At 40.7% G+C, this 71,479-nt stretch overlaps 5 protein-coding genes across 11 annotated transcripts in view; all 5 read right to left on the minus strand.

Moving 5' to 3' along the window:
- Positions 1-12,921: 12,921 nt before the first annotated feature.
- Positions 12,922-20,029, minus strand: LOC131976840 (zinc finger protein 236). Its single transcript, XM_059340017.1, has 3 exons — positions 19,458-20,029; positions 16,797-19,136; positions 12,922-15,052 (listed from the first exon to the last, which is right to left on the minus strand). The coding sequence occupies exons 1-3, from the start codon at positions 19,473-19,475 to the stop codon at positions 14,708-14,710; spliced, it is 2,703 nt and encodes a 900-aa protein (XP_059196000.1). The 5' UTR covers positions 19,476-20,029; the 3' UTR covers positions 12,922-14,707.
- A 311-nt stretch (positions 20,030-20,340) lies between these two features.
- ntd5 (ntl-dependent gene 5) lies at positions 20,341-32,350 on the minus strand. The gene is made up of 8 exons (XM_059340105.1): positions 32,233-32,350; positions 30,914-31,048; positions 30,373-30,564; positions 24,975-25,119; positions 22,717-22,793; positions 21,915-22,097; positions 20,980-21,177; positions 20,341-20,882 (listed from the first exon to the last, which is right to left on the minus strand). Exons 1-8 carry the CDS (start codon positions 32,297-32,299, stop codon positions 20,800-20,802), a joined length of 1,080 nt encoding a protein of 359 aa, XP_059196088.1. The 5' UTR covers positions 32,300-32,350; the 3' UTR covers positions 20,341-20,799.
- Positions 32,351-34,470: 2,120 nt separating this feature from the next.
- dbpb (D site albumin promoter binding protein b) lies at positions 34,471-44,663 on the minus strand. Of its 2 annotated transcripts, none has more exons than XM_059340102.1 (5): positions 43,909-44,663; positions 43,458-43,745; positions 42,351-42,782; positions 38,385-38,644; positions 34,471-36,799 (listed from the first exon to the last, which is right to left on the minus strand). In XM_059340102.1, the coding sequence occupies exons 2-5, from the start codon at positions 43,645-43,647 to the stop codon at positions 36,584-36,586; spliced, it is 1,098 nt and encodes a 365-aa protein (XP_059196085.1). In that variant the 5' UTR covers positions 43,648-43,745; positions 43,909-44,663; the 3' UTR covers positions 34,471-36,583. The 2 variants fall into 2 exon arrangements, with proteins under 2 accessions (XP_059196085.1, XP_059196086.1); XM_059340103.1 differs by having other exon boundaries at positions 38,394-38,644; positions 43,909-44,662.
- A 3,351-nt stretch (positions 44,664-48,014) lies between these two features.
- LOC131976847 (zinc finger protein 865-like) lies at positions 48,015-57,375 on the minus strand. 6 transcript variants are annotated; one of them, XM_059340031.1, is made up of 4 exons: positions 57,155-57,375; positions 56,477-56,604; positions 53,528-54,174; positions 48,015-51,421 (listed from the first exon to the last, which is right to left on the minus strand). In XM_059340031.1, the coding sequence occupies exons 3-4, from the start codon at positions 53,742-53,744 to the stop codon at positions 49,050-49,052; spliced, it is 2,589 nt and encodes an 862-aa protein (XP_059196014.1). In that variant the 5' UTR covers positions 53,745-54,174; positions 56,477-56,604; positions 57,155-57,375; the 3' UTR covers positions 48,015-49,049. The 6 variants fall into 6 exon arrangements, with proteins under 6 accessions (XP_059196014.1, XP_059196012.1, XP_059196011.1 ...); XM_059340029.1 differs by having other exon boundaries at positions 56,492-56,604; positions 57,155-57,373; XM_059340028.1 differs by lacking the exon at positions 57,155-57,375 and adding an exon at positions 57,013-57,148 and having other exon boundaries at positions 56,492-56,604.
- Positions 57,376-65,868: 8,493 nt separating this feature from the next.
- LOC131976903 (protein shisa-7) overlaps positions 65,869-71,479 on the minus strand; it is an 8,982-nt gene continuing 3,371 nt past the window's right edge. Inside the window, exons 2-7 of the mRNA XM_059340123.1 lie at positions 69,597-71,479; positions 68,510-68,664; positions 68,093-68,158; positions 67,630-67,815; positions 66,954-67,431; positions 65,869-66,755 (exon numbers count right to left, since the gene is read on the minus strand). The exon at positions 69,597-71,479 is cut by the window's right edge and continues 531 nt beyond it. Coding sequence (XP_059196106.1) covers positions 66,272-66,755; positions 66,954-67,431; positions 67,630-67,815; positions 68,093-68,158; positions 68,510-68,664; positions 69,597-70,363 — 2,136 coding nt within the window. The 5' untranslated portion in view covers positions 70,364-71,479 and the 3' untranslated portion in view covers positions 65,869-66,271. The remainder of the gene's footprint in view (positions 66,756-66,953; positions 67,432-67,629; positions 67,816-68,092; positions 68,159-68,509; positions 68,665-69,596) is intronic.

Genomic DNA, 71,479 nt, shown 5'->3' on the forward strand with positions numbered 1-71,479 from the left:
TCTCTTACTGCATCAAAATCAGTATTTCATCTGTACTGTGGAAATGTCATGCTGTTGGATGTTATTGAGAAACTGGATGCTACTCACCAGAGCTTCACCCTGGTCTTTCTCTGCTTTTTTGGGGGGACAAGTAGATTTCAGCCCTATGGAAACAGGATGAGGTTGTATGATGAAATGACATTGCAGAAGATTTGAGAGCATAGGAGAGGAGCAACTCGGGTGAACCAGTGCATCAACAAAACACTTTCTGCCTTCAGCTCATCCCTCCAACTTACAGCATGGAGCCTCTTTGAGTTGGCAGGCATCAGAACGTGCAGCGCTGCTTGTGCAACCTGCTTCAGCCTCAGACAACAAGGAGGGAAGTGGAGCGAGGTGCACAGCCTGTCTAAGTCCCTGAGTTTGTTTCTTTTATTTTGTATGTCTTCACTCTAGACTAGTATTCCAGATCTGGATGAATATTTACCTTTTACGTTAAAGATAATGTAGCTGCTATAAGGTCCCACATTACTCTACAGGCTTATTTGTACATTATTTATGCTTAAATTAATATTAACAATGCATACATTGGTTATGTGCTGTGACAACATGTTATAATAAGGGGGCCCTCAGGGTAAATCTGGTTTAAGGCCCCCCAAAAAATTTGTATTTTATGCTTTTTTGTTTACAGCTTTTATCTTCAAATAATACCTTATATTTCTGGTATATTGTTGTTGTTTTTTGCATCTATGTAATCTCTATGCATTTGCAATTATATCCAAATTGGCAAAGTCTGCATTTCTACATCATGCCCGATATGTGTGATTGCTTATCATGTATATTTGTGGTTATTGTTACCACTGATTCATAATAAACATTTTGCATCATGTTCTTGACATGAATGTTATTCTAATTGTATCCCTGTTATTAACATTGTGTGGTTAATGCAGTATAACACGACAACATTAACCTCTCGGCTCTTGCACAGTCAGAAGTTTTAAAGCAAATAATTATCCACAAAATGAAGACTCCGATATTAAAATCAAAAGAAGGTAATGCTTGTCATTATAGTAAAACCTACAAAGACATTTACAAATCAATAGGCAATCATGTGTCAGTGACAAGAGTTGACCTGGAGATCATTAATATGAAATTCAACCTGCTGTCATAGTGTGGATCAATCACAATGTAAATGAAACACAAAGACTCACCAGAGTCTGCATTGATTTCACTCTGCCTTCGGTTCTGAATCCTCAACTGCAGGACTGAAAGACAATAAGAGAGAGTGAGCCGGCTGCGTTCGAGGGCATGATGAAATATTACGACTTACAGTGAAGGAACAGTAAGTTTGATATGAAGGTCAAAAAGAAAGTGACACTGAATGACACAGAAAGGTAAGAGCTGAGCAACGCAGCATGATCGCTGTTAAATGATATGTCCTTGTAACTTATATTACCCTGTGATTTTGCACCACTTGTAGATTATATATCTGCTTGCATGCCTTCACACATCTACACACCACACATACGCACACTAGCACTGAGTACACACATAAACAGGTGAAGCAGGGTAGGGCATGATACATTTCGGTGAGTTTTGAGACCTGAGAGACCTGACGAGGGGAGGGGAGGACTGCGCGGGGGGGCTGAGGGCAGTAACTATTTATCTCTCAGTATGTCTATTTCTGTTGGTCCCATCCCCCCTTCAGCTGTCCCGCTCTCTCCACAAGCCTCTCATACATCCCCTCCTCCTCACGTCATCCTCATTTGTGCTGCTAACTATACTCTTCCTGCCTGTCTGACGACTCAAAACAAAAGTTTAACGTTGTAAAAATCTGGATTTAAAGCAGATTAACGCGCTGCGCTCTGTCGCCATCACAAGTTAGAGACGCAGTGCTATCAGTGTGTTTGATTTCACTTTGAGCGTGTGTGTGTTAGATTGTTCTTTTTAATTTTAACTGGAGGCCTAATACAAGTCTTGAACTCCACTTTAAATTACTTAACATACATTGAGGTAGTGGTCAGTCTTCATTAAAGGATTAACCAGAAAAGTTATATTAACTGTTTTCTAACCCTTCTTAAAATCATTCCAATTAAACAATCTTAGAACAATTTTGGTTAAATTACTGAGATGTGATAAGTGCTTGCAAGTAGATATTTTGTTTTAAGGGTTAGGAGTCATAATTTTATCATAATATCATAATGATTACTCAACAAGTACTCCAACCCCTTGTGTTCCTACTCTAACTGGTGTGCAGAGCAACTGTTGCAGTTTTAAACACATGGTCACATTGTGAAACAGCCATAGGTTGGTTAGGTTTTAGCAACAAAACTAGGTAGGTTTAGGAAAAGATAAAAGTTTTTATAACTTCAGTTATGTACGTATATATGTGACATACTTACATACATATCATCACTTTACTTACAAATTAACTTACGCACGCAAGATAAAATAAGTTTACTTTTGCTTTCACGCAGGACACGAACAAACAGTCTCCTGAGTTTAAGTCAGGTGTCTTTTGTTTCTTCTGTCGTTGTTGGAGGCGGGGCCACATTCATTCCTATGAAACGGCCGCATGATGCCAAAAAAGTTTGACTTCCTGGTACAACCCGAATTAAAAAGAAAATGTAACACTATGTAAAAATAAATATAAACAGATGGTATCAAATTCAGAATTCAGAGTGAATATTCACAAAAAAAACAAAGAGTAAACTCCACTTTCTTGAATGAGGATAAAATTATTTAATCATGCAGCTCTTCTAGAAGTTCTATATGTTGTTTGGTGAATTCTGTTAATGAAGGGTGATCTTTTGTGAGGGTTGTGATGCTCATAAAATAGAGTCCACTGATTTGCAGATTTCACAGTGTAAGTCTTTAGGAAAAAGTCTTTTGGGCCCCACACGAAGGACCTGGAAGTTATTTGGCCACTAAGTCAAATTAGCTTCAAAGCTCGGCACTCTTCCAGGAGGCTCGGTCCTCGGATTACCATGTTTCCTTAAATTAATATTGACCTAAATGTAGCATATGCCCCCGAACATTTTGTACTGAAAACAATTCATGTCAAAAATATGCAATTGTTAACAATAAAACAATGTATAAGTTCTCAAACAAACTGTATCATATCACCAATGTTTTTTTCCACCAAGGCTCAACAGCAGTTTGATGCACCGGCAGACTTTACAGGCTAACAGAGACTCAACTATGTACATACATGATGTCAAACAGAGCAGCTGCCCTGAGGAATCACGTTTTCCAGCAGGTGTTTATACACCTAGGGGACGGCGTCTTTGCCATTTCCCCGCCTTCCTATTTTACCAGCCGTTAACGACAGCTGCCTGGGAACACAACAGCAGCCGCTACAACTTGTAGGGAAACTTAAATTATGCAGTTATAGGAAGGCTGCTCAGTGCTGTTTGTCACAGAATGCCTGTTGTCTCCTGAAAGTTGTAATCAGCAGAGTAATACATAATATCATTTAGAATTAATTTCAGCTATGCTTTGAGTGTTTTTGCCCTCAAGATCTTCGGAACCTCACAGACTGCGATCATCAATAACTCATGATCTGTTTCTCCAAACTTTAAACTTCATTTTTGCTTATTTAGACATAAATATTTAATGTTATAAACATTTTAAAGGGCCTTTACATTAAAATAAGCTTCCTGTCAAGGCCCAGTTCTTGTTTTTCCATCAACAAACCAACACATGTCACACAGATCTTTAGCCTCAGGCTCAGCTGTCTTAACATCCATTGAAAACATCTCTGTCTGTGTGTATCAATCACTAAATCCATTCACCATCAATCAATGCGTTCACTTTATTGATCACATGATAGACAGCGTGACTGACGAGCCAATAACCCTTCCAAACACTTCACCTCTACATATTGATGGTAATGTTGCCAATTATGCCCCGAGATGTAAAGTGGGGGAAATAAATCTCTCTCTCCTTTAATTGGCGTGAGTTGCGACTGCAGGATCCTCACCTGAGCGGAACTTGTTCCGGATGAGGAGCGACCTCTCGGAGGCCAGTAGTGTCATGGTGGAGGGGATGATTGTTGGGTGGTGGGGGGCAGTAGAGAGGGAAAGAGAGAGGAAATTCCTGGTGTCACTCTACCAGGAGGAATGGACCCCTCTCCTTCTGTCTCTCGCTGTTGCAGGGGAGGAGAGGAAGCAGGGGAGTGAGAGAGACAGATGCTTGTTAATCCACTGATAGACACAAACCGATATTGATAGAGGCACACAAAGCACAGCGGAGATAGATGGAGGGGGAAATAGAGACGCAAAGCCTCTCAGACCTACAGGCAGACTGAACACTGCGGTGAGCTGCTCTGGCAACAGCAGGCCTCCCTATAGACGGCCTGTCATAATCACACAGAGAGTCACAGAGGCCCACCCACAGAGACAGAGCTAACGACACAGAGAATTAAACAGACAAGGAGGCTTTTAGAGAGACAGAGCGAAGAGCCACAGGAAGAAGGGGAGGATAGTGACGGAGACAGAAGCCCCAGCAGATACTCAGACGCTGATTGTGACGGACAAACATGAACTCGCAACACCTACAGCATCGCACAGCACACTTACACTGTGACAGCAGGACTGCAAATGTGTCATGCAGTAAAAAGGAGTGGAGCTGCCTTCTCAGATAGAGCAAGTCGGGAATCTACATAAGCTGCATTTGCGCACACACAACCTATTAACAATATTGATCTGAACTGGCCGGCCACAGAACACCCAGAGGAAGCCTGTTTGAAGGGAATGGACAAACATGCAAAACCACACACACACTAACACACACACACATACACACCCACACACACACACACACACACACACACACACACACGTGTGCTGTGGAAAAGCTGAGGTTGTGCATACTAAATCGCCACAGTGCTCGTCCTATTCCCAGCCCCATAAAATGCACACACACCTCACTTATTTACAAAAAAAAAAAAAGGAAGAGAGAAAGCCACTCACTCATTAATGCAATCAAATAACAAGCAATTGATTGAGATTTCCTGTCTGGCTCTGGCATTATTTCACAGCAGAGGCACAAGAAGACAGTGAAAACACTGAGAGAATAAGAGCAAGAGAATGAAAGAGAATACTTACAGGAAAAGAGAGAATTGAGTCCCTCGGGGGAAATTGGAGTGGATTTAAGATTAAATTGAGAGAGGTGCGAGATTGAGGAAGAGAGGGAACGAGAGAACTTCGTAGTGCGTTTAATGACGATTTCTTTCTTTCATGTTCTTTTCATATCCTTTTTTTCCCTCTTTTGCCTCACACTTCTTTTCTTTCCCTAAAGGTGAAATGCAAAGAGAAAAAGGATCAGTGGTTCCTTCGTCCCCTTGTGATAGAAACTCACCCTCTCTACCTCTGCCTCGCTCTCTCTGCCCCCTCTCACCATCCGCCCCAAAGCATCCTGGGTCCTCAGTGCCAACTGTGAGCGACCGTCAAACTTTACCCCTCCCCCCTCCTCCCCCCTCCCCTCCCTTACAGCAGCCATTCACTCCCCCCGCTGACATCTGCTGACTGATTGATTGAGGAGCAGATTCACAGACAATAAGCACTTTTGTGTGTGTTTGTACCTGACTCTGACAAAATGAAGTTAGTGCACTTCCTTAATGCTAGCAGCTTGAATGGCCACATAATGTGATGGATAGAAAAGTGCAGGCAGGATAAAGAGACGGTTTATTACAAGGCAGCGAGAAAAGCCCGGGAGTGTTTTGGACTCACATCAAATCATGTACTGCAGCAGGACTGCAGGCTCATATGCTCCTGTCAAGACACCTTTGGGTCACCCTCTTAAAGTGATTTAGTAGTGCTTACGTGTAACTGTACGTGTGTGTGTGTATCGCGTGTGCGAGTGTGTGACACCTCTGAGAGTCACAGGTCAGTAAGTCAGTGTCCGTCAGCATATACTTTACAGTATGTATCAGCGCCGGTGCCAAGCAAAATCACCCGAGTTTCACCTAAAGCTTCAAAAGCAACTTGGGTGAACATGTAGGAGAGTGTTTCCCTGTGTGTGCATGCTGTCTGCATGTGTGTGTATGTGTGTGCGTGTGTGCATGTGCGTGTGTGTGTGTGCGTGTGCCTTAGGGCTGCAGAGGGGGGAAAAGTGGGGGAAGTGAGGTCGTAGCTGGAGCACCTGTTCTGTCGACTTGACAGACAGGCCGGCGTGTGCTGGTTCAGCAGGTCGTAGAGAGGGGGAGACAGAGAGGGGAGGTAGAGAGGGTGAGACAGAGGAGACAGCAAAAGTTGGAGAGGGAGGGAGGGAGGGAGGGAGCGTGCACCACCGGGGGAAGTCTTTGCTGCAGGGACAGGAAGAGAGCTGGCCAGGGGAAACAGGGAAACCTAGAATTACAACTTTCTGGTTGTATGACCTCAATGCTGACACTTTCTGTGATGCCCATGATGCATTAAGTATGTTATACTTTTTATAACACTGTATAATTATAGTTAGCAGCACTCATACATATTCATAATGCTTGATAACAATAATCACAGCATAACAATTTATAATAATAATTATTATTATATTTCATTTTATTTATGGGTGCTTTTCTGAACACTCAAGGTCACCTTACAAAATCAACAATAAAACACTCAGTCCATCAAACAAGCAGTCATAAAAGCAAGCAATAAAACTACATATAAATACTTATAAAACTACATAATAATAATAATACTGATAATAACAACGAGAAAGGTGGGGTCATTTAAGTGAAAGCAGATTAAATTAAAAGGATATAATGACTTATAATGTCAAAAATATCATAATCCTTTATCATTGTTCGTCACTCACTGACATTGTTTTGCAAGCCCATGTTTATAATGCAGTATAAACATATGGTGTGATATAGAGTTTAGATTAGCCTAGCCCCTTTCTCTAACCCTATGATCACATTACAATGAATGTATTATTTAAAAAATATACTATATTGTATAACAACTATGACTTCATAATAAATTATGATCCTTGCAAAGTCAGTGAATGATCAGACATATGAAGCATTAAAATACATATAATATTTTATAAGTCATTATAAGATGACTCACACACATCTTCAACCCAGCAATGGTTCATATCACAAAATGCAAAATATGGTCACACTCTCCCCCTTTGCTCCTGAATTATGGCTTTGGTTTATTTATTTTTGTGCAAAATATTATGATGTAACAGTGAAGCTTTTGACCTTTTGGATTACATTTTTTATTGATTTAATATTTTATACTATTAGACATTTGTGTGAAATGTTGTCATAAATACCCTATGAAGTCTTGACTTATGGCCGAAATGTGTTTTGTGAGAAAGAAATCAAACAAATAAAAATGTAATCAATTCATCCTTGAGTCCAAGTGGACGTTTGATACAAATTTGTTGAAATTTTCTCAAGGCACTTCTGAAATTTAGCATTCACAAGAATGGAACAGGGAGCTTGACCTTTGACCTTTAATAATGCAATTCCTATCAGTTCATCCTTGAGTCCAGGTGACTATTTGAACCAGATTTGAAGGAATTCCCTCCAGGTGTTCCTGAGATATTGCTTTCACAAGAATGGGACGCAACGCAACTTCCGGCAGCCACGACTATCGCTGGCACACTTGCACAAATAAAGAAAACGAGGTTGCTGCTATTTTATCTGATGTGAAAAGAACAAGTGACGTCAAGCTCCACTAATCAGAGAACACAGAGCAGAGATAGCACCGCATGGGCCGATTATGGTTGCCATGGAACAAAATGGAACAACTAATGGAACACAAAATGAATGGGAACCTTAATTTAATACATGGTTATAGGCGGGCGGCTCTTTCAGGTGCCATTTGCGCAGTACATCTGCTTTTATGCGTCATTATAGAATCTCACCTTTGACAGCTTTCCCTCTCATGCCCTGTAAATGCATTTCACACACACACATAACACACACATATAAACACTGACTGCACTGACAGCATGGCACATTATTGAGGGAAAGGTGATGTAATTGCTTATTCCTCTGGCCCCCCCCACCCACCCCCCCAAACAGCTACACCCTCTGCTCTACAGCCTGGACCCTCTCTCTGATTAACACCTGTTACCCTACTTCTCTCTCTCTTTCTCTCCCTCACTCTCTCTCTCACACACGCACACGCACAGACTCAATAGTGTTAATCCTGCACTGTGTCTGGTGAGCGAGGAGGCTTGCACGCTGTTAACCTTTCCCATGTGAAATATCATATTTCTCTGTTTAATTCTGGACTCATCTTTTTTGCACAGGGCCCTGCCTTCACATGCAACACACGGGCTAAAAGGCATCATGTAGATTCAGTATAATCGTGTGTGGTTTCATATATATGTCAAACCTTCCTCCCTGCTTAAACTGCAGAGTTTGAATGTAGATCCAGCTCTCCCCAGGCTCTCTGTCTTCTGCCTTTCACCCTGGTACAAGTATCCCTCCACCATTTGAGAGAGCTGAGAGACAGCATAGGGAATGAGCCAGCACATGCACACACATCATAAGTGTGAGTGTGCCCTCACATGGCTCAACTGTGCAATGACAGAAAAAAAGAAAAAAGAAATCCATCCATGGTTAGTTTAGCTTTCCATCACTTTGGCCCTCAGTGGCAATAATGGGACGTCTGTGATGCACCAGAGCGGATATACAACAAACATATCAAAGTGGCGAATGTATCAACGAGAGTAAAAAGCTGAAACATACCAGTCTAACACACTTCATTACATCTGCTGCTTCTCCCCGGTCGTTCATCACTGGGTCTATTCTCGTCCCTCTCCTCCTCTACCTTTATCACTTCAATCACTTGGCCATGTGCCTCGTGCCACTCTGAAGCCCTGCTGGCCGTTCCACTTCACGCAACACAAACACGGCCACACACACACGGCCACTCATACACACACACACACACACACACACACACACACACACACACACATACACACACACACACACACACACACAAAAACAGACATAGGATGATTTCAAACACACACAAAAACACACAGACCCCACAGATTTTTGTCCGCACTCTGTCTGTCCGTCATCCATCTGTCTGTCTGTCACTGCACTTTGAAGCTGTGTGCAATCTGGAGAGCTACCAACCCTCTACACACACACACACACACACACACACACACACACTGTACTGTACTGTACTGTACACACACACCACCATCCAGCTGGACTGCTGATCTCACACACTCCAGCCGGTTGAATATTCATCATTATCGTGCACTGAGGACCTTGTATGCTCAGCGATGCAACAGCCCAGCGGTGTCAATTAGGGGACCAGAATCTGTTTTGTGTTACTGACAGAACAGCATTGATTTAATGGCTGAACCCTCAGAGTGACCTTAACAATATGTACGAGGCACCTCAATGAGCTCCTGCAACAACAAGGCTATGAGAGATTGTTAGTTCGGGCCCCATCTTTAATGGGATAGATGAGGAAGGTCATACTGTAAGTGTCAGTAAGAAATTTATTGAGTCAAGTCGATACTTGTGCTGATTTCCAACATCGGAGCAAGATACACAGACTTTATAGTTATTTTGCCTGTTTTTGTAACTGTTTTGGTCTTTTTGTAGTTTATTGCTTTGTCTGTGGTTGTTTCACCCCATTTTGAAGTTATTTTGTGTCTCTATGAGGTGGTTTTTCCCCTTTTTCATTGTCATTATGTGTCTTTTTGCAACAGTTTTGCAGCATGTTGTGGTTATTTTTGGTCTCTTTGTAGTCATTTTATGTTTCTTTGTGATCATTTTGTATCTCTTCCTGATCAGTGTGTGTCTCTTCAAGTGATATTTTGTAGATGGAAGCCTCAGAGGCCCCTGACACTTTGGGCCCCTGGGCCTGTACACGGTAGGCCCATTCAGTCATCCATCCATAAATGGGTTTAAGATATGGATACAATCTTCTACTGAGGAATGAACCATACACAGCATATAATGATAGTCATTTAGAATCCGGTGAATTTATTCGCCAAATTATGTTTTCTACAGTTTGTCTATTCAGCAGTGAGTATGCTTTAATTATAGTTGCATAACTTTATGTATCATGTTGATGCTAGATGAGAAAACTGACTGAAAGAGCAGATACTTTCACTCTCTCAATTATGTCTGTAGACCATAAATGATTTATTGAAAGAAAAATTTTAAACTATGAATAATTCATATTTTCAGTGATTTACAATACAGTTGGGATAAACTCACTTCACATGTGAATAACCTGCAATATAGTTTACATCTGCTGTATTTATGTGCACAAATACTGAAATAATGTTTTTATAGCCTTGAACTGTTATTATTTATTTATTTATGTATGGCTTATTAGATGGGGACAAATACAGACAGACTGAAAGCAGCTATATGTTGTAAGTGTTTATAGCGGATGCTAATTTGCAACTATGCCATTGGAAAAAATTTTATGAAACTAAGAGGTAAGATCGAGTGGGAAAAACTGAATACAATAAAAACACACATTAATAAATATTAGATTTAAAAACTAGATATGGGTGCAGGTTTGTTGCTGAATTCACCAGGATTTAATAGATAGTTTTAAAAGTGTGGAAATTTACAGCAAATGTGAAGTGATCAGGTAACAAGTTCCAGGACTTCACAGAAAAAAACTGTCTGGGCAAAACATGTTTTGCAGAACGGGAGCTACAATTGCCACTTGAAGCTGCTGCTGGTGGATCTGCTGAAGCTCTGAAATCTATTGATGTGTTTGTTTTGTCAGTCCAAAACCCAAAGATATTCGGCTTAACATATGGAAAAAGAGACAGAGAAACAGAGACAGAGAAATGTAAGAAATCTTCATAATTGAGAGCAGCATTTTCTGCAATTATACATGAAAAATTACCGGAGCGAATAATCAAATACTAAAAAACTAGCATTCATTTTTCTGAGGATCAACTAATCGATTAGTCGACAAATCGATGCAGCTCTAGAAAATTCCAATTTAAATTTGCAGCCTGAGGTTAGATCAGCAAGTGGGAAAACACTGAATACAGTAAAAACACACATTAAAAGTATTAGATTTAAAAACTAGACATGGGTGCAGGTTTGTTGCTGAATTAACCAGGATTCAGTAGAAATACTTAAAAGTGTGAAAATTTACAGCAAATGTCAAGTGATCAGGTAACAAGTTGCAGGACTTCACAGCAAAACATATTTTGCAGAACGAGATCTACAATTGCCACTTGAAGCTGCTGCTGGTGGATCTGTTAAAGCTCTGAAATCTATTGATGTATCTGCAGAGAGACTATAAAGTGGAACTTTTAAGGCGATTAGCACAAGAGAAATTGCTAATTTTTATAGCCGCCTACAAAATGAGGCGGCTATAAAAAATTGCAATTCGGTTTTATATTTTACAATCCTGGCAGTTTTATACTTTGTTGAATTGTAAAAATGACAAGTGAGACTGATAGCTGCAGTTTGTGTTGGAAGTAAGGAATGCAGGGTGAGGACAGTTTAAAAAGGTGCTAGATACATAGAAAGTACAGAAAACTGACCAGAATTGACCTGGAGTCTTGTGTTTTATCAAACTTGTGCAACAATTCTGTATATCTAATGTTACCATAAAGAAGAACTGCTCATTTTTATCTTTGCCTGCAATGACTTTATACACCAAGAGACAGTTACTCACAAGCCTGAATAGAAATTGAAGAAAGAAAGAAATTTGTGTTTGTTGCTGTAATCCTTCCCCCTGTTCATACTGAAAATATTTCTTCTTAACATGTCTCCAGTGGAAGAGACGGGGGACACAACACAAACATCACTTCTAAAGTTCAGCTGAAGCTAATATGAGGATCAACAGTTAGACTCAAAGTCAAATCAAGAGGGAATTTCTTACAGTTACAGTCTTTTTTAGAACAAAATCCTCCTTTTTGTGCCAAAAAGACTGCAACTTTGACTGATACCCGCTTGTTTTGTCAAACTCTGACGGCTGTTGATTCACACAAGTCTCAGCTGAACGTGATTGTAGATTCTGTGTCTCCATCTCGTGCATCAAAACCACATTAGGAAGAGATCCTGTTACAGCCTGTGTGGACAAGAGGAACAATTAGAGCGAGCAATAACTCCGATACATATGGGCATGCAAGTATTGCACCCATCCATTTAACGACCTTGCTATAAATGGCAATGACAGCTGAAAATGTTAATTGTATTTAACTGCGGTATTTATAGTCCTTTCTGGACCCAAAGGCATTTTTGTGACTAACAGGACTCCCTCTATGAGTTGCAAGTTCGACATTGAGTTAAAGGTAAAACAGTGGAAGTGAAATATGCATTAAACATGCAGTCTTCCAGTTTGACCAGAGCAAATACTCTCCACTATCTCCGCCAACAGACCGTCAGCAGCACATTCTTCATTCTCTGCTTGGTTAACCTTTGCTCTTCACACCCTCCACACCTCTCTCCTTCCACTGACCCTCTATGAAAAGTGAGTTTGCCAAACTAAAATACAATGGAGCTTAGCGCAGGCCTTTCAGCATGCCGGAGCATCTCTATTCGCACGGTGGCCAGCGCAGAAATAAGGAGTGGGACGGCCATGGAGGACCCAGTCAGGTCATTTGAGCGATACAGTATTTAATAACTTATCTTGAGCTGGGCTCTGTGGCTTAAATGGAGCAGAAAATTGAGAGTGTGCAGAAAAAAACAGAGGACTGCCTTACAAAACTCAATTACTCCCTGGAGGCAGTCCAGCAGATATATATCAGGTACCTTAATTTTTCTTCTTCTTCACAAAGATCCATGTAAAGTCTGGTTTCATCTTCGGTGATTAAAGTAGAAAAGAGAATCGACTGTGAAGATCAGCTTAAATTAGAGCAGAGATATGGACTCTGGCCCTGATGTTCGTTATCAAGCAGCGTTATATGTGATTAATATGAAAAGCCACATCGAATACACTTCAACTCCTTTAACAGCTGGGAGGAAAAGAGACCAAAGACAGAAGATTCAGTTACGGTTGACAAAATTTAATTCAAATAAGTTAACATAATTCACATTAAACAACAACAAAATAAATCTGAATATAGTGTTTTTTTTTGTTAGAATAACTCAAAAACATTTGGTCAAACTCTCACATGATATGAATTAAATACGTTAAAATTGACAGCTGCAGCAAAAGATAAAGTAAGCATTTTCCTTCACAATGTAAAAAAAACCAAACAGTTAATATTGAAATAAAACAAGTGCAAATGACTCACAGTGTCTCTGACGGTAAGAAAGATAGATTACATCTTTCACAGAAGATAGTGCAGAAGTGCAGCTCTTACAAATAGTACTCTTTATTTACACGACTAGAGCCGAGGAGCTGTTGAGAGTAAATAAGTTATCCTTCTTTTCTGAGCACTTGAGGGTTTTATATTGGATTGTATGGGAATGCAACTTCATGGAGGCATGTTAGCAGTCCGAGGCTGCAACTTATTTTCTTTATCAGATAATTTTCTATTCACTTAATGGAATTTGGTGGATTGATTGGTCTATAAAGTGTCAAAAATGGTGAAAAATCTCAGATCATTAACATCCATGGTGATGTGTTTAAATACCTTGTTTCGTCAGTCCACAACCCAAAGATATTCAGCTTAATATATGGAAAAATGACAGAGAAATGTAGGAAATCTTCATAATTGAGAGCAGCATTTTCTGCAATTATGCATGAAAAAATACCACAGCGATTAATCAAATACTAAAAAAGTAGCATTTATTTTTCTGTCGGTCAACTAATCCATTAGTCGACAAATCGTTGCAGCTCTAGAAAAGTCTAATTTAGATTCTGAACTCCAATAAAAACCATGATTTCAAGCACGAGCTTCTCTTTCAACTCGATTTCAAAAAAGTTGGGATGTTGTCTAAATCATAAATAAAATTAAATGTGAAAATTCACTAATCCCGTTTGACATACAGTGCTTAACAAATGTATTAGAATATTGAATTATTGAAAATTATTGAATAATCTTTCAAAGCTTGTTTAAAACTAAAATGTTATTGTTATTTATTTTGCAAAGTGAATTCACCTTTTTATACCCAAATTTGAGCCAGCTCACTGGGATTCTCTCAGAAATTAGTCAAGCATAACATTCAACAACTAAAACTAATTTTTCTGTTCAGAAATACAAGAAAATAACAAAAAATTGACGAAATTTGAATTTTTTTTTTTTTAAAGCAGTAGATTTTATAAATTCATGGATACAATAATAATTATAATTTAGCATTAAAAATATAATTTGGATTAAAGAGATTCTACATACTGGTGTATTAATCATTACAAAAACATAAAAAAAATATTTTTGTGATTACTACTGCTGTTAATTTAGGACAGCTGTGACACACATCAGTGGTCTAATAAATTTGTTAAGCACTGTATATTCAAATTAAAACAGGACAAGGACAATATATTTAATGTTGAAACTGCTAAACTTATTTTTTATAAATATTCACTTTTCTGTTTTACGGTTTTACACAGCATCACGTCTTTTTTGGGAATTAGAGTTATCTACTTTTTTTCATACGAAAAAGCTCAAATGTCAAAATCATGTATTACTTTGAAGTTTTGACCACTTAAATGGAATGGGAATAATATACATTCATATAAATAAATTAGCTTAAAAACATCAAAATAAATATTGCAAGTGCTCCCTTTTTTGAATGTAAATAAACGAGGAAAGTTTAACCGGACTCACACATGATGGCCCTCCTCCTGCTTCCCTTCACTTTAGAGTCTGTCTGCAGGAAACTCTTTCAGGTTTCCATCTCAGAGTCTGAGTTCTCCAGATTGGACACAGTGGAGCTGTACCATTCAGCGCTCTCTTCTTTCTCCTGCACTCCGGATCCGTCGCCCCCGCCTCCTCTGTCTCTCCTCTCGTTCAGCATTTCCATGGCTACTTGGTGGTAAGGGTGTTTGCGTTTGGTGTGTCGGCGTAGCGTGTTGCGCTCTGCGAAGCGTGTGTGGCAGAGCTGGCACTGGTAGGGTTTCTCTCCGGTGTGGACCCTTTGGTGGCGCTGGAGCTCGCCGGCCTCCCTGAAGCGTTTGGCGCAGATTGGGCACACAAAGTTCCTCTGGCCTGTGTGGATGTGCTTGTGTCTCTGTGGAAGAAAACAATAAACGTCTGATCAACAATCCATGAAACGGGCTTTACGCTGGAAACCTCCACATACAGTTACCAAACCCCATTGGATTAACACATGCATTGACATAATAAATATGGAGCTTTCAGTGGCAAGAATGTACGGTGCTGGAGCTGATACTATTCTAGCATGGCAAACAATGGCAGATAAGATCAAGGAATTGCTGTAATCAATATTTTTATTTGCATTACTCAAACATGGTCTCTCATGTCCTGTAAGAGTTTTATAGAGATCCAGTTGGGGGGGTGGGGGGTCGTCGCCTGGTCCCTTTTTATTTTTAATTTTCCCTATTTTTTTTCTTTTTTCTATTTATTTCATTATTATTATTATTACTATTATTTTCAATTTGATTGTAATGTACCTTTTAATTTTATCGGACTGCTGTACTTGTTCTGTCTTTAAAAGCAATAAAAAAAGTTGTTCACAAAAAAACAATAACAATCTATGAAACGATCACTTAAAAAACACAAATCAGGGTTTATTTTCAATTACGATTTTTACTTTGGTATTTTTACTAATAAATACAAGATCATTGAGATAAAATTATAATTGTGCCACATTCTGTTTCACAATGATGCTCTTATTCTGTCTTGTGTGATAAATTCAGCTCAACCGTTTTTTAAATTATTTTTTTGCAATAGTTAGTGGCTGAAATTTTGAATATAGTTTGACAAAATGTTGAATATAAAAAATTATTAGACCATTGTTTTTCTTCAATTTCTTGTTTATTTTAATGCCTGGTACAACTAAAGGTACATTTGTTTGGACAAATATAATAATAGCAACAAAATAGCTCATAAGAGTTTAATTTAAGAGCTGATATTTAGCCATGGTTTTCTTGATAATGAGTTTGGTTATTATCAAGATAATAATTAAGATTATTTTACTGGTTTATAAATCTCTTAATGGTCTTAGACCAGCCTATTTATCTGATTTAATTGTATCCTATGAACCCTCGAGGACCCTCAGGTCTTCTGGGAGTGGCCTTTTGATAATAGCATAAGTTAGAACTAAAACCTGCCGTGAGGTGTCGTTTTCTCACTGTGGTCCAGCACGTTATTTTTTATTACTTTTCCCCTTTTATGTGAAGCACTTTGTGTTGCATTTCTTTTGTATAAAAAGTGTTATACAAATAAAGTTTGATTGATTGATTGTTTGAAAACTTATCAACTGACACCTCAACTCTGCAGGACTAGCATCTTTCAGCTAATTGTTCTGATTTAACAGCAATTTTTCTGTGTTGGTTGACTCTCCTCTTTCTCCTAGCAGCGTGCTGGCTGCAGCAGGCAGCTCTTAAAAACCCACTGAGCAGAACCTGCTCATCCCCCAAGGACAGACAGACAAAGTGAGTGATTAGCTGGTGAACATAGAGGAGCATTTAGCAGCTAAATATCTAGATATCTCCCTCAGCAGCTGGTGAGTAACAAACAGGAAGTAAAAACTGAGTTGAAGGCCATAAACATGACAAATCATTACTAATGTTAATTTCTTCATGCTAGCTGTATAAATAAGAAATATCAAATTAAAAAGTTTGACAATAAAATGTCCGAATTGTGTTTGCAGATTGTTCCTGCTGCACCAAATTGGCCTAAAATGTAGTCACTGCATGTTTAACAGCCACTGCACTAATAGTATGTGACATCTGCTCAAGTGACTAATTTATTTCTGATAAAACGATAATTGTAATTAGCTCGAATCTGACCTGCAGATGGCTGGAGCGTTTGAAGGCTTTGCCGCACTGCTGGCAAACATGAGGCTTCTTCTGCGAGTGCGTGATGGCGTGGCGCTCAAGGTCGGAGAGGTAAAAGAAGACCCGCGGGCACAGCTGGCAGTACAGCACCCTGCGGGAGGCTATGGCATTGGGTGACCCCTCCGGAGAGAGAGGATCCAGCGGGTCAAGTGTGTCGGAGGGGAGGATGGGTCCGATGGGAGGGGAGGGGGGAGCAGCGGCGCTGGAGAAGTAAAGATGGTCGTCCAGAGGTAAATGTTCTGAGTGCAGGTCAGACAGGTCGAACCTGGCCTCGGAGGCTGGGGACTGGGCCTCTGAGCTGGGCTGAGTCGAGGGGTCATAGGTCAAATTAGCGGACTGTGGGTGCGGAGAGGACGCTGTAAAAGTTGATGGCTTGTTGTTTTCACTTGAGACTTCTTCAGCAGATATGGCTTCGCTTCCAGGGTTTGAATCGGAAGAGCTGATTTGAGGATGCAAGGCGGTGGTGGGGGGCGGGGAGGTGACGCTGGTCACTCCCGACAGGATGATGGGCGGGTTGTTGGGACTCAGGCGGACGATGGGGTGAGACAGCGCAGGGAGGGGCGATCCCAGCGCGCTGACCTGACCGGAGGGCAGCGGGAGGGAGATCGGAGCGGAGGCTGCGGTGATCTGGGACAGCTGACCGGTGGAGGGGTCGAGGACAGCGAAGGGGGTGGAGGTAGAGACGGAGTCGCCAGAGGACGAGGGTACGGATGACAGGAGGAGGAACATGGGGTTGGAAGCACCAGGGGAGGTCTGAGTAACTGAGAGGGGGAGCGAGAGAGCCGCCTGAGAGGATGAGAGCTGAGGAGAGGAAGAGGAGGAGGACAGGAGGAGGATAGGAGCGTTAGTAGAGGCGTTGGTGAGGATCTGGATGGGCTGGGTGGGGATGGATATGACAGAGTTAGCCTCCTGGACAGATTGAACACACGGCTCTGCGGCCGCACACGGATCTGTGTTTGTTATCAAACTGGTGAAGACTTCTGGAGTCTTTGACTGATCAACAGTTAGCGATGGAGGATCAGTAGCGGGGGCTGGTGAGTTGTAAAGATGATCTGAAGGTGCATTTAGTGCATTATGTAAACTTTGGCTGAGGCTAGGTTCTGCTGACTGCGGCGAGCCCGTTCCTTCTACGTGATCCTCTGACGCCGAAGCGTCGACCTGCGGCACTTTGAGCCCGTCTGGACTGAGCGTGTAGGGGATTCCCTGGTCGTCTATGAGAAGAAGGTTTTCAGTGTCTAATGAGGAGAGGGAGGTGAGGACAGAGGGGGACAGGAGAGAGTCTTCAAGTGCGTCTGTGCCGTCCAAACGCAGCACGGCGCCCTCTCCCTCGCCATCATCATCCTCTTCCACTATATCTCTGTCTCCTTCTCCCTCATACTCGTCCACCTCCATAATCAGCGAGCTCTCGCAGCCGGAGTCGTCCAGCAGGCGCTCACACCTCCTCTCCCGACTCTCTCTTTTCTTGGGCAGACTCAGGTCCAGCGGCTCCGTCTGCTCCTCCATCTCCACCTCCCCAAACATCCTACAAGACCTCAAGTCCATTTCTTGCAAAATTATAGGAATATTTTCCACAATCTCTCTCTCTGTAGTTTCCTCTTTAATCCCTTTCAGACTCAGAATTTTAACAGGATTAGTGTGTGAGATTAACGGAGTATCTAACCCATCAGCGTGATTGATTTTAGCACCTGAAACATGCCTGTCTTTGCACATTGTTTCCCCTCCCTCTGCCTCTGTCTCGTGGAATGATTCTGGCTTAGCTTCCTCGGTCTTAAAAGTGACTTCCTTGGTTTCTCCTTCATTCTTAACAGCTGATATTCTGTTTTTTCCTGCTCCGGCTGAAACAGGTCTTTTGAAATGTGAGCGAGCAAAGTCTTTGGTCAGGCTGATGGCAGAGTTTGTGATTGGCCTTTTGCACCGTGGGGGAACAACAATTTTGAGTCTGATTGGTTGGCTGCGCAACACAGGCACTCCAGTCTTTACTGTGATTGGCTGTCTGAACCCACCAATCTTACTCGTTTCCTGAGAGGCTGGCTTAGAAGTCCCGCCCACCTCTGGCTTATTCCCATTGATTGATGGAGCAGGCTGCCTGATGGCCAGTGCTGCTTTGACAGGGCACGGCTGGAGGTTACCTGGTACAGTACTGGGTGAGGTTTTTTCCTTTGGGTCCTGAAAAGCCTCTGTCACTGGCCCTGATCCCTCTGCACACCGGCTGCCATTTTGGACATCCAGGCTGCCACTGGTCAGGACTGAAGCCAGCTGAGAATCCATTTTGGGGCATACCCATTTATATTTCTACAAATTAGGATTAAAATAAGAAATTAGAAAGTCAGAGGAGGAACATTAGAATAAAAATAAGCACATTTTATGGTATCAAAGGAGAGGAATTAAATATAAACCATGGGATGGCTGGAAAAACTCATGTCTCAGTGGTGATTATTGGGGTCAAGTTTAGTGCAAAAGCCAATAATCAATGACATTGTGGTATTGATAAGAGCCTGCAGAGACTGAGCCTGCTAACTCCTCATCTGACCCCCCTCCTGCACATCACAGCGTCCTGTTAATTGTGTTGGTTACCTTGCATGATCCGAAATTATAGCTCAGCGGATTTCTTACCAAGGGGTCGCCGATCATTCACAGAAACCCACCGGAGCACAGAAGAGTCCGGAATAAACACCTCCTCTCCTTCATACTTCTACCATGCAACATAAATAATAAAAACGTGTCATTTTCGCTTTGCAACATATTCCGTTTGCAAATGAAGTCCTGTTGTGAGAATTTGTCTGGGGGGTAAAAACCGAGCAGCACTGTCCGTGGAGGACGCCATTACGCACAGTCCTAGGTCCGAAACGCCAGCGTTATTATGGTGCGCCTTGACAGCTCTCGGACCTGGGACAACGCCATCGCTAACAGCGGAGTAGACAAACGTGTATATTTACAGAGAGTCGCGGTGTGGAGCGGATCCTTCCCTTTGCACCGGAGCTTCCTCGGACCTACAGCCAGCCATTTTAGAGCCGAGGGTCCGAGACAGCGAGAGCGCGACCCGGCAGCTTTAGGACAAACTTTCCCGGCGCGTTGTCATTTTATCCCAGCCCTGCTGCCAGAGCCGGCGTCGGACGCACCGGACGCCCTTTCGATACATTTAAAAACTGTATTTTAAACTATACTCCACCCATACACTCGCTGCATAGGGACTGGCTTACCCGTGCTGTGGATATTTCCGGAGGACCAAATATGACTGTGCAGTGTAAAGGGTGATGCTGCGAATGCCGAGGGAGGGAGGGGTCAAGGGGAGTTGCTATGGTGTCGCAGCCTACCGGGTCCGACCAGTAGCCATGTTCAGCCTATGAGTACGGTTGAACCTGCAGCCTGCAAAGAAAGGCTCCCCGTGCGCCTGGGAGTCACAGAGACGGGAATCAAAGCAACAGAGGGAGGAAGAGGATGGAGAGGAATGGACTTGAACTCGCACAGAAAGACTTTATGTGTCACACACAGCGGAACCATTTCGACATGACTTTATTTCACATCATTAAAAACTTACAAGCCTCAAGACTTGATGCGTCAGGCTCAACAGAGAGATCACACAGTGAGATATCACAGAGTCAAGACATTATGCGTTACATGAACAGGCAAAACTGCTATAGCATGTATTAATGCATTATATATACATCCTCGTGTGGGTTCCTTCTACAGTATGCATCGTCTCAAGCTGCAGGAGCATCAAAGTAACACTTTAGAGGTTATAATCACGCTCGCAGGTTGATAGTATGCAGGGGGGAGGGGCAAAGGTCACGAGGACAGGATCCACCAGAGGATGTTTCAGTGTCTACATGTACAACAGACCACAATCAGAGCAGAGATAGTTTTAAGCAAAGCTGCAGAGCGGAGAGTGGGCTGCTCCGGGTGATGGTGTGTGTCAGGAGTTGTTCAGATTGTGACACAGTGTCATGAGTGTTGGTCACTCCACATCATCAGCCTCACATGCTTCAATCTCTGACACCAGCCGGTGAGGGAAGAGCTTATACTGCAGCCATGTGGGCTCTGGAAAACAAAGAGAAGAGCATGAATTTTGCAAAATAATGTTTCACAGATGCAGATAAGGAAAAGGGAGGGCCTGTTTCGGTGGTTTGGGGTTTACCAAGGTAGCAGGCTGCTGGCTGCAGCTTCCCATCAAAGCAGGTCTGGGTGGCAGTGAAGCTGCACTGCTTACGAGGGTGTTTGCAGAAGAACGTCACATTTTCCCCGTGAGGAACCATGGCGTCTGTAACGTCAAACGGCCAGCGCTTCACTCCACCAATCACCACTCGGCTTCGCTCAGCAGGGACGAGACAGCGAGCTGTGACACATATTGACAAAGAATTAAAATATGATGTCATACAAAAGGTTATAATAAAGTGTAATCGTGTCTTGCATATATTTATGTGTGTAGTATATATATTAGGAATAGAACAATATGAAATTTCATGTCATGTTTCATCCTGGTCATAATAATTGCAATTCACAATATTATTCTGATAATCATCAAAATAGGCCTTAAAACTCCTAAAATGGAACTGGAATAGATGGAATAGAAGATGCATTTAATGAGAAGGATTTTCTGTAAAATAAGCTAAAAAAAATTGGATGAATAATTAAACAAGAATGAAACATGTAATATGAATAAATAATAATATTTGTACTTGATTTAAACTGTAATTTATAAGCTTAATAATAAATAATAATGTTATGAGAAAAAAAAAGTAAACTACAGACAATTCACTGGCTTTGGTGAACAGCCAAATGATTGTAAGAGAGGCACCAAGGTAGCTCAAATAAAATCTCTCTCATGATCATATTCATGATTATCCTGATAATGGAAATTCACTACGATCAACTTACTGTGTTTTTTTTTTATCTGTGATAAAATATTATGCCATCTCATCCCTTATATGTGTACTAATGTGTTTAATGAAAACTTGCATATTCATATAAGAATTCTAACGTTTATGGGCTTAAATAATCCTTATTTTAACTAACTTTAACTCAACAAAATGCATGCACTTTGTTTCTCTTGTGGCCACTTATGAAGCTCACCTCTGCAGTATGGGGGTGATGCGCTCCAGCTGCCATTCGACAGGCAGGTGACCTTCTGCGGTCCGTCCAGCAGGAAGTTCTTTTTACAGAGGTAGTGGATGTCGAAGCCAACTTCATATTCAGTCTTCTGCACAGCCACCACGTAGCCCTGCGCCACATCTTGAGGAGGCTGGCAGTACACCTCTAAAAGAATGAGAGAGGCAGATGATTGTACAAACGAGGGTAAAGTTGCTCCAAAAAAGGACAATTTCTCAGTAATTATCTATTGCTTTCTGCACCTGATTGTGATTTTTAAGTTAAACCGAAAGCTTGAAACTGCAGCAATCTGTCTTTTTTTTCCTCTCTTCTATTTACTATGTTTTAACAAAAGCCGGGGTCTGTCATATTCCCAGTTGCATGATGCAAGAAACATCCTGTAAGAGTCTGCCCTTCCTCCCTGTGGAGCAGGCCTTGCAGTACCACGTTTGGCCACAGGATGGCAGTAAAGCACTTTGAAACTGAGCACTGGATTTCTAAAGATGAATACTTGAAGGAGTTTGTGTGTTTTTTCCTGTCTGTCTCTCTCTTTGATTCACTCTTTTTTTTTTTTTTGCATAACAGCACACACACATGAACACATGCACGCAACAAATAAATGAGCATCCCTTCAAAATAAACACTCCAGTCCATTCACTCGTGCATCAACCACCATCCTACCTTCTCCTGGTACAACCTTGAAAGATGCATGAGGACACGCTGACTAAAGATGAAGCAGCAACACACACACACACACACACACACACACACATGAGAGTGCACTTACTTTTACAGATGGGGTGAGGATACTGCCAGGTCTGATTATCCTGGCAGAAATTTTCACTGCTCCCCACTATATCCGCCCTGTAGGAGAGAAGGAAGAGAGCGATGGAGGCAGATGGCAGTGTGTCATGTACAGTATTGACAGCTAAAGAGCTTTCATCTAAATAAAAGTGATGAAAAAAGGTGTAAATGATTTCCTTTTTACACTCTGTCTCTCTCTTTCAGAGTGTCTGAATTTTGTGTGCACAGTTCTGGCTGACACATCCACTCGGGTTCATCTCATCCTGCCGATGAGTCAGTGTGTAAAAGGGGAGTCAATACAAGATTAGACTGTAATGACCTAGTTAGCTCAATGGAGAGATCGTCAGCTGGGAGATCAAAATGAATTCCCTGCCATTCATCACTCATCACCCGACGTTCCCCAACACCTCTCCCACAGCGGTGGAAAGTAACCAAGTACATTTACTCAAGTATAATTCAGAACTACTAGCACTTCAATTTTCCATTATAAGCTACTTTAGACTCCAGATTCAAAGGCATAGTGTACTTTATACTTAACATAATGCATCTGACAGCTTTAGTTACTAGTCACATTCAGATCTTACACTAAAAAACACTTAAAAATAATAATAAAATACAACACAGTGTATAATATTAAGTATTTAAAGCAGACATGAGAACTGAATGGATAGAAAGTGAAACATGCTGTGCCGTGCTGTTGAAAAGAGAGAAAATAGAGAAGAAGAAACAAAGAAGAAGCATCGAACAGCAGCTCAAGGTGATGTTTCATAATTATATTATGAAGAAAAATATGTTCTTTAGATTTAACACAATTAGGAACTGTGTTGCCTGTCTTATGATTTTAGTATTTTTTCTTTTCAGACCCAAGTGGAGGGGATTATTGCACCAACATGGACTTTGTTGTTCTTTATACTTTGTATCCTCTCTTCTGCCTATATTTTAATAGTCTATGATATCACTTCGGCCACAAGAGGGCGCTGTTAAATATAAAGGTAAATATGGGTAATTCTCAGCTGCTGTAAAAGGACACATGGGGTCAGTCTCACTAATCATCCCACCAAAGAGACATTTTGACTGTAAACTTCTCACATTTTGTTTTACCAACTGGTCGAACCTTAAAAAGGTAAAAATATTCAACATTTTACAAAAAGAACAGGTTTGTGTAGGAGAACTATCTATTTTTTGGTAACACTTTACAATAAGTGTACATGATTTAACATAAGTTGAAGCAGTAATAAATATTAACTAACATTTATCTAATATAATAGTATTAGTAAAATTAACTATGAACATGTGTCTCTTTTTGAACATTTATTCAGGTTTTACATGTTAAGGTTCTGACTATAATTAGTAAATAGTTGATAAATATGTAAATTCACAGCTCTGTTATTTCAGTAAGAGAAAAATGTTTTTTAATTATTTAGGGGTAATGATTGTCCATTTCAACCTATAAATTAACATGCATGTTATAGAAGCATTTTTAATCTTAATTTTTCCATTTATTAATGCTCTCTGTAACCCTAATCTCACACTTTCTGAATTCACAAGGATGCTGAATAAGCATTGCTTCATCATAATTTACTATTTATGAAAGCTCTTTGTGATATTTATTGTAAAGTTCACTTGTTTACTATTAAATAATGTATTAATTAATACCTTAGTTAACATGAACATCATTAGGGAATGTTATTAAATGCTTATTACAGCAGTTGATCATTTTACCCTTTTTGTGAAGTATTTTCTTCTTTCCTTCAACATGAATCATCTCATGCCTCCTCAGATTTATCTAGTGACCTTTTAAAACATGGACAGATCAATAGTTTTGACTAAACTGTAAAATACAATATTTAAGAGTAGCTCAAACTCAACCAGCTGCAGTAAAACGTTGCAGTAAAATGCTGCGTATGCATCGATGCATCCGTATTAACAATCTAACAGTGTCAGGTATAATAATATATGAGTTATTTTGCCTTAATACTTTAAGTACATTTAGTCCATAATACTTCTGTGCTTGTATTTAGATTTAAATACTTTTTACTGCAGTATTGGTACTTTTACTTGAGTACAGGATGTGAGTATTTTCTTTTTAACAGCTCTCCTGTGATGGAGCTGCCCCTCTGCTCCCTCCCTCTTCTTCACACTCCATCCCCGTCTTCTCACTTCCTCCATTCGTATCATTTCAGGTTTTCATAGCCTCTTCCTACTCACAACCCTAACCTCCCATCATCCCCCATCCCTCACCCAGACAGGCAGCTGTAGCGGATGGAGGTGCCTGTTGTAGCGTCGCCCTGGATGCTGAAGGTGTTGATGACTTCCTCGGGCAGAGGGCAGGTTCGGGCGGCGGGGATGGTGGCGGCGGTGGCGGGTTCTCCAGGTGACTGATTCTCTGTTGGTCACAGAGGAACAGAAGGGTTAAGATTGATATTGTCAGGTCGGTTTTTTTATATCCACACCAGCAGAAAAAAACATCAGACCAGCCTTCAGTTACATTTATGTCATTTTTACATCAAAAAAGTTCTTCACAGTAGTGATGGTGTACATCTACAGCACAATTTTGAGGTACTTTCATCTATACAAATTATGCGTTTAACATTTTTCCTGCAGATAAGTTGCAAATATTGTACTTTTCACTCTACATAATTAGTAGCTACTTTGCAGATTAAGATTGTAAATACTAAACATATGAATTTGTTCAATATCATCAGTGGTGGAAAAAGTATTCAGATCCTTAGTAAAAAATACTGATACCACACTGTGAACTTACTCCACTACAAGTAAAAGTCCTGCATTCAAAACTTACTACGCTAAAAGTACAAAAGTATCAGCATCAAAATGTACTTAAAGTATCAAAAGTAAAAGTATCGTTATGCAGAATGGACCCACTCAGATTGTTTTATATGTTCTGAATATATTATTAGATTATTTGTATTATTTATGTAAGCAGTGTTTTAATTTTGTTAAGATATGGCTCATTTTAATTACTTGATATACTGTTATATCTAATCACTTTAAATTCATCATGTTTTTATGTTAAATTTCGACCTGAAAAGTAACTAAAGCTGGCAGCTAAATGTAGTGGAGTAAAAAGTACAATATCTGCCTCAAAATGTAGTGAAGTAGAAGTATAAAGTTACATACAATTGAAATAGTCAAGTAAAGTACATATACCTCAAAATTGTACTTAAGTACATGCTTGAGTAAATGTACTTGAATGTACTGAACATTATGCTTTATTGTAGAATTCGACCCAACAATATAAAGTGATTAAAGCTGCCACAGTAAAATGCTGCTAACAAACTAATGCACCAGTAATAATTACTACTATAACAATAAAACACTTTGCTTTAAATCCCCCTATTTAGAATTTATACAAGTAAACATTTGAAGAACTGTTTATAACTCACATTTCATCTAGTTATAAGCAGATAAAATGACATTGTTTAATAATGATGCATGTTTTATGTAATTACATATGTTTACTATATCATCATGCATTATGTGTTTTTACACCAGCCTCTGTTGTGTGATGTTGCATTGGTATTGTTGTGTGTTCATGTATTGTTGTGTCATTTGGATGCTGCACAATGTGTGAATTATCATTTTATGCTAATTTAATGGACAATAAAGTAATCTGAATATGAATGAGCGCTCACAGGAAGAGTTACAGCTGCTGACACTTTTAGCTGACATACTGAGGTACACTTTTAGTTCATACTTTTACCACTTTTACTAAGTAAAGGATCTTAATACTTGTTCCACCACTGCCTGTGGTGACAGAGACGTGTGTGAAACTCCTCAGAGAGAAATACAGCAACTCTAATGTGCATTTGTCATTCAAAGACCCTGATTACCGGAAAAAGCACAGAAAACACATTAGAGTCATCATGTAACTGATGCATGTGGGTGTGATTTTACAGGTGACAATCATTAACCCTCTATGGTACAGTGTTGCCCTCAGGCAACATACCCATTTTTGGCCTGTCAAATTTCTACAATGCATCTTTTTTAATGGTGCTATACTTTAAAAAGAGAGAAGAGTATAGGGAACCAATAGCAATAGTTTAATTTGTCACATGACCTCCAGGAGGCCATATTGAAACCAGTTTCTGCAGACTTTTCCAAAGTAAACAGCTTTGCCATTTTGCACCACAAAAAAGCACTCAAAACATAATTTTGTGGCCTTTTTCCATCTGGAAAAAAAATATTTTCCTACTAATAGGTGAGTAAACATTTTTGATAGTTTCATGCAATTTATTTTCTAATTAAATGTTGGAAACTTGTTAAAATGCAACTGTTGCCCTGAGGCAACAACGTACCATTATGGATAACTGCTATGTTGCCTCGAGGCAACAATGAACCATTATGGAATCAGCGTGGCAGCATGAGATATTGGTAGTGTGTGTTTACGTATGTATATAATGTTCAAAAGCATTACATTCATCATAATTTTGTTTTGATCTTTACAATTTAACAAAGATATATTTGATGTTAGTTACAGTAAAGTAAAGTTCAGGCTATTACTTAGCCCTGCAGGCCGTAGTCTTCTATTATAGTGAACTTTGCATGTCTTATTTGCTTATAATTTCCACACATGGCAACAGGCAACAAACCCCCAAAACTTCCCAACTGGCATCATGATGCATACCATAGAGGGTTAACAAATAAAGAATGAAAGATGGAGGGATAAAATACAGATGGTTTGAGGAAGGAGCGTCCATCCTGCTACCTTATCTGACTCTGTATTAACCAGGGTTTGTATTTAGTTTGTGACCCACAGAGGCGTTTCACTCGATGTCTTGTTCTATTTAAGTTGAACTAACCCTTCTTAGGTAATAAATCAAAGTTCGTTGAGCAGGTGAAACACCGCCCCGTACCTCTCGGCAGCTCACAGCTATATATCCGTGATTGTATAACACCTGGCACCGCTCATTCCTGGAAGTTTGAGTGCCTCACGCTTGTGGAAATATAAATATCAAGAGTGGTGCTTGGAGAGAGGCTGGAGCGACCCGAGCTCCATCAAGCGCGGAGCTGAACGCGGCTTTGAAAGGCAGAGACAGCTCTTGCCTGAGGCCTGTCTTAGGTATCTGAAACCGAGGAACGTTAATATAAAAATGTAAAGGGACCTATGGGAGAGGGAGAGTTACGATTTCTGTTTGGCTGCGGATGAGAGCCTGAAGCTGAGTTCTGTTTTCACATATCGCCCTCCTCCTGCCTCCTCTACTGCTGCCACCCACACAGGCTGCTGCACCAAACTGCTCTGAAGCAGGTATATCAAATTCTTTTTTTTTTTTGTGAAATTACAAAACACTGATTTTGAATAAACCGCTGCATTAAAGACACAGCAATCTGATGTGATGTAAGATGTAAAAATGTTTTTTACTTTTGCTTTTCTGCTGCACACACAGACACAAACACGCACACAGATGCACCACAAACTAAATAGCCCAAAGCTGCATGCTTGTCCTTGGCTCCCATTGTAGAGAGAGACCTTATCAGAGGCCTCAGATGGAAGAGGATGAGAGGAGAAAGAGATGAGAGGAAAAGAGGATGAGAGAGGAGAGCAGAGGAGAGGAGAGCAGGGAACAGAAAGGCCTGGAGCTGCATGAGCAAGAGAGCTCTCTGACTCTCCTGACTGTGATCTGTCGCCCACACACACACGCACACACACACATAGAAACTCTACACATGTGCAATTCGTCCCCCCACACATACACATCCAATGTATACAGAAAAATCTACCTCTCTCTCTTTCTCTTTCTCTCTTTCTCTCTCTTTCTCTCTCTCCATAAACACACTCACAGCATCAACACGTTCACACCCGCTCACACTCACACCGTGTGCATGCAGCTCTGTGCCACTTTGACAGTGATCTGCCGCCCACTGCCTCTCAACAGGCATGAAGGAGCTCGACTCACACTCTAACACACATGCAAAGGACACGCACAATACAAACGCTCTCACACGTTTAAAGCCCACCTACCTTCTGCCTGTCTCTCAGCAGGAGGATACTCTACGAGAGAGAGAGGGAGCTGAGAATCGTATCCTCATTTCACATCTTTGAAACGATAAAAAATCTTGAGGGTGAGACTGGGCCCCAGCTGGGTTGAGGATTCCTCAGAAAGCGTGTTCGCTGAAGCTGCATGTTGCATGATTAAGCTTTAAAGCTGAAAGTGCATTGATTTTTTTTTATTATCAAATGTCAACAAAAGCAATAAGCATTTTCTTCCAGGTGCTGCATGTTGATGAGATGTGTCAAGATACTGAGAAGTATTGATGGCTTTACTTCATGAACCGCTGTGCAGCCTCACAGCACAGCAGTGCATGCAATAATGCTGCACAGCAGTAGAACACATTCTTCTTTCTGTGAACCACTTATTCAGATTTATCTTCTTTTTTTGTTGTTGTCGTTCTATATTTAGACTGACAGAAAGTTGAAACATTTAACCACATGATTCTCTGGAGGCTCAGTGGTGCTTTGGTTGTAAATTGACTTGTAATTACTTGAAAGTCCTTTGTGTTTTCTTTAAGAATTGACTTCAGATACTTGTGCTTTTGTTTAAATGCCCTGACAGCTTTGTGCTGGTCCCTGTGGCTTTACATAGTTGCATCTCTAAAGCAAACCTGGTCAGTTTTTTGTTCAATAAAAGGGACAGTTCACCCCCAAATAAAATAATAGACATTTTTCCTCTTACATGTAGTGCTAGATTGTTTGGTGTGAGTTGCTGAGTGTTGGAAATGTCTGCTTTCTCTCTAATATAATGGAACTATATGATACCTTGTTTGTGCTACACAAAGCGCCACAAAAAACTACATTTGAAAAACTCTGCAGCCATTTCTCTTTTCATAAATTACTCAAGTTCATTCACAGACCTTGTAACCAGGTTGTGACTTCTGCAGAGAGGTGTTATAAATATTAATATTAGTATTAATATAAAATATTAATATTTTTACTACTACTACTGCTAGTATTATTAATATTTCTTTATTTATTATTTTTATTTATTTTATTTATTTCTTTTGGGATGAACTGTCCCTTTAAGAGATTGCAGAAGACCTCTAGCACAAACAAAGCTAGACAAAAAAAAAAAGAATGAATCTTATAATCAATTTATAATGCTAGACATTTGTGCTGTGCCCATACTAACAGACACATTTTTACTTAAGTAGGGATCTGAATACTTTTTCCAATACTATTGATTCTGAATTGGATGCATTCCTTGCATCCCAACTTTTTGTGAATTGGGGTTGTACATGCATGTACATCCATATGCAGCCTCCACACACACACACACACACACACACACACACACACACACACACACACACTGTTCAGGTTTCCTCTCCTCATTAAACTTATCATCAGTAAAAATCTTTTTCCAACAGACAATTTGAACAACTGAAGCTCTGGTTGCTATGGTGATGTGAGGTCCCAGTTGTGCAACGTCTCAGTCGACACATTCACAGGGTGCTCTCTCTTTCTCTCTCTCTCTTTCTCTCTCGCGTCTTGCATCAACACATATTCACCTATACCTGAACTCGTGCAGTGAACCTGCTGCTTCCAGCAACAATCTTCTAGATGTTCATTATCTGTATATGAATCTGTTATTGAAAGAACATTTTCTGCTGAACTCAAACCCACCTGTGCAGATGGGCTCATCCCCACTCCACTGTCGGTCACCTTGACAACGGCGAATAGTGGCATCCAAGCCATTGGGCAGCTTGAATCCTGGCTTGCAGCGCACTTCAAGCAGAGCGGAGAAGGAGTGAGTGGGAGAGAGGAGGCTGGCCTCAGAGTTGTCACTGGGGGGCAGAGGCCAGGGACATGTCCGACCTGAGGAGCACAGAAAGGATGTCAGAGTGTGCAAATGAAACGGCACTAAACCATTTTAAAATGGCTCTAATGAGGTTGAATAACCAGACTGGATGCATTACAATGCCCTCTTTCACAATGCACAAGCATAATAAAAAGCTTGTGTTCAGCACCAACATAGGAAGTATCTTGAGCCCAGATTTTGTGCATGACCAAGGCTTTTATTTTTTAGGAAACACACACACACAAACACACAAACAGATGTATGTTGGCACAGCTGCGTACACACACACACAAACAGTTTTAATGACTGAGCCCACAATAGTGTTCACAGTGACAACTGAGGGCACACATGCATACAAATAGTTACCTGGAGCCACACAGCTGAGCCCACACTGGCCATCACACAGACACTGGCGCTTGTTGCCACAGTCTCTGTCAGCTTTGCAGGGCCGAGGACACGTCCTCCTCCTCTCGTCTCCCAGAAGTCTCTCCGGACACGACCCTGTTGTGATACCACACACACTATCACACCATCACGGTAATTTCCCCTTTGTTTGCTTCTACTCCATTCATGGCCCCGTCATAAAAAAGAGCAAACAGTAAGGGCTGTAATGAGATTTTGTTTGCCAGTTCTGCTTTTTCTTTTCCTGTTTGAAGGAAAGTAAATTCAGTGTGGGTGGCCTGGGCAAACATTTGCCACCCAGGTTGCCAGATGAGTAAGTATTTAGATGGCAGGCTTTATTACTCTTTGCCATTCAGCCATCAATCTTGTTTTTCATAGAAAAGTGAGTGTTGTTACTTCTGTGAAAAGTCTTTAGTGTGTGTTTTCTCTGTAGAGAAACTTTGTCTGAATTTGTTCATATTTGAACAGGATCAATCTATGGGAGTAATCATTAACCCTCCTCATTTCCTCCACTCCTCCATATACACTCCATCACACATCATTAAACCAGATTCTCCACTTGTTTTATGTTGCAACATTGCCAACACTGACACACCCTCAATGTCCAGAACATTTGAGGGGGAGGCAGAGGGGGGAGTCAGACAGGGTTCCCCATTTTTCATTTGTTAGAATGAAAACATGTGTGCTACTGTATTCACTCTGCCCACTGCCATGTGACCACACATGTGCTGTACTAATGCACACATGATCATGCCAGAACAGCACGGAGACATGGTGTACAGAACAGAGATGTTGCATGTAGGATGTCAGAAGCGTAAAAGTTAGTGCATATTGTTAAAATTGTGAAAAGAGTTATAGAAGTTCTAGAGTCACTTATAAAGGTGTGAGGCATCCCATAATTAATTAACAACTAAAAGAAAAACAGAAATAAACTTACTTCAAATTACTTTTTGTCTCACCCATGTTCTGTATTGGTAATCAAAACTTGGTAGGATCTTTTTTTTCTAATTTATCATAAACATTGATTCAACTGATTTTTTTTTCAATCAGTTCACTTGCATAAATAATAAAAATATCAAAATGCACACATGCATTGCACAATCCCACCATTAGTTAGATTAGTAAAGTAGTTTAAATGATTACTTAAACAGTTTTAACCACTTACATAATCATCTTTACATTAAAATACAACTTACAGAGTATTAAAGCATGCAGGGCAGAGTCCACAGTATGCAGTGATAGTCCGGCTGGGTTCAGTGTGCAGGTGTGGGTGATGGGCTTACCTGGATCCTGCAGGGACACCGCTCCAGTCAGAGCCCACAGGGACAGCAGCAGCAGGGCACAGTCCATCCTTAAAGCCAGGCCTTGGACGATATGAGGCAGGGACAGGCGGACACAGCATTTTTAAGGAAGGGGGGAACAAAAGGTGGGAGGGTGGTAGGGGTGGGGGAAAGCACCAGGGAGGGGGAGAGAGAGAGAGAGAGAGAGTGGGGGGAGAGAGGGTACAGCCCAGGAGCAAACATCTGGTTTGTGTTGAAGAGATTTGGGGAAAATTCCATTCTGAGGGACCTTTCACCCATTTCTGTTGAGATAGCAGATAAAGTGGATACATGTTATCCCCCCTCACACACACACACACACACACACACACACACACAATAAACAAACAGGAAATGCTCACAACAGAGGAAATTGATGGACTTTACCTGATGTCATGCACTGCAGCGTTTGTTCTTTTTGCATCCACCCATCCATATGGGTGCTGCACGGTATGAACGTCAAGGCCAGCGTGCATGCTTTATTATGTAATCACACCTTCTTCACAATTAGCTCAGCTTTGTTGGAGGTTTTATCCTATTTATGGTCCCCTTAAACATTGCCTGCATTTAATTTAGGTTAAGTTGTTAAATACTTCTTAAAATGACAGTTCACTCCCAAATTCAAAAATGCATACTTTTTCTCCTACCTGTAGTTCTATTCATCAATCTGGATTGCTTTGATATGAGTCGCCGGATGTTTGAGATATCGAGATATATTATGAATATAATGGAACAAGCTGGCACTCAACTTGTGGTGCTCAAAGCGCCAAAAGTATATTGAAAAACTCAACAGCAATGAATCTTTCCAAAAGTCATTACCAGTTTCATGTTGGAACTATTTTTAATTCGACCAAACTACACCCACCAACTGTAAAATAATTTTTATTTTTTATTTTTAAAAACCATTGTGAAAACAATAACAAAAACTAACAAATAGCAACAATAAAATTCTAACTAATCGTTTAATATTGCTAGCTCACCTAGTACCACTTAGCAAGCTAATATGTGGTTCTCAAAGTGCCAAATAAATAGAAATAACTAAGAAAATAGTTCCTACATAAAGCAACAGTTATCTCCAAAACTCAGTCATCACAAAACAATCTCGACAATAAATAGCACTACAGGTCAGAGAGAAACGTTGGTATGTATTTTTGCTTTTGGGGTGAACTGTCTCTTTAAATGCCCGAGGGAAGTAGCATTGCCTTTATTGGGAAAAGATTGCATATTTGGACTGTTTTGCCTATCAAAGGAATTTACACAATGTGAACAAACAGGGAGGAAGTCCAAATAACTCGTCTGGGGACATTTCACAACATATTATAGTCTGGTTAATAGGCTTAAGTTGATAAATTAAGGAGTAGCCGTCTTGAAATTTGACCTCTATTGCCCATTCTACCCATTCTATCAAAAATGGACCTTAATTCAAGATGCAAGTTTAAAAACACTGTATGCAAGAATTACCACTGAATGTTTGTAAACACAGCTTTTAAACTGTGTTTAAACCTCCTTCCCAGTTCAACGAGACTGAAAGCAAACCCCAGAATCACACTCGAGCTTTGTCCACTTTGAGGTTTTTTTGGCCATTTGGCCATTATTTTTTGTAGCCTCGTGTCCAAAGGGTGACAACCTAAAACATTGCGATCTCAGTAAAATGAAAGAAAATCCACGCATATGGAACGGCCTCTGCAGATACAGACACATCACACACATGAAGTGCCTACAATGTATTCTCAACAACTGTTTCATATGACATTTAATATGAAAAGTTTTCCAGCAGGATTCGTATAAACACCTATGAAATTAGATGTGATGACCACTGTTTTAAACAAGTTGTAAATGTTGTAAAAGGGTTAAGTATAGGCGCCAGAAACACCAGACGTAACAGGACATGAGCACTGGTCTCCTAATTAAAAGTTGTGGGTTAATTTTCCTCCCACCCTTCCGCCTGCCCGATACCAGACCTACGAGGCTTAAAACTATGAATTTCACTACTTTTTGTAGGAATAACTTTGACCTGTTGAAGAGAACATATATTAATATTGTCTTCATCTTTTCTAGGAAAATCCTGCACATTATACCTTTAAGAGAAGCATTTAAAACAACACAATTGTGATAAAAAGCCAGAGGCAAGCAAAGCAGTAGTGAATGAGAACAATCTTTTATTGGTGTTTTTGGAAAAATCTTGACTACATCCAAATAACCAGCACTGAGTGGGCTGGGAACCATAGACACCACTGATGCAGCAGGGCAGTTGTAGTTCAATTAGAGTCACTAAAAGATTAAACAACCACGTCTGTGAGGATATTAGAGACTAGATCCTGTTGGGAGAGCAACGATCACTGATTGAGGTGATAAAGGCTGAAATAAACCAACAAGGAGCATATTGATAGTGTGCATAGTCCGTACACCGCTGGGGATCTGAAGAGGTCTTCACGTAAGGTAGTTCTGCATGGATATCATGTTCAAAGTACTGAGCCACGCTTGTGAAATCCATCAAAGAAATCAAGGTGGCAAAAATGTCCGTAGCAGAAGTGAGTAATGTCTGGAGGTCTGAGACAGGATGCAAATAGCAGAGTGAGAGAATTGTCTTTCTGAGGAACACTGAAGATCAAAGATGTTTCAAGGTGCAACAGATCATGTTCATCCAAAGAAAGAAAATCATTCAATAATATAGAACAGCAACAACAAGAGGGATAATCATCATAATCATAACAATAATAATAATAGCAGTAATGGTAACTATTCATCATGGTCATTAAGGGGGTTAAAATCACACTCTATTACTAGTCATCCCTCCCCCAGGAACATAACATAGTGTACCATGCCCCATGTGTGGGTGTTGTGGGTATACAGAGAAGTTTATAGATACAGTAAAAAGTAAATAACAGGAATAAACAGTAAGGAAGGAGCAGTATTGAAAAAAAGCACTAAATAGCAACAAGCTTTGTGGATCAACGTAGGAAATTTTGGCTTTTATTCGTCCCAGAAATCTGAGAAATTAACACCATTCCACTCAACGGGGTTTTTCAACCCATCTCCTGGAATACATCACACAAAAATCCAATATACAACAACATTTCTCCCCTCATAATAATGCTAATTAAAGTGTGTTCATAAAGTACAGTAAAGTAACGGTGTGCGTTTTTACTGGGAAGATTGATTACTATCTGAGAATATGTCACAACATTGAGATTTAACTGTGTACCGTGGAGGTACGAGAGAGACAGAGTGGGGGGCAGAGAGTTATGGGAAAAGTTTGCACGTAACTGTGAGGGGACTGGCTGTAAGTGAGAGTGGACAGAAATAGAGCGGTTGGATATAGAAACAGAGGATGAGAAATGTCCCAACAATTGAAAAGAGAGGGATCAAGAGGGAGCAGAGTTACCCGGGGGCATCACAACAGGCTTTCAGCAGCTTTAGGTGGGATACGAGACACCAGAGTAGATTAAAAGCACTCAACTGGGATAGAGAAAAAGAGATAAGAGAGTCAAGGATAAAAAAAATAAAAAGGTATGGCCTACAGAAAGATGTACCAATCGCATTGCGTTGAGCTCAAAGTACAGAAAACTAATATTGTTTGGGGGGAATTAAAAACAAACATGAAGTTGTTCTATTGAAAAAAGAAAGCACAATACAATGAAGATAGTGCTGGACTGTTTACATGGTGTCTCTCCTCTTTGTCTCGCTCTAGCATGCCCATTCCCAGTGACAGAAACATGACAGGAAAGAAATTAAGTGCTTGAATAAAATCCACAAAAATGTTGAACTATACGATTATAGGATAATTTTTGCTCTCTATATTACAATTGTTACATGCGTCCTCGCTCCTGCTGCTGCATCCTGACTATAATAATCAAGTCGAAAAATACCCATCGATGGCTGACCACCTGTTAAACATCTCCTGACTCATCTATAATAAAAAGATATTTTACCATAGCTTTCCCCCATCTCTATGTAGAAAATATACAAAATTATTCTCCAAATTTGCTCTCCCTCTAATTTTTCTTAAGCATTATAAAAATATACAATTCTCCAATAACAAAACTCTTAAAAGTCACATCTGTTCATCTGTTAAATTATTCTCTCCACCTTTCACTTTTAAGAGCCGAAACCTCAATGAAACAAGACACCTGAGCTTCAATACACAAAACCTTCTCCTTTGTCTTATACATTCATCATCATAATCATCTTCCTCATCATCATCATCATCTCCTTGACCCCATTCTGTCCATGATGCCACCCCAAGAATTCAGAGTATTAAATTTAATCCAGCTTATATTCCTCCTTTTTTCCAGGTTTTTGCTCGACGCCTTCATCACTGGTCAGCGAGACGGTTCTCGTATTTACTGAGGATGTTGCGACAGCGGCCCAGTTCCTTCCGGATCTCGGCCACTTCCTGTCGGAGGGCGGCGTTCTCTCTCTCCAGGTAGGCAGCACGCACTGATATCTGGTTCTCTTTGAGACGGCGAGCATCTCGAGAACGCTTTGCTGCTTCATTGTTTTTATATCTCCTGGTCCAGTACTTTTCATCCTGACAGGGGAGAGACAAAAATAAAACACGTTTAATTATCACCATATTATTTTTTTAAAATATTTTTCTTCTGGAATATCTAACACAGAGATTTAAATGTAAGATGGATGATTTTTTAAAGATCTGGTTCTTTAAATATGCTGGTAAGAGACTCACAACTATTGTATTAAAAGGGATGAAACATGCCACCTAATGTTTTTGGGTTATAAAGCTAGACGTTAATTTACTTATTATTATTATTATTATTATTATTACTACTATGTATTTATTTATTTTTATTTTTCCTTTTTAAAAGAACAAAGCATTTTCTCTCTCTTTTATTTTTACTAGTGTTCTTTCTTTCCGGATATGTATTTGCTACATCACTGTCAATTGTATTGGGACAGAGCATTTTCATTGTATTGTCTGTATTACATAATAGTTGGATATTTGTTTTTTTTTGTGGTCACAGTGTGTTGTTTGTTTGTTGTTTTTGTCTATGTTGGAAAATGCAATAAAAATATTACTAAAAAATATATATATTTATTTTAGTTAATATATTTATTTTAGTTATATATTTTATTTATTTAGTATTTATTTTAGTTTTATATTTATATATATTTTTTATATATTTATATATTCTGTTTTTCTGCTCATTCTATGCCTATTTATGTAACCACATTTCCTTATTTTAAAGCACTTTGCTCTGCATTTCTTGCATTAAATGTGCTGTATAAATAAAGTTTATTATTATCATTTAACTGCCAATTAGATCCTATCAAATCATTTGGCTTGTTTAATCAAGGATTTAAGATATTATTAGGTAAAAGAACTTAGGATATAAAATAATGAATGGTGAGACTTGTTTCTTAAGGAGTGTGTAGTACTCTTGTAGAGCCTCACTGCGATCTCTCTTACTGTTGGTAATGTGGGTGTTTGGCCATGAATGAGCGTGGGACATGTTCCTTTCAGATGCTTCATCCTCGGAGTTCGCTCAATACTGAGTTTTGTTGATGTTATTTCTGTTTTGTAAATTCTATTTTGTTTCTCGTGTTTGTTCCTTTTTTCCCCTTCTTTGACATTTAATGCTTTTATTGTGAAACACGAATACTTTTATTTTGTGCAAAATATAAGCTGTATGTGTGTTGTTGTTTTTTGTTTTTTTTAAAAGCTAGTTAGTCATTACTGCTCTTTTATTACCAATGCATTTAGTAATGCAAACCTTCTCTGATAATTAGTTAATAATTTAACCTCTTAAAACTCATCTTCTGGCCAAAGCTTATAACAGAAGAAATGTAAGGCCAAAATATATGTTTTAATTTGAAAGGTAACATCTTATAGTTTCTGAAAAAAGATACTTATATCTGCCGGCCTGCAGGTGAGTTTAAAGATGATTTAATCAATTACCAAGCACAAAAAGATGGTTCCATCATCTCAAATGTGAGGATTTGCAGATCTGCTCTTTAGTACCTTATTGTAAAATAATTATGTTTGGGTTGTGAACTGAACAACATAAGAAATGTGGCTTAAAATGGTTGAATTATGACTTAATCATGGCCTAAAATGACCCCCCTCCCAGTAAGTAAATAACAATCGCTTCTCTGACCTTACTCACCTTCAAGTCTTCCGGCACCAGGATCTTGCGCGCCTTCTTGATCATCGGCTGTGGCTTCAGCTCTTCTTCACTGAAGGAATGCCTCCTGGGGTCGAAGTTGGGCTGGTTAGACATATCCATGTCTGAAGAATCCATGTCGAACATCCCGTTCTGATCGGGCCCGCTGTCCGTGGGCGTCAGCAGAGGCGGACAGGAGGACGAGGAGGAAGAAGAGGGCGACTCACAGGAGTCGTTCATACTCGTCTGACTCCCTGCAATTAAAGAGAAGAACAATCTGGTTTTAGATGCTTTTCACTGAACAACAGTCAGCCTTAAATGAATAAAAATGTGAAGCCTCAGTCAGAGCAGCTGATGGCAGCTTTCAGCATTACAAACAACTGCAGCATTTCATCCTGACAGCCACCAGGTGGAAGCAGAGAGCTACTTTCTTCCTGTTATAAACAACAAACAACATTCCTTTACCCTTAACTGATTCCAAAGAACTGAGGTTGTTTTTTGAACAGATTAATGGACACTAAGGCTTTCATAGATAGGGTTATCTCTCGAGAATATTATGGGAACATACCCTAGAAATGCATACAATTATATAATATAATACATAATATTTGTCATATGGAGATAAACATATGGTTGTAGTGAGAATTACTAATAATTATAGTGAGAGATTTTTGATTATGTATTATCTGTATTTAAACTTTATTAGATCAAAAAATCACTAAAATATATAATTTATTGCACACACCCAAACTGTCAATAATAAAACCATAATCATAATGGTTATTATCTTACTCTCAATGTGTGTACTAGTGCTGAAACATATCGTCCTGAACTTCCTGGGGATCCTATAGAGTCCCAGTCTACTTTAGGAAACTGACACAAAACCCAAAACCACATGAATTCTATTAACTCAATCAGTGCATAATATTTGTTACTGTACTATTAATCCAAACCACAAATGCTGGAACACCGATGCAACATTCAGAACAAAATGCCAATGGTGAAATCTAAAAGTGGAAAGCAAGTTATGTAACGTTCTACCCCTCCCCTCAAACCAGTTCCTTTAAGTGAGGCCAGTATAGGGCTATACCTCACCACACCCCCCTTAAGGCCCAATGCACCTCACTCAAACTTTCCTTCCCTATAAGAGCACAAAACTCCCATTGAATGTTCCTTTATCCCACAGGGGTATGTGTTAACCTCAAATTGATCTGATTATTTCAACTATTAAGGAAATAAAGATCATTGGGCACGAGGAAATGTCACATTATATAACCAACACAGAGAACTTGAGTCAGGGTAGCCATTTAACACCCAGTACTGCATTACAAATGGCCTTAGAATTGCATCAACACAGCCTAAATACAACCTGTATGCCTTAAAACCAACAAAGCTGCTAATTAATGCAGGCGTATTGTGTGGAAACACTCTACAAGAGTGTTTTAATAGTGAAAAATCTGGTTTAAAGAGCACAAACTGTACACTAACAGGCAGGAGAAACAAAACCATCTCCTTTATCTATGATGTGTGTTAACGGCACGTTATCTGAGGGTCTGTTACGTATGAGCCACTATAACACATGACTAATGGCTGTATAACAGCCAGGTAGTACGAGGGCATGTTTTCAAACCAGGTGTTCCCTCATGATGTCCCCACGTTCCACAATGACAGCAAAACAAATTAAAAAGTGCTGTCACAGGCACCAATATGAGGTCAAGCATGCCCCATAATACACAATCAGCTGGTCTAAACAAACACTGCACCCTCAGGTGTGGATACTGCAGGCAACAAAGACGTTCAAACACGCACATTTTCCTCTGTGTGTGACTAAAGAGGGTTTTAATGATTTATGCTGCTTAAAGCCGACAGCAGGATCCAGTCAGTGCAACCACCTGGTGTGGTGTTTTGTTGGAATGAAACTCTGCAAAGCCCCAGCCCTCCTGTGCTACACGGCTGCCTCTCCCCTGCTTCCCTTTTGGGCGAGCTCTGGGCCATACAAAGTTGATTTGGCACATTCTTGTCCATGTGTCTTAACCTTGGCAGACCAGGTTGCTTTAGCTTTTTAAGACAAAAGGTTAATTTGTGACATATTTTAGCACTAAAACAACAGCATTCCTCAAGCTGTGAAAGACAGGAGGGTAATGAACAAGTTAAAAATAAGCTCATAGGAGTCTGATAAAGTATTCATAACAAACTGTGTTGTTTTTATTTGAAAGTGCTGGCCTGTGCATAACACCAGGGGCAATTTAAGGATTTTTTTTATATGAAGTGGCACAAGGGCCCAAAAGAAATCAGCAATTTTGGGCTCTTGTGCAGTCCTCAGTGCCCTAATACAGGTGGTACTACATAAAAAGTGGGCTGCTGCACCCCATTCCCCCCCTATAGACCCATTCATTTTGGTATTTTATTTCATGTCACTATGTACATCTAAATGTACAATAATAATGCACATGTGGCTACCTGAGTGACTGGATGTAGATGTGATATCTAGTGTTAATATTGTATTTCAGTTACTTCAGTTGCAGAAAAAGGGGAAACCCATAAAGATTAGGTTTGGAAAAAAAAAAGAAAAAAAGGCCTGAGGCTGTTTTGAAGGCAAACCATATCCCTGCTTCTTCTTAGGTTCCTAATATACTCATAGGTTGTTAGCTGTTTCCGTTTAATATTTATGAAGCAGCTGTTTGTTGGGCACCTTTATGATGCAGCAGATTAGAATAAAGCTTCTCAAGTTTCAAGCTTTGGGAGAGCTGATGAGAATTATTCACTCAACTTCAGCAAAGTCACCTCAGCTACATAATGATGCATATAAACCTTAGACCAAAAGAGAATCCACCTTCAACCAACAGTATTCATTTTAACTAGAATCTCAAAAAGATCTTATCATTTAAGCAATATAAATCAATTGTCATCGTCTATAAACCTGCACTTTGTCATTTTAATGCCCTTCATTCACAGTATTAAATTCTCTGTTGGATATCAGTGCACTTAATGTCATTCATCTGTGATCAAATGTTCCCTGTTTGAAGTCCAGCAGCACAGGGAAACTCTTCCTGTTGCTCTGCATGTCCCTCCCCCTGTGGGCTCCTCCTACATGTCTGCTGGCCCTGCCTCTCGTTCTCTCAGTCCAGTACTCTCAGCCTCGGCACGTGTACTGACGCGTACACATGGCTTTGGCGTGTGAAGTGGGGAGAGATTTAAAGACACGCAACCGCAAACACTCCACACACCTCTCTCTCTCTCTCTCTCTCTCTCTCTCTTAGTACTGTTTTGACCCTGCTGCACATTTATAATGGGCTGGGACTGAATGCTGATTGTGTTGTACGCTGCAGTGCATAGATCACATGCCAAACTAAACCAAACCTCCTTGTCAATGCTATGAGGTTGACTCATCTAATAGCTCAAGGTTTCTTTCTTTCAGATAGTTTTTTCGTTCCTTCACATTTCCTTCAGCCAAATTTTAACCCTGCTCACTGCTTCAAATGGAAAAAATAAATTCCAGACACAGTTAAGCAGCTCTTTCTGTGTTTTCTCTTTCAAGTTGACTTTGCATGTAGAGCCATGTGACTGTGTCTCCTGCCTTCAGTTTGACCCCACGGGACAGAAAAATGCTTGGTCACCATGGTTTTTGCTATGAACTCAAAGGAGAGTTAAAGTGCTGAATCACTAGCCTGTGGGGACATTATAAGCACACCATATAACCTTGATTTAATCTCAGCCACTATTGAATTGTAGGGTCTACCAGTCCCATATCAGTGGCAGAGGACAATTTGTCTCTTTCAGCTTGTCAACTCTGCAAAGTTTGCAGTACCCTCTTCCATGATATTTCTGTTTTGAGCTGATATGCACAAACCTTGAAGAATAAACTGTCCTTCATCTTTTTTTCCCCTTTTTTTTTTACTCTCTGCTTCAACTATGCATCTATTCAGCTGTGAACACAATGCTCCATGTAAGTGCACTCACCATGCAAACAGTCATTTCCTCCTCCAAGGCTCAGAGGCTGAGCCACTTCCAACCCAATGAGCGACGGGGAAGAAGAGGACGAAGGAGACGAAGATGTGGAGCAAGGTGGGGACGAGGGCGGTAGGCACTGGGAGCTCTGGTTGGGTACGGCTGACTGGGAGCTCTGTGAGGGGATCTGGGCTGAACTGGAGCTGGTGTTGTTATGCATGCTGCCCATTCCGTTTTCAATCAGAAACTCCTCCAAGTCCATGTATTGAAGCTGGAAGAGGCCCCCATCTGCAGGCAGGGTGCGATCCCACAAGAGGGGCCCCAAGAACTGGTTGAAACTTCCACCTCCATTTCCTCCTCCACTGCTGTTACTGCTGCCTACTCCACTCCCATTTCTCATGGGGCACATGGAGTCCTCGTCAATGTCCAGCCTCTCTTTGTCTCCTGAGGATAAGAGAGCAGCATAAGTACAAAATAAAGAAGAGGATAAACTTTCAAAAAGTTATGTCACTAACAGGTTGTCTTGAGATATCTTAGTGTGATTCTGCATACGTGTGCAGAACTAAATGGGCTGGCAGGTGTATCCATGAGATGCAAAATCTCCCTTTTATTCTATGCCTCATACGCACAAATACACACTCACAGATGGACCAGATGGTAGCTGAATTGCAGCATTAACCAAGAGCTGAAACCAATTTGCTGTCATAACATATACATAAGCTCCCAGACAAATCTCACAATAGTTCGAAGACACGTTTTGGAAACTGCAAAGCATTAAGGCTAAACCGAAAACGTGCTGTAATCTGGATCCTAATTTGAAATCGCAGCAGGGATTATAATCCAGGTGCACACTCATCAGGGTCATGGAGGAGTCATCATGGAAATGTGTGTGTGTGTGTGTGTGTGTGTGTGTGTGTGTGGTGTCTGTGGCAGAAAATCACACAAATGCAATGTTTCTTATATAATAATGTTACATATTTGTATTATAACAACAGCATCAGTGGGTGGGACACGGGTATGATTTATTCATGCTCTGAAGATAGGCTGTCATGTGCTTGTGCTGTACACAAACACACACTGTCACATAGTATTAATTCACCAAATGAGAGTGTGGCTCACCTTTTACATCACATGTGGTTTTCAAACGCTGGTCACCCTTCATGGGGTGCTGCAGGAGGGATTTAAGACCTGCCATGGAGTTGAGATGTCCCCCTGTGAGGGAGCCTGCGGGCTGGGTACAACTTCCAAACTGTGGACTAGCACCAGCTGGGAGGTCTGGGTTCGGGAGCTGGGAGAGCTGCCTGGACATCCTGGGCCAGATGGGGTCGTAGAAAGATACTGGGGGCACTTGAAGGGGCGTGGCAAACCGACCGGAGCGCCTACCAATAGGACAAGTATGCTGGATGACTGCGCGTGTATGTGCATGAGGGAGATGTGGGGGTGGAGGGGAGGGGGAAAGAAAGACAGAGATAGTTTTTAGAAGTGTCCATGCAGAATAAAGCAACCATTGTAATGTAATTACAAGTAAGAACATTGCATTATTAAGAATATGAATCATTATTTTAGTTACCTTTAACTTGAGGGTATGCTGAGATCCTTATTTCCTTGCAGAAATGTGTTGATCGAAATATTCCATTGCAGTTGAATGCTGTTAAAATTGTTCAGTTAATCAAGCTGTTATTCTCGAAGGATCAGAGTGGGAGGGACAGTCAGACCATCTGAGTGAGAATACTGTCCATAATAAAAATGCAAAGGCGTCAAAACGGCAATGAAACCCAGCACTGATAGGAAAATTTCACAAATAAAACTTGTGAAAAATAGCTAATAATATCCCGAGTTAATCGTCCGGCAATAAAAAGGAGAAAGATCCCCAAAAAATAGTTGCAAAGTAAGACGTCGGTCAAAACAAAACAACCGAAGGAAAACAAGAGTGTGTACAAAAAAACACACAGCGACGAGAGCAGTGACTGTGTTGGTCAGATGACAAGTTGTATTGGTGTTTCTCTCCTCTGCTGTCGCGCTCTGCTGTCCGTCGGGGGGAGGAGGGGTCGTTTCCTCTTTCTCTGTCTGTACTTTTTTTTGCATCCGGTGGATCCAGTCACGGGCGCACGGGTCTTCGGTCTGTGTTTGGGCTGTGCGACGTCCACGTCTGACTGTCCTCTCTCTCTCTCTCTCTCAGCTGGAACGGACACGGGCAGTTCACGTGACGTCACACCTCGCGGAACAAACGAGTGAGGCGCGAGAGGGGCGGGGCCCTGGCTTTAATAGATGTCTCAATTCTCGCGTATTATTTATGAGACACACCTACCCTCGTGCCACACCTCGAGGACAGCAGACTGTTTGTTTTGTCTGAAGGATACAAACACTGCAGCAATCATGATACATAAATTACATATTGGATTTTTTCAGATTTAATGGGCTGTGGTGACACAAATTGATCCGTCATAATGAAGCTTTACATCCCTAATAAGTGATTTATTTGGCTCAGGAGAAGCACTTGCGCACACATGTCTATTAAAGCACACTTTTAGCTGCCTGTGATAATCAGGTAGTGCAGCATGGCTTTTCCAGTTTCCTTGTAATCCACAGAAAACGTGACTGTGCCGTTTTTTCAGGCGAGAGGAACGCTTCAGCACGTTGCCTCCCGGCGTACAATAGCTGCTCCAGCTCACGTGTGTGAGGCACGCGGGGATGAGGCCTGTCCGCTCGCGGCTCCGGCTCCGGTTGGCTCCGCGCGCTCGCCGCTCCTCCCACGACGCGCGCCCATTGGACAGAAATAGGTCGACTCAACCCGCCCGCGCGGAGTCCCCCTGGTGCATGCCACTGCCGCGTGAGACTAGTTCGAAACACAAAAAAGCGCGAGGGCTGTCTGGTCTACTGTACATTTGCAGAGCACATGCAAAACACCGCGCGCCACAGGAGTTCACCTCTTTGTTTTTCTATCCAGAGAAGAAGTTGACGAGTAAATACCTGACAGACACGAGTCACTAAACAGCTCCATATTCACAGAGTCTACATGAATATCAAGCACATGTGAATATCAAATGTAACAGTGCTGTCAAATGTTTTTCCTTCAAATAAAAATTATCCAACTGGAAGTTCTGTCCAGCTGTGGGCCCCTCAGAGTTTAACCACCTGGGACCCCAGCTAAAACAACACTGAGTATGAATCATCATATTTTCTGCATGGATTTTATCATCAATCTGAACATACACTGCAAATTATTTGATTCTTACCAAGATTTAAAAAACACTTTAGATTTAAAAGTGTTATTTATCTTGTTTTGAGTTAATTTCTTATTTTAAGCTTTCAACATGCTTTTTTCTAGATTTCATGACCTTAATTCAAGAAATCTTGTCAAGTGAAATTATCTGCCCATGCACCAAGATAATTTCCCTCAGATTTAGTGTTTTTATCTTGTTTTTAGACACACCTTTTTTGATGTGTACACACACTTGGGTGTTGCTTTTTTAGCATATTAATCAATTTGAGGTAGGGCTGGGCAAGAAAATCTAATTAATTTTTTGACCAAATACCTCAATGTACAGTGGACTATTAGTGCTTTCACAAAGTATTTACACAATTATATTTTGGATAAATCATCATTATTAATGTGGCTATAATATGGTAATGAAAAAGCTAAAACAGTCCGGTGCCTTAAAACCAAGAAAGGACAACACCTGTCCAGTATTACTATAGCAAAAATCTAAGACAACACCTTGTCTCATATCACAATATCAATATAGTATAAATATTACACAGCCCTACTTCAAGGTCTAATTGTAACTAAATTGCAGCATTGTGGTTGGCATTACTCATTAATTATTACAGTTTCTGACTTTTCTATCATGAAATTGTTGATTTTAAATCACAAAAACGGGCTACAGTAACAAATAATCAAATTTGTAATTTATAATTTGCATAAATGTGAAAATGACGTGCATTTAATTTCACCCTAATACTACATTCTTTTTTAAACACGCAATGAGATTACCGAGCAATAGTACTCAGGCATTTTGTTTACTCTTTTTGTTTCTGGTAGTAAACAGCGTACAGGAAAATTATTCACAGTCATACAACACTCTTCAGTCCACCAGTGCAAAATCCATGTGACTGCTACACTCATCCAAACCAGGCCAAGAGAACAGCATAAATGAGTTGCCTACTGCCATCTTGTGGAGCTTGGAGTGAAAGGTTTTGCACAGCCATGAAGTACAGGGATTATACCCTGTCAGTTTTAATTATTTAAAACAGTTATTTACCCTGCAGTAACCTGGCCATCAACATTGGTAAACCTGAGAACTTTATCAGAATGTTTTGGCATATGGTGAACACTGCCTATTTAGAAATCCTTCAGAATCTTTATGATCCACCACCTCTCAGGACCTTAAATGGATGTCCATCAGAGACACAACCAGAAAAAAAAAGAAAAAGAAAAAACTAAGCAGAGGATGTATTTCCTGCTCCAGCTCAGGATGTTCAACCTGCATCAGGAGCTGCTGATTCAATTCAGCAGAGCAATCCTGTCTGTTCTCTGCACATGTATCACTGTGTGGTTCTGATCAGCTACCAAACAGGACAGAAACGGACAACAACGGACAGTGAGGACTGCAGAAAGAATCCTTGGTGCCAACCTGCCCTCCATTCAGGATTTACACTCCTCCAGAGTGAGGAGAAGGGCAGGAATCATCAATGCAGACCCTTCACACCCTGCACAAGTCTCCGTTCTGGTAGGCAAACACTGAAAGCCAAAACAACCCGACACAATAACAGTTTGTTCCCGCAGGCCGTCACCATTATGAACAGTTAACGTTGTCATACACTGTCAATCACTCTGGAACACCAAAACATCCACTACTTACATTATAGATTATAATCTTAGTTTTTAATGCACCAAATTATAATTGTGTACATGTCGCTGTCAATACAAATCCTACCTGCTGTATATACAGTATATAGACATGTATACATGCACATACTGTACATAATCATCCAGTCATGTATATCAAGTCAGTATTTCTTTGAATTATTTGTAGTTTACAACGTACAATACATTTTACTTGTATAAAGACACTGTATTGTTGTTGACAATTGGTGCTTTTTAAATAATTTTTTTTCACATACCTGTGATCATAATAGTGCTGTCTATTCTTTACCTTTGTTGTTGCTTTATTGTCCTTGTTTTAGAGGTTACATCTATTTCTGTGCAGGTATATTGAGAATGATGCAAACAAAATGTCAAATTCTTTGTATGTGCACACATACACGATTCCTGAAATCCATTGATCCACAGAGCGATATAGAATTCACGCAGGACATAAAGCTAAATATCATTGGGAAAACTTAATTACTGACTTTGGTAGCAGTTACAAATTACTCATGTCTAGCAGTTTGTACCATCTTCTGGATATTGCAGCGGGTAACTTTGAATGAGAAACGAAAGGAAAACAAATGATTACACTTAAGGTTTATTCATTGCTGAAATATAATCAACTACTGACTTTTCAGTAAATAATGTGATAGAAATCTACTAAAACTATCATTTTTCTTTAGAAGAAAAAAAAGCAAGGCTTGACAGGGGTATGAACATTTCATATGTGAATAAAGTGACATGATGTACTTAAAACTTATTTTCTTTAGAAGAAAAAAAAACAAGGCTTGACAGTAAGAATATGATTGCAACTCAGCAAAAAGTAAAAGGTAAAAGGGGTTAAGTATAAGATTGGCATGAAGTCTGATTGGGTTACACACATAAATACATGGAATATTACATTTGTTTCTATTATGATAGGTCCTTGTCTTGAACACACTGTGAAGTACTGTAGAAATTATCACTGCTAAAAAGAGCATACAAATAACATGAGATAAACATGTGTTACAGTCCACTTGTTTAACCTATTTTCAATCTCTTGGTATAAAAGCTAGGAATATCTCAAATAAATGTTGTAAAGTGAACATACTAAGCAAGGCTTTTGTAAGTTTCTTCATTTTGGCAGGAGAGGGATCCTTGAAATGCTAATTACCAGCAACTTTGACATTTTATCTATACGTGATTCAATCACTAGGGAATATAGAGCAACTTTCAAATTTAACACTACAAACTTCTGGGGATATACTGAATAAACCATCACATACTGTAGGAGTGATTTCACAACCTCAGCAAAAAACTTGACCAGAGAACAAACATGCACTGACAAACTATCAACAAAGGTCTTTGTCCTCATGTCCCTACTCCTAATAAATGCACTTTACATTTCAAAAATCCTCAGAGCCTCTAAGTGAACAACAACAAGACAAAGTACACAGCAGAGACGTTTATCATACAGCAAGAGGTGTAGCGGGAGTCTAGTTATGGGGAAGAGAGATACATTAGCAGGTCATTTCACCTAAACTTGTCTAGTAACTGCACAGTGTCAGCCAAGCATAGTGTCAATGCACTTAAGGGGTTAATGAACCTATGGAAACAGTCACGTCTTTGAAAACACCTTCCAATATAATCTGGAAGAATTTCTGGTGATATTTTATAGGATGTTCTACAGTAGTTGTTAACACACTCATTCTAATAGTCAGCAGAGTAGATGTCAACAGACATGAGGATAATTCTCCTACAAGGCAGCATTTGCCTTTTCAAGTCCCTTTTTTTTCTCACCTTCCCATGTTAGAATTGATATATCCCTCTGGTATGCCACTCTTTTTCAGATACCAGGATGCTCAGTATCTGTATGGTCCCTGTAGGTATGGCGTCTCCTCCTGACCCTCTCGGGTCTGTCTCTCTCCTGGTCTCTTCGAAAGCTTCAGCCTGTTAGCATTTCCTCGCTGCAGTCCTTTAGACCTGCGGCGGCAGGACACCTTGTGCCTGTAGAGCAGAGTAGCATTCCAGAAGCGTGTGGAGCAGCGCCGGCAGGAGAAAGTCCCTCTGGCACGATGGGAGGCCCGATGGATGAAGGCTGCCAATGGCCTGTGAGACTGCTTCCCGCACACACTGCACCTTAGTCGCTCCTGAGTGGTCGAGGCTCTTTGTGGGTGTTTAACTGCCATGTGGACAAGCAGTCCCGCTTTACGGGAAAACACAGAATTGGGGCATATAGGACAGCCGAAACGTTTCACAGGGACTTTGAGAGATGAGAGGATCTGCACCTTCATTCCCCCGGTGTTGACAAGCTTATACCCGCCACCACCTGATCCTTCTCCTCGCCTAATTGTCAAACGAAGAGAGCCTTGTTTTTTATTTGACTGCCCTCTTATAGTACAGCTTATCTTTCTCTTCTTTTTGCTTCCATCAAATCTTACTAAATCTTGGGACTCCCATTTATTTTCCCTCCAATCTTTCCTGTTGGACTTTTTTTTTTTCTTCTTGTGTCGTCTCATGTCATCGTGTGATAACTGGATGCTGCAGTCAAGGTGTTGGTGGGGCTGGGTACCTGACTGATGATGAAGATGATGGTGGGAGATATGATGATGATGATGCAGATGATGATGTTCAGTGGAGGGCAGTTCCGTGAGCGGCTGGAACGGGGCTGTGGTGTGGAGCGTACGGCTACGGGATCCAGCTGGATATATGTGCTCTCCTTTCACCCCGGCCGGGGAATGTGGGTGCTGTGGGGCCATGATTGTAGAGTTTGGAGGCAGAGGGTGCGAGTAAGATGGAGCATTAGAGGCTGAGGACTGGGCTGCAGCATCATAAAAGAGGGGGGAGTAACCAGCTGGTGGTTGCGGGGGTGGCTGTTGGTGGCTATGAGTGACCACGCTAAGACCCTGCCCTCCATGGCTTTCTGTGGAAGGAGCCATCTGTAGCAGGGCATTGGTGGCAGCCTCGCTCTCTGAAGCTGACTGATTAACATCACTCGCACCTCTGTTGTCTCCAGAACCACTGCTGCCTTCTTGCGGGTTAGGTGGTTCATTGCGGGTCATCCCATGCTGTGATTGCCTATGTCGAGTGAGGCTGTTGGAGTAAGCAAATGCTTTTCCGCATACCTCACAGCAGAAGAGCTTTTCACCTCCACCTTCATGAACCGTCTGGTGATGGGCGGTCAGATGGAAGTGGTGGCGGAAGGACTTCCAACATATAGCACAGGTGTAGAGTCGAGGCGGAGGTGGGGGCTGTGGCTGGGGTGGGGGTGGAGGTTGTGGCTGGGGGTTTGTGTCTTGAGGCTTGACGTCTTGAGGGTAGGAGTAATAGGAGGAGGTGCTTGGTGCTTGGTTCTGGCTCCTGTCTTGGGCCACGCTACATTGAGGGTTTGGGTTAAAGCTGTTAAGGTTCTCCGCAGCTGGTGTTGTGGGCACCTCTTCCAGCTCCCCTTTCTGGTGGAGTTTGCTGTGCCTCCTGAGGCTTTGGGAGTAACCAAACTCTTTCCCGCAGATGCTGCATTTGTAATTCTTTGCACCAGAGTGGACTGTTTGATGCTTGCTGAGGTGAAAAGCCTCCCTAAAATACTTTCCACATACAGTGCAGTGATGGGGCTTCTCACCAGTATGGATGCGGTCGTGTCTGCGTAGGGTTTCGCGACGTGCAAATCCCTTACCACAGACGCTGCAGAGGTGAGTGCGTGGGAGGCCACTGGGCCCCATTCTGGGGGTGTATTGCCTACGTTTGGGGGGCTGTCCACCAGCTGCAGGATCTTTCTTAGCTCTGGGTTTGCGGGGACGTTTTGGTTTTGCAGGAGGATTCTGTGGGTTGCTGCTCATAGCCTCCTGGCTCCCACCACCTCTGAAATTCTTATCCAAACCAGACGTTGATGAAGGTGAACCCAGAGGACCTAAACCAAGACCACCTAGTAAACCTCCTATGATGTCTCCCCTATCATCCCCTCTACTTCCACTGTTACTAGCTGCTGTTATAGCAGAGATTGCATTATTGACAGAGCTAGTAACATCATCCTCTGAGTCATCCAGTAGAGAAGAAAGGGGCAGGTGGGGCTGTTGCTGCGGATGGTGGTGCTGGTTGTGGCTCTGTGAGTGTGGATGCAGTGTTGGTGCCAAGGGTGCCTTTCTCAGAGCTGGGCCCGCCATCCCACTTCCACAGGGGGAGGCACCAGAGTAGCATGGAGATGGATTACCTTGAGAACGATGATCATCATGGTAGCCTGTGTAACGATTCCGAGAGTAGTCAGTGGGGTATTTAGCATCTGTTCTGTCCCTGTCATTTGAATTCCCTCCCCTTCCAGACTGAAACAGACCATCACATCCTAAACCTGATTTTGGTTCTCCTTCCCCCACAATGATTACACCATCTTCTTCCTCAGTTTTCCCATAAATTACCCCTCTATTGCTCTGATAAGTTCCCCCTCCTCCATTACCTCCTCCACCCCCTCCCCCGACTCTGTCCTCACCATCAGTTCCTGTCTTGCTGCCCCTTTGTTTGGGTCCCCTACCTGGCTTGCCGCAGGTGCCTGAGGCAGCATGGTTGAGTAGAGAGGTGCTCTCACGGAAGGAACGACCACAGGCGGGACATCGGAATGGCTTTTCCTCATGTATCTTCTCATGGCGTGTCAGTGACTCTCTACGATTAAAAGCCCGAGAGCAGGTGGAGCAGCCATATGGGCGGGCTGAAGAGTGTAAAACCCCATGTTGCAGGAGGTGCCCTTTTTTCTTAAAGCCTTTGCCACAATCAGGGCAATGAAATATTTTGTCTGGGCTAGGACATGAATTGGTTGAGGGTTGGGGAGTTTCTTGGGTCGAATGGGGGAGACTTGGGTCAGCCTGTGCTTTAATGTGAATGGGGTTTGGGCCAGTAGTGGCAGAATTGCTAGTACCTGCAGTGGTTGGCTCATGCATGCGCAAATGCCTGCGAAGGCTTGAAAGGTGAGGGAAACTTTTGGCACACTCTCCACAGCTATAAACGGGCTCTGAATCAGACGATGTGTTGTTGGGTTGCATTGAGCTCTGGTTATCAGATTTAGAAAGGTGAGAATCATTAGTAACCAGTACTGAGGCAGCAGTGGAAGAGGGAGCAGAGGAGGAGGAGGAAGAAACTACTGATGAGGATGAGGAGGATGAGGCAAGAAGGGATGATGGGTCTCCACCCATATTTGACATACCAACCCCACTCCCAATTAAAGCTGGGGGCTGGCCATGACTAAGCCCTCCACCGTTACTACTGGTGGTGGGATTACCACTGTGACTGCCATGGCCATGACCGCTGCTGCTATTACTATTGCTTTCAGATTTTCTTTGTGGCAAATAGCCGGCCATAGCTTTCTTCCTCCTACTGCTACTGCCACCACTACTACTACTTCCACCTCCACTGCTTTCCCCTTTACCATCTTCTTTAGATAAAGATAAATGAAGTGGTAAAGGGAGAGGCAATCCTGCTTCCTGCTGCATCAGAGAAGCTATCTGATTTGATGAGAGTACAGGGATGCCCTGGAAGTCAAAGCCACCCAGTGATGAGGAATGGGAGCCTGGGTGGAGCGGGTGGTGGGGATGGGAATGAGAGTGAGGATGGGAAAGGGCGTGAGGCGGGAGCTGTTGCTGCTGCGGTGGCTGCTGTGGAGCCTGCTGCGACTGGGGAGTGGAGTGGCCATGTGAGTGAGAAGAATGCAAAGCAGGAGGCGGTGAAAGACTAGTACTTGGCTCCCCGCCTGTCTGACTTAAACCAAGCCCTAAGTGGTTATGGGTTCCCTGTTGTACAAGAAATTGCTCTAAACTAGCATTAGAAGGCACCCCAGAAAGGAAATACTGATTAGCGGCTAACATGCAACTAAATTGTTGGTGAAGGCTTCGTGCATCAGACTGGGCCCCAACCAACTGGTGTCCCAGTGAGCTGACTGCACTGCTGCTAGAAGGGTTATTAGATGTGGCCACAGATGTTGAAGGGGAAGGAGAGGAAGACGAGGGACCAGATGATGCTTGGGGGACAGAGAGACCGGGATGCAGAGGAGGAGGGGGTGGAGGTGCTGATGTTACTAATCCTCCTAATCCCCCAGCACTCCCACTACTGCTACTTCCCCCAGCAAAGTGCTCAAAGCGGCCTACACCTGGGTGTAACTGGTCCTGTGCTAGTGCTGCCTCAGACGGGTGGAAAGAGCGCAGGAACTGTGGATAGCCTGACGAATGGCTTGAGCTGCTGCTGCTCATCTTGCTTGACTTTGAACGAGAGCTCTGAGATGAGGAAGGCTGTTGTTGTAAAGGTGGGGGAGGAGGGGCACTCATCTTGGCAAAAATGGAGGCAGAATCAGAAAAGGCGTTACCTCTTGACCCCTGCAGGGGGCCCAAGCCAAGTCCAGACAGAAGAGCTCCAGAAGATTCAGCCTGCTGCTGCTGCTGCTGCTGGAGTTGATGCTGGTGAAGTTGCACTTGCTGTTGATGCTGCAGTTGTCGATCTAAACCAAGGCCTTTGAATTGGTGGGCCTGATGCCCACTTAACATCTCTATAATGTCCAGATTGTATTTTCCAAATTGGAACATTTCCCACTCACTGGCACATGGGGTTGCAGGGGTCAAACCTCCAGCGCTAGGAGCAGAAAAAATGATCCCGCCACTGACTGGTGACAAAGACAAACTTTACCCTAATGGTGAGGTTATGCTACTACTTTATCCAGAACTACTTGGTTGTCTTAAAACTTAAGTTCGTCTCTCCAGATACTTTACTTCTGGTGCTGTTGATTATCCACTGACCCGCACTCTTACTTCCAAAATGAGTGGGGTAGCCGGGAAGAGGAGTTAATGATCAAAGGTTAAAAGGTAGATGATTTCCACCTAATTTCAAAATTGCTTAGAATAGTTTTTATTGAGAAGCTGTTTAAATGACTTCTTCTTGTTTCCCTTGAGTTACTGCGTTGATATTATCCTTCTAAGCAAGATTCCTCATCCGTGTTCAGCCAAGTCGTTCCTACAGCTGAAAAAACAAAATAAAATAAAAAGAGGATGAAAGTCATAATGAATATGTAAAAGAAAAAGGGCAAAGTAAGCCTAATATTCTACAAACTTAACATTACAATTCTTTCCAATCAAGAAATGTAATTTGCAATCACAATACTGACTCAATTTAAGTTATCATTTCACAAAATGTAAGCTATGTAGATAAATCTCTAACATTACAAAAACAGACATTTATCTACATGGCTGAAGTTATTTGAAATAATGATTTAAATATATTCAGTAATGTAATTACAAATCCCAATATTTAACTGGAGAGAAAGATTACGTTACGTTTAGTAGAATAGTTTAACAGCAGGTTTTAATTTGCCCCTTTTCCTCTACATATAAATTGCATTTAATGACACAAATCAGTACTTGTTGTGTTAAGTTTCAGTATTACTAATGTCTTATTCTTGCTGCAATTTACCTACCAAAGATTTTATTTATTAGCCCCTCAGTTGAAGTGACCAATATACAGTCAACATCCAGTCACATTTTCTGGTGAAAGTTGAAGACATACAAATTTCAACAATTCAAACTATCTCTCTTTATATAATTCTACTTTTTCAACCGCTTTAACATGTTAACACACATATTCCATCTTCTGATTTTTGTCACAACTTACCATGATGTGGTTTTGCTGGTTTGCAGGACAAAATTAATGCTAAATCTATTTTTATAATTTTGTACATCTTCACTCAGAACGCAAGCATTATTCTTATTGTCTATGCATATAGCGGTTCATAATGGGCCACTATCATAAAGGTATGTGATGAAAGGATGCAGATGTTGCTTTTTAAACAATGCTAATTTGAAGAGAGTGGCCCAAGTAATAACGATATAATAAACTGAGTTAACTACCCCATTAACCCTTATATGCTGCAGAGGTTCTTTTATGCAAAGAATCTCACACTGAATTAAGTATATGTGTCTATCTCGGCATGAACCAAATTGCATTTATGCTCAATAAAACACATTAGACAGAAGACACCTCACTTTTGGCTAAATGCAGGTGCATAAATTAATATTTGTAGTTTACAAACACTTCTGCTACATTTTACCACCTGTACTGTCATAATAATGCACATCATGACTTGTAATTATAACCAAAAGGAAGTGGTAATAGTTACAGAAGAAGACAGTTTTTCTGTTGTTCTGTTCTGTTGCAAACAAAAAATCTTGCCCCATACTCACCATACATTACCCACTTATTTTTTTTTCTGTTAGTTTGTTCATTACCAGATAGCAATACAAGTGTTCATAACATTACACAGCTGTCAGTTTGCCTAAAATCCATCCACATAATGTCAAAGTGCATTATAGGTAATTGTCTTTTGTTATACAATAGTCTAAAAGGAATATAAGTACTGTTCCATCATCTGAGTAGGCATAGCGGTGGTAATTACACAGTATCAAGTGCTGTGTAGTATCTTATAGGTCAAGAGGATGACTGGCCTGTAGATATTAAGTTACATCTATTCATATTTCACATTCTCCATATTGATTGTCCATTGACATATTTATATGTGTGTATATATATATATATATATATATATATATATATATATATTGCATACATTGCACTAGTTAAGTGCTTGTGTTGTATCTGTACTCAGTCTGTGAAGTGACAAAGTTTGATGATATATTAGGGCTAGGTGATAATAAAATATGATAATGCATTGTCTTTAAATGCAATCGAAACATAATTAAATCATGTTTCAAGATTTTGTGATACACAATTACTTTGTCTAAACTGCTAATAACAAGCACACACACTAACTCAAATTTCTCTCAGTCCAATGTATGCATCTTTATTTGCTCTCTATAATTTCACTTGGAACTGTTATGCTCATTTTGCACTTAAGTTCTTTGGTAAAGGAGTATACTTAATAGGTGTTACCATGTTATAAGGCCATTTCATATAGACTATTTATCTAATGAACAGAAAACATAGCCATATTGTGATATATATCATTATGTAGATTTGAAATTACCTTTATCGGGTTAGATCCCCAGCCCTGTATTATAGTTTATCTAACCCCAACTATAATAACAATATGATAACCCTATACAATTAAATTGAATTAATCCATTTTAATCCACTTCTCGTTGCCAAAAACGGCAGAAAAGACGTTTTAACTGTTGCTTTATGCGTTAGTCTTTAACTACTTTAAGGCAAGTTGTTGTTTGCATTCAGATTTCCATTAGTCTACTTGTGAAAAGGCTAAAAGCACTCTGGCTACTGTAGGATTACTCACTTTGAATGTCGTTTTGCTCACCTTTTAATATCTTACCGTTTCCTCTAATCGATGCGATGAACCTAGTGGGGAGTGAGCTCCCCTGGTAGATGAGGAAGATAATCTATCGCACATTTGACTGCCTCTCATTTTAATGTAAATCACCATTCCTGTGAAGAAGGGCAGAGAATGCTAAAATTAACATCAGACCCGCTGCACAATGTAAACATGAGCAGTATCTTTACAGGCGCAAGTAATAACGGGATGCACTTGAGGAGGCATCCTGAAATAGTATTGGCTAACATTTGAAAGATGGAGGAAAAAAAAGGAAAAACACATTGGACGCGCTTGCATGCAAAACTTCACGGTTCTCTTTAGCATCATATTTTACACGGGCTCGGCGTGTTTAGCCGTTTGGAGCCACACGCAGTCTGGAAAACCACATAACACACGACTAAGCTAACGTTAGCTATCTTTCCTCGCCACATTATTAAAAGCGTGCCGACTGCACTTAACACCACGATGCTAGCGTTAGCATATACATATGCGTAACCTATATTCGGTAAATGTTTACCTACGCATCCAGTTGCAGATGGATGAGGCCTGTCACGCCTTCTTCTAACAGCCTAGCTAACTACCGTCCGCTTCCATTTCTGCGTGCTGTTTTCCAGTCGTTAGCCAGAGCCATTTTCACTGATGCTGAGCTGGCTCAACACTTACACGGTTCCCACAAGAAATCAACGCCGACGGACACCGCAGCCGCCTCCTTGCCATTTGTTTACGGCCGTTTTGCGTCTGCAGGGGAGCTTTTGCTAAAAAGATTTCGACGGCCGAGAAAATTTTGGATGGTCGGTGATAATATTTTTGGGTAAAAGTGAGTGACGTGTGCTCCCTTTACATCGGTCCTTTCCGGCCCTTGTAATATTTCCGGGTAGCACAGGCGGCTGCAGAGGGCTCACAGCGGCTCTTTGGTAAAACGGGGTTCCTAAACCACAAACATTAATACGAATAGTGTTCAGTCCACTTTCACAGCCGCCTCATCAGACTGTATTAAAAGTTACTTAGTCTCAGTAAGAGGTTGAGGACTTTTCCCCACACTACATAATGGCTGAGGTGTTATAGGCCTATTATTATACCCGAGGAATATTATATCTTCAGGCTACAACTAATAAATACTCAGCAGCCTATTAACAGACTTATGGGGAAAAAACATTCAAAATACAAATTTAGGCGTTTATTTTTTCTACACTTTGATTTACTGAGTATGTAGATTATCATAAATTCACCAAAAAAAATAGAATTAGAATTAGATAATTCTTTATTTGCATATTTTAACATATTTAAACAACACAACATAGTAAGAAAATCAGTATTTACCCTCACAGAAACATGTTTAACAGACATGGACCACCAACTGGGGTCTCCGGAGACCCCAAATAATAAAATATGCATCTAAGCAAAATGTTAACTTAGTTATTCTCAATTATTATTATTATTATTAGTTATGTAATCAATGCCATCTGAAAGCAACAAAAAAGTGTTATTTTAGGAAAGTGACAGTTAATTTGCATACTGTGTTAAACAAAACTAGACAAAGCCCATCTGTGTCAGACTGTATTAAAAGTTACTTAGTCTCAGTAAGAGGTTGAGGAATTTTCCCCATGCTACATAATGGCTGAGGTGTTATGGGCCTATTATTAGACCCAAGGAATATTATACATTTAGGCTACAACTAATAAATACACAATAGCCCATGAAAAATATGAGAGTAGTAAAAAGAAAACATTTAAAATACTAATTTAGGTGTTTATCTCACTACACTTTGACCTATTGAGTCCATAGATTTCCCCCAAATCCCCCTAAAAATAGAATTTGTAATAATTTCTCCTTTGCATATTTCAACATAAGATTTCAGAAAACAACATAGTATGAAAATCAGGCTAATTGTATTTACCCTCACAGCAACATATTTAACATACAGGGACTACCAACTCGGGTCCCTAGGTACCCGAAAAATAAAATAGGCCTATGCTACTGTAAGATACAACCATCTAAGCACAAATTGAACTATATGTTAACTATATATATAATTATATTTAAGGAAAGTGTTAATTTGCATTCTGTGTTAAACAAAAATATCAAAGGTTTGCTGTAGATTTTGGGCTTTGCTTTGCCCAGGGGCCAATTTTTAAACAAACATTTAATGTTTACTAATTTATTTATATTTATCAGATAAAATGAACATTAAAAGGCTCATAACGTATCCTTCTAACTGACTTTTTAAGGATTGACACCATAGTCTATATGACAGATAAATCAGATATTTTACTGCATTTAATTACTCCAGTTCGGTTGGAGCTAAATGCTTCACTTACATTTGAAAGAGTTTATACAAAATTAATCACCACTGGAACCTTTTTCCATCACACAGTCCCTCAAAATCAAAAAACCATAAACATAAACTTCTCCCACCAGGGACATAATGAATAACATATTCACCCCTGACCTCTGTCTGAGGGTACAGGGGATCCTGGCATGGCAATTTTTTCTATAGACAAGTTTTTATGCACTCTGACACCTCATTTACAATCATACAACAAAAAAAACTCCCAGTGTGAATCAGTTTATTTTCATTGTGAGTTAGAAAAAGGTCGGCGGACCACCTGGCACCCTGTCTGGCCCGTGGGCCGTAAGTTGACTATCACTGCATAAGATAATGTCTCATTTGCATTTTGAAAACATATTTAAACACATTTCAGAAAACTTGTTATACAAAACAGTTATCGCAACGTAAGTAATCATATGGCGAAGTTTTATGGTGATAATGGAATATTTACTCTATAGTGTCTTACAAAACATATACATTTTTAAAGGCCTTCTAAGAGCATGTGATTGACAGGGTTGCTAAAAAAAAAATCAAGAAATAAACATCCAGAGAGGCTCTGTGATGGTGAACCCACTATTGGCTAATGTTAACATAATTTCCCATTCAATCATTTTACCATTAGAACTTCATTTATACTGTAAAAGATCCACTTTAACACGTCTCATAAAGGGATATTCGTCTTGCATCAAAAGGGAAGTTCATTGTGTGCAGGATGTTGCATGCATGTCTGCAAACTGTTGTATTTTTAGAGTTCACTGTCAGATATTATTGTACAGTAAGTATTGGGCTACAAAAGAGTTGGAAGCCTGCAAAGATAGAGTTATTTGACTATTCACTGTGATGTGAGCCGAATAAACAAGTGAAATGTGAGTATTTTGTCCTCCTTGACTCTGAAATTTGAGACATGCTACCTTTTCACCTACTGTATTTAAAAATTGGGTGTATAAATGAACAATATATAGGCTATTGATATGACATTAATAATTGTAACTAATACCATCTAAAGTCATTTTTATCCACACTATATCCAGTTTGTTTCAAATAATTTCTGATCCCAGTTTCTTTTTTATTTTATAAACTACATAAGGTATAAAATTTAGACTATATCAGCGGCCTTTACATATCCATAACTCTGAGAGTTAAAAAAAACGGTGTTACCACTGAATATCATGTCTTTATGAGAACAAGTAACGTTACGTTACTTGAAAAGATACGTTTTCTCAATAATAAAAAGGTCTTTCTTTGCATCTTTTCTTGTTCCTCTATCCCAACAACCGATCTACTGAGCCAGTCTAAAAGTAATAATTCACAAATCAATAAACTCCATCCCCAGATCAGTTATAATAATGAAGAAAAGAAGATAAAGTCAGAGCTGTGAGAAAAGTCGCGGGGACCTTAACCTCAGGCTAAATCATAATTTTATCATCACACACATCGTGGATTTGATTCAGTCATTATAATCACAGAGATGTGAATAATTCCAGCTGTCTGATATTTAAAGATGGTAATCATCCTGCCGGAGGCTTGGATGCTAACGGAGCATGTAGGATGCAGAATCTTTTACTCAGGTCCATCAAAGATCCTGAAAGCCTCGACTCACACTCACGCATTTGCAATTTGAATATTAATTTGTCTTTTAAAGCTTATTTGCCGTCTTTCTCTGTTACTGTCAGTGCCATTAACTGAGCATAATTTGTGAAAAATGGGGTTTCACTGGTGACAGGTGTTGGACAGTGTGGGCAGCCTATTTGATAAATTATATGAAATTTTAAGTGAAGGCATCATGCAGGTTTTGTCTCAGAGCTCCTGAACCTCCTGGTGGTGAAATGTGCAAATTGCAGTGATTGTAATGCATCAGTGGCAGCCAAATCAAACATAATATTTTTGTGCCCTTTGTGTAGGCTTCCTCCTGTAAAAATGATTTCTCGCTACAATGTCCACCGTCTGCTCTTTTATTTCAGCCTTTATACATCTCAGTGCAATAAATGTATTCGCAGGAGGTTTTAAATATGAGCCCTCACCTCACTCTAAGGATCCAGCAGGTACGGCATGATATAACTCTGCACTCAGATGGTCTGTGAATTATATGAAGACAAATTTCGCCTTTTCATTTCATTTAAAAGCACAGTTGTCCACTCCCACCGGCACTGTATGGCCCTAATGTGGCTTATACAATATCCACATCCTGCTGTGTGTGTGGTTGTATCAGTGTGCTTACTAACCTACTGAAGACTAAAAGGCTTTTTGTTAATATAGAGACGTTGCTTCTTGTTTTTCACCTTATAAAACATTCTTTTGTCTAATGATTATTTGTGAATCTTAATTTCACAACATATTGCCTCAGACTGAGCCACGGGTCTCAAAACTGCCAGACAAACATGTCAGTCTGGTCTGTCGTGTGTTAGACACGTGTCACACCAGTTGTGGCCTAAAGTGAGGTCAACTCTTTTGCAAAAATAGTCGCCATATAAGGTCATGTTGAAACCAAGAGCCTGTGAGGCTCTGTGAGAAATGTGTTGAGCAATTAAAATATTTAAAATAGATGTAATCGGGTTCAACACTCATCACTATAATCCGTGGTAAAATGTATGTGACCAGAATATAACAAGGTAAAATCTACTCATGAGCTGTAGGTTTAACAAACATTTTTCGATTATTATCCTAGATATCCTAGACTGTGAACCTCTGCATATTCTGTGATCAATATCTCAGTATTTTTGTACATTGTGCACTAACAGTACAGCTTTATGTCATTCTATTGTACATATTTATTAAATTATTTTCATAGTATCTTTTCATTCCCTTGTTGTCGTTTTATATAAATTATGTTCTTGAGTTTTGTAGCATTTTGTCTTTTATTTCCTCTTGATATTTGTTTGGATTTATTGTATGCACCAAACACTAAAGCAAATTTCTTGTGAGTGAAATACTCGCTGAATAAACCGATTCTGATACATAAATACAAACCTAACTTGAGATCTTCCTTTTTTTTAGTGTTGCTTTACTCCAATACAGTTTAGAGGGACATATTGCACTCTGTACTCCACTAGCTATTTTACTGATTAAGGTTTTAAAAAATATAATGAGTTTGTAAAAATAATGATGGAAGTTCAACTGTTCATTAACTGTGAGGCGCTATAAAACCTTTCAAATCAGCTGCACCTTGACTTGCTTAAATGCTATGAACACATGAATCAGTAATAATAATAATAATAATACAATAATATGTAATATAATATTAAAGGACTCATTTCTGCTTTGTGAGTACTTTTGTTTTTGCTAAGGACTTTAACTCATGATCCAGTTTATTTTTCATTTAAGTAAAGGATACAAATACTTCTGAAGATGTCCTTGTCAATTAAAATCTTTGAATCAGAGAAATATTTGCTTTTTATGTATTTTATTTCAAAGGGAGTCTTACATTTACAAGATTAAACATCAGATGAGTCTAATTTAAGATACTTGTGAATGTGAACATAGACGCCTTGCTGAAGTCTGATGTATTGTGGATTCTTTGGCAGGTGAGAGGTGCTGTTTTTCTCTCAGAAATTAATAATTGTAAGGCATACAGCCCAATTTACATTTACAATTCACAAGATTAATATTGTTGCAGGTTATGTGCAGGTGCTGCAATGTTTGTCTACTTGAGAAAATACAGGTTCATCTCAATAAATTAGAATATCATAGAAAAGTTTATTTATGTCAGTAATTCAATTCAAAAAGTGGAAATAACACAGATCCATTAGACACAGAATGAAACATTTCATGTCTTAATTCATTAATATCTTCTTATTATGATTATGGCTTACATTTAATGAAGACCTAAAATTCAATGTCTCAAATTATAATATTACAAAAGACCAATTTTTTAAAATTATGTTTAACATGGAGATGTTGTCCATCTATATGCACTCAATACTTGGTTGGGGCTATTTGACTTGAATTACTGGAAATGGATTTTCCCGTGATATTCTAATTTATTGAGATGCACCTGTGGTGAAAGACGCATAATAATTGAGAAATATGTTAAAAAATATTCCATATAAGAAAATAATATGTACCAATATCAGGGAATGAGAGAAAACTGTGCCTTGGTTTGGTAATATCAATAAAAAATGTGCCAGAAGAGGAGACATTATGGCAGAAAATGTGAGAAACACACACTACAAGGAATGACAAAACTTTTTTTTCCCACCAACTTTATTATACAAATTCTTTGTAAGTCACTGTCGTATCCAAGGGGATCAATGCATCGAACAATAACAAAAGGGTCGTTTTGAAATTTATAGGCATCCATGAATTTCATTACTGGACACGGTCCCTGCCCAAACAATTTGACATTTCAGGTGGCCATTAAGCATCCTCTCTCTAAATGAATTCATAATGGTAAAAACACACACCATATTCATTCATTTCTTTCTGATAACTAGCTTCATGTTTTTTAAGCTTTCTTCCCCATGTGTTAGTGAAAAATAAATAACCCCTGTCGTCTTGTAGGAGGCTATGTGACAATAGAAAGACAACAAAATGTTATGAGTTTGGCACTGTACAATTCATTAAATACTAACACATAATTTGTTGAATCCTCAAATTAATGTCGAAGAGATCACTCAAAATATTCTGATTGTACTAGCTATACAAAATACAATACTTGCACAAATTAGATTAACCATTTATAAAATTGTGATAATGAGCTTCGATGGATATGGCTTGTGAGATATTACAGACTTTGCTACAGACCTTTTGTGGCTCTATTAAAAAAATCTAATACTACTGTATGTCATCTGTCCTATTTCCCTGAAAAAAGACACTCGAAGCATTCAGGTTTTCCATTAGACCTCGGTATTTCTCCACCTAATAAACATTCATCCGAACACACATACATTATGGCATCATGGGTTTTGTGTGTACAACCCACAATATGTTATTGGGTCATGCTGCTGCAGTGGAGACAGCAGGCCGCCTCCGGTCTGGTTAATAACTTCTGGCCCGTCCTGAACACACCTATCCCTCACAACACCGTCGTCTACACATACATTTAGAAGGCTGCAGATTTTTTCAATAGATGTTTTTGTACCCGAGTGGACACCTAAGTAATCACTTGAGATCAAGAAGTCATAAGGCCGATGTCTAGGCACAGTATATACAGCTGGAAAATTGGCCACATAGGCATCGATGACCCTAAAATCCAGGCATACTGTAACTGCCTCTCAATGAAATGGAGCTGGCATGCATCAATATTTGGAATGTTTTTAAAAATTTATGACCAGATGTATGAAAACTAGTCATGAGAAATGCTAGTTATCTAAAAAACAATAAACACTTAAATCCCACCAAGTAAAAGAACATCACATCATAAGATAATTGTTAATAATAACCATAACAGTTATAATAATTATTAATAATAACACTCCATCATATTCATAACAACTACATTTAGCACTGTGTATAGGAAGATTGTCCAAATGAAATCTGTGTTTCTGTTTATCAGTATTTCATCTCCGTTCACATGACTGAACAAAAAAAAAAACCAAGCAGTTCCTTCTTTGATTCTCTCTGATTTCATGTTGACAAAAAGAAAAAGAAAAAAATCTTCTCTCAATACAATACCCTCCATTGATCAGTCACACTGTCAGCCGTGCTTGTACTGAATGTAAACCTTGAGGACACGATACAAAGTAAGTTTGTATCTGGTGCAAATATCAGGGGATAGATTTGTGCAAAGTTGTGTTTTTTTGTCTCTGTGTTTCTCTTTGAACTGTGCTTAAATTGCTCTTGTTTTTTGTACACATTAATACTTAATACATCATGACAATATCAACACAAAATCAAGAGAAAGAGATAGTATTTTATATGGACCACAGATATCACATACTACGGTATATAGGATAGGATAGCCCTTAGTATTGATAAGCGTTGTTTAATGATGAAGATTTTTTTTTATGTTTTCTGTTTTTTTATCATTTTTTTTACTCATACTGGCTGAAGTGCGTTATGATACAGCAAGGTCTTCCTCTTGAGGATGGGGAGGGCTTCCTAAACCATCCGAGTCTCTTACGGCATAAAGAGCCACGCAGGAGAAGGCCTCAGGTCGCCCTCTCACTTCTGACTCAGAGGTTGTTTTTGGCTTGCTCTGAAGCCAATCCTTTGACTGTACAAAATATCACTGACTTGAATAATTTGTCACCTGGTGAGAATAATAAAATGGTGATTGTCAGACCAGCTTCCTCTGTGGTATTTTTCTTTGTATCTCCATAAATGGCTTTGAAGGACAGTTGTGTAAGTGCAACCTCTGCGTCACGCTCTATTCATTTGTGCTCTGTAGAAAAACCTTTGCTCTCCGTTCACAACCTGCATTAAAGCAAGTTTTATTGGTAAACTGAACACATGCGTCTCTTGACTCGTCTACGTCAAGATATGTTTGTAATAATGTGACGGATGGCTCTATATTATTTGGTAGCCCATTGTTTTTTTACAGTTAGGTCCTGATCTATAGATGGAAACATTAGGGGGAAGTCACCCATAATGTGATCTAATGTAATCAGATTACACTCCTGTAGTGTAACAGTGATCAGAGTCTGAGTCCCTCTGGGGATTGGATCTAAGGTCACATGGAAAACTAGGCAACCCAGGCGTCAGATTGGTAATGTGGGAACGTCCGCGGTGTAAATCGGGCGTGGAGTCCTGCCAACAGTGTCAGGCTGGCTGCTGTGTCCCTGTCAGAATCAGCCTCCACCTCGTCCTGTTCATTTACATAGGAAGCAACAAAAATCAGTTCTGTCTCCGTGTGTCAGGATGAGTGTCAGATCTCAAAAAAATCCCTCGCCAGGCACACGGTTCATTCACACTCATCCGCTCCACCGGGCTTCTCACCCATGAGGTTCAGTTTAATAAATCATCGTCGGCGAGAGCTGAGCGAGTTGACAGTCCAGCAGGTAGTTGGCTCAATTCTCTATTAAATACTGTGATATAATATTCCACATGGTCCTCCTCTTCATCAACCTCTCTTTTTTCAATATGTATATATATATATATATATATATGTATATATATCATCTCGTTCCCTATCTAATATGGCTCCTGAGTACTTTTTGAAAAACATATAAAAACAAAATTATGAACGACACTTCTGTTGGTTTTGTTCCACCCTTCGTCAGTCTCTCTACAAGTAATGGCACCGCTGTATATGGCAATATGGCAAAATTTGTTACAAAATATGGCTGATGTAGGCTATCACATAATTTGAACAGATATTCCCCACCTAGATTTTTAATTAAGTAATCATATTTAAGCTATTTAATTACAAGATAACACTAATTTGAATAGCCTAAACACGTTATACTGTTACTATATTTTATACTTCTAGTTCTTGTATTTGTATATCTAATAGTTAAATGCAGAAGGGTGATCTATTCTCAGACCTTCGATGAGGGGTACTTTAGGCACAAACCTCACACCGTCACCTCATTTTTACTCCCCGTCCTGATGCCCTGATCCCTCCCCCCTCCACTTCCTGCTGACCCCCCGCCGCCCCCTCCCGGTATGAAATGTAGCTGCTCAATGGTGTTCTGCCTTTTCGCTGCGAAAGCCATCCTCCTGGCGCTGTGGCCCCCTAGTGTTCCCGTCCCCATGACTACCCCGGCCCCGGGCATGGGCTCCCCCGCCCAGCCCATGCCCCCACTCATGTGCCCCGTCATGGCCGTGTTCCTCTCCTGCTCCCGTCCGGACGTGGGGTGAGAGTTCATCTTGATCATGTGGTGGCGGTCGAGGGAGGGCGTGGCGCAGACGTTCTGCTGGGACTGGGCCTTCTGCTGGCGAGGCAGCGTGGGGACGATCCCTCCTGTGTGGGCGTATGGATCTACTACCCCCATCCCGCCGACCCCCATCCTGTCCTCCAAGTGGTCTGGGGACATGAGCAGCCGTTCCTGTCTGTCCCTGTCCTGCCGGTCCCTGTCCCTGTCCCTGTCCCTGTCCTGCCGGTCCCTGTCCTGCCTGTCCCGGTCCCTGTCCCTGTCCCTGTCCCTGTCCTGCCTGTCCCTGTCCTGCCTGTCCCTGTCCTGCCGGTCCCTGTCCTGCCGGTCCCTGTCCCGGTCTCTGTCCTGCCGGTCCCTGTCCTGCCGGTCCCTGTCCTGCCGATCCCTGTCCCTATCCCTGTCCCGGTCCCTGTCCCTGTCCCTGTCCTGGGGCTTCCTGGTGAGGGTCTGCGTGTTGGAGTTCTTATTAGAGGCAGCCATGGCTTTGTAGTACTGGTGTTGCTGGTTCTTGGACAGCCTGGACAGTGTCCCCGTGTTGCCGGGGACGTCACCCATGTTTAGCAGCTGGTCAGTGGATTTAACCTTCCTCGGCTTGGAGAGAGTGTCGTAATTGGCGTTGTACGGGGGCTCCGGTGGGTCCAGAGGGTAAGGGTTGGGCGTGGGTGAGGCAGGCATGCCAGAAGGCGGCGGCGGGATCCAGGGACGGACTGCATGCCTGGGGAGGGTTCCTCTCCCACTGAGGGTGTAGTCTCCACCCCAGTGGAGGTGGTGCTGAGAGGACTGGAGGGCCGGCTGGGCTGTGTGAGGCCGGCGCTTGGTGGTGCAGTAACCAGACGAGTACTCATCAAGACCTTTCTCTGGAAGCCAAACAAAATTTCTCTGAATTGTTTATCACCACAGTAAAAAGCATCAGCGCACCATGACGCATCCTGCACTTTGTGCCATAGTGTCAAGAGTGTCACCGTGCTTCAGTGCTCATGAAACAGCTGCGAGGGGAGAGAGGGGTAGACAGACTGGTACATTTGTCGTCATTTCTGGAAAATGGAGGTACTTACCGAGGCGTTTGAGCGAGGAGTATCTGTTGAGCTCGGGCTTGGTGGCGCTCTCATAGGAGGGCGGCAGCTGAGCCAGGTTGTGCAGGGAGTGGTGGAAGGAAGGCTGGGATTTGGTGTTGTTATGTTTACTGGAAAGCAGGGTGCCTCCAGCTGCCAGCTGAGCATTGTTCATCCGAGGGGTGCGTTCTGCAGGGACCACAGGGAGAAAACAACTGTGTGTTAAATGAGATTTGCTCCTCTGGATATAGCGCGCTGCACGTAGCTGTGTGTGAATCTGCTAACATTCACTGAAACAGAGAGGTTTTAACTCGCTTTCAACACAGCCAAAGCTCTATTGATCATTATCATTGTTGCAATGAATGAGTCTACTTTTGAGCTTAAACAAAAGTGAACAAAGTAAATGAAGCGCTGTGGTGATTACATGTCATTTGCATAGAAGGCCGGCTTTCACCAGCTGCCTTACCGATAGTTGCCGTGTGTTTGGGGCTGGTGCCTGATGAGTGGATGAAATTGTGTTGCAAATTGCCCACTGCAAGTCAAAAGAACATAAGGTAATCAACTCAAAATGGATGTCAGGCAGTTTCCTGTAAAATCCTTTAACATAAAAATATCATAGACATTTATGCATCAGCGTCAATTCACCTTCACATGCACAGAGCTTCTCAGCATCAACATACATATTTTAAAAGCACTAATCTCTAGATTCCTGTTCTTTTTTTTTTCTTCCATAATGCCTAATGGCTACAAAGATATCTTGATGGTGAGACACGGAAAACAACCTGCATGCAGAAACACGATGTGCCTCTGCAGACACAGGGTGCAGTTACAAAAGCTCTGATTGTGCTATTCACTAATGCTGTAAAAGACCCTGAGCCCTCACATCTGTTGTCCTTGCTGGGAAGTCCTGGGGCGTAAAGATTTTTCGGGGGCCTCCCCAGTGTCCCTTGTCCGTCCCCTACAGTCAGAGCCACGCTGTTGTTTCTCTCATCCTGCTGGACCGGGCTCGACTGGTGCCGCAACATGTCGACCAGGGCTCTGATGATGGTAGAAATAAGGGAAAAGGGAAAAACAAGATGAAATCGAAGCGAACAGCTGATTATCACATCACATTACAATTATGAAGTAATGCTTAATATTGTGCATTTAGAGCAAGCATTTTTATAATATTTTTAATTATGAGTATTGTTAACAAGGTATTATATAGGACAGTGGATTTGTAAGTAACAAATAATTTCCCTCAAGTCATTTCATTGAAGAGAAATTATTAAAAACTAAACAATTTGACCAAAAAAAAGGTGCCAGTAACCTTATTTTAGTTACATGATCATCTCATCTGTCTTCGATATATTTATTTTTATAAACATATCTTGTCGGCCGAATAGTCAGTAATCTATTTGATGATTTGATCTCAGTCAACTGTGGTTATGAAGCAAAGGATCGTTCCATTTGGGCTCTATCGAGGAGATGACTGTCTGCATAGAATTGCATGGTTTCTACAAGATATAGAGTCTATTTTGGTATAAATATCAGACAATTTAAAATTTAGAAATAAGGGTATTCATGTGGACCAAAAATGATGAAATGAAGTGCCTGTACTCAGAACTGGTGGCCTTGAACCAAATGCTCTATATCAGTCTACAACCATCATCCTCCACTACTGAAGATTACAAACTACAACCTTTACAAAAATCCGAATGCAAATCTTTATTGCCAAGATTATGTTCCTTATATGAGATGAAAAGCCCAGAGGAATCAAAACAACCATGAATTCTGCAGCAGCCACTCGATGAAGATAAAATATGTTTCATCTGATGACTAACAGCATCATTTGGAGCCCAGAATGATGAATCTGGGCCATTTATGGAGTCCTGAAAACCTAATTTCATTACAGCATTCATACATTGAATGAAGTAACAAATCCAGCAGTGAGATGACTGGGAATGAAGGAATATTTTTCAAAGCCTCACCTGGGCATGTTGAGGTCCCTTTGCATTGCTTCCTGTTGCACCTTGTTGAAGACCACCTTGATGCCCACAGCGACCGCCACCATGAACACTATCACGCCTCCGATGACGAAGCCCGTGTTGTGGCTCTGCTGCTTCAGTGGATCAAAGTCTGGGTCATTATTTAACTCCTCTGGTAGGATCATGGCATCTGTCTGTGGCTTGGCCCAGTCTGGAGAGTAGTAGTTTTTACAGCTGTCCTGCTCCAGTTGCCGGCTACGCTCTGGGCAGCAGAAGCGGTAGTGGCAGGTTCCACAGCAGAAGACAAAAGTGTCCTTGGAGCAGTTGAAAGCGCTGTCAAAGTGTCCCATGACGTCATAATAACCCCGACATACATCCATCCATATTTCCACTATGCGGGGTGGAATGGGCGCTACCTGGGCGGCGCCTAAGGGAGGTGCAAGGGCCTCCGAAGAAGTCACATTCTTGGGAAACATGACCTGGGGAAGGGGTCTCGGAGGTGCCTCCAGAACTCCCTCTGAGGTTTCTGGAAGTTTCTCAGGGATTTTGGTCCGGCCCTGTAGAGCAGCTGGCCTGATGTTGGCCTGCATGGCGAGGAGCAGGAGAGGTGGGCTGGGTTCAGTCTTGGGCTGCTCGGTGAAAGGCCTCCCTGAGCGGTCTATTTGCTGAAGAGGGGGGGACGGAGAGGTCTCCGCAACAGTGGTGAGTGGGGCAGTGAGGAGGGAGAGCAGGGAGACAGCGAGGACTCGGAGATTGGTGGTGGGCGTCATTTTTACATGACTAAGAGATCTATTTTCTGTTGTTGAGTCAATGCAGTTCCAACACTGTATCCGCTTTTGCAGTTTAACCCACTAAAATGGCATGTGAAATATTCAAGTAGCATGTACAGACTACTGCTTATTGATGATGTATCAGTAGTTCCATTCAGTAATGTTGGATGATGAAATCTGTTTTTTTTTTGTCTTGTCAGACTATTAATATGGTGTAATATTAGAAAAGGTCAGGAATTATACAAATGAAACTGCCTAACACTATCAAACACAGTCGGTAGGTTTTTAATAATTGTCGATAATGGTGTTAAAATGGATTTAATTTACTGCTAGAAAGGAACTCTGAATGCGTAATGACTTCATCTTTTGCCCTCTCAAGTCTAGAACACTAAAATGGATGCAGCTTTGTAAAAAGGACAAATTGAAAACAACAATCTTCATGCTTTTAGTTCTAAATGCCTTGTTCTACACGTCCCACTGAACAGAAGAACAAATATCTGACGTGCTGCAGGATGGAACTCATTTTTATAACCACAAAGGCCAGTTAAAATTTGTAGTGAGGATTTTTAATAAAACATGGCTGTCCTTTACATTCCTGTGCTGATCATGGCACTTGGACAATAATCTATGGCCAGTTTTTTATCAAATGTAAACAGTTTGTCTGTTTTGTTCGTTCCTGGATTCAGCCTGGCACTACATACATTCAGGATTGGCACTTGTTTTTTTCTGGAACAACGTACGAAATGTATAATTTTTTTTATATAGTTTGCATGTATCTACATTGTAAACAATCAGATGGGATTAACAGGCTGTACCACTGATTAAAACTACTAATGACGCCTAGTTTGTGTCCATGTTAACTTGTCCTAGGCACCGGTCACATCTATAGAAACACAGTGTACTTTATCTCAATCTTTTCTATGATCGGATTAATGTGCATCTGTAGTCGCCTGGCACGAACTGTTACTGTGATTGGGCCGGGGGGTGATAATGAGGGAGGCTCAGCTTAAGTGCTAGAAGACTGTAACAGCTGAAAATTAGGAGTAAGCATAAACCAAAGGAAATGACTCCCAGCCTGTGAAATACAAAATGAGGCAAACGTCACAGATTTTAAAT

Source organism: Centropristis striata, chromosome 8 (assembly GCF_030273125.1).
Source record: "Centropristis striata isolate RG_2023a ecotype Rhode Island chromosome 8, C.striata_1.0, whole genome shotgun sequence".
Taxonomy (NCBI): Eukaryota; Metazoa; Chordata; class Actinopteri; order Perciformes; family Serranidae; genus Centropristis; species Centropristis striata.

Bases quoted from the DNA above. Each gene is read 5' to 3' on its own strand.
- LOC131976847 (XM_059340031.1), bottom strand. From the start codon at position 53,744: ATGTTCCAATTTGGAAAATACAATCTGGACATTATAGAGATGTTAAGT. The intron at 51,422-53,527 runs GTAACGCCTTTT...ATCGTTACACAG, and splicing joins CCCCCTGCAGGGGTCAAGAG to GCTACCATGATGATCATCGT.
- LOC131976840 (XM_059340017.1), bottom strand. The intron at 15,053-16,796 runs GTCAGATTCGAG...TTTCTTCCACAG, and splicing joins AACGCTCCAGCCATCTGCAG to AGACACAAGCACATCCACAC.
- ntd5 (XM_059340105.1), bottom strand. From the start codon at position 32,299: ATGGACTGTGCCCTGCTGCTGCTGTCCCTGTGGGCTCTGACTGGAGCG. The intron at 31,049-32,232 runs GTAAGCCCATCA...GTATCACAACAG, and splicing joins GGTGTCCCTGCAGGATCCAG to GGTCGTGTCCGGAGAGACTT. The intron at 21,178-21,914 runs GTGAGCTTCATA...TATGTGTCACAG, and splicing joins ATCACCCCCATACTGCAGAG to CTCGCTGTCTCGTCCCTGCT.
- dbpb (XM_059340102.1), bottom strand. From the start codon at position 43,647: ATGTCCAGGCAGCTCTCCCAGCTCCCGAACCCAGACCTCCCAGCTGGT. The intron at 42,783-43,457 runs GTGAGCCACACT...TCTTATCCTCAG, and splicing joins AACCACATGTGATGTAAAAG to GAGACAAAGAGAGGCTGGAC. The intron at 38,645-42,350 runs GTGAGTGCACTT...CTTTAATTGCAG, and splicing joins AGGAAATGACTGTTTGCATG to GGAGTCAGACGAGTATGAAC.